Raw genomic sequence first — 62,524 nt, forward strand, 5'->3', positions numbered from 1 at the left:
TAACGAGATATTATGCCAATAAAAGTCCTAAGGATACGGACCAAGCCTTGGAACCGAAGACTGAAGCTGGGCCAGCGTTTTCGGTACGGCACATATGCGTCTATTAGCGCAGTGCACCTCATGCACGAGTCCGGATCAGGCGATTCACACTTATGGAAAATAAACACATCGTGCTGACAATGACGGTGGAACTGCGAGACTTCGGTCCGATGAATAAGACTGATGCATTTCCGTGAGATGCTGCCATCTTGTGCGGACAGGCTGTAGTAGCACCCTCTTAAAGTAGTACACCTCTTGTATATTTCCGATTGGCGAGACCTAAAAACCACTCTGATAGGCAAAGACACACCCCGCCGAGATAACATCCCGACACGAACCCTGAGGAACGAAGCCAAGCCCCGGGAACCGAGGACCGAAGCAAAGGCAACGGTTTAGGTACGGTACATATACGTTTAGTCGTGCGGGGCACCTGAAACAAGAGCCCTTATAACGCGATTCACACTAAGTAGAAATGAACACATTGTGCCGACATTGTCGGTTGAGCTGGAATACTTTGATTCAAGGAATAAGACTCATGCACTGTCGTGGGATGTCACCATCATGTGCGGACAGACTGTAGTAGCACCTTCTTAAAGAAGTGCGCCTCTTGCATAATTCCAGTTGGCGAGACCTAGAAACCGCTTTGTCATCCAAAGACACGCCGTACCGAAATAATGTGTCAACAGCAATTCTAAGGGAACGGACCAAGCCCCGGAAACCGAAGACCGAAGCGAGGCCAACGTTTTCGGTACGGTACGTATATATTTATAAGCGCAGCGTACCTTGTACACGAGAGTACTTCCTCGGTAGAAAATGTTATTGGATGCCGCAGCCGTTTTCAGGCCTCGACAGCTGGAATAATGCAAGAGGTACACAACTTTAAGAGGCTGTTTCTACGGCCAGTCCGCGCAACGTGATGGTGATATCTCACGGCAATGCATGGGTGTTGTTCATTGAACCGAAGTGTTGTAACTCAACCGACATTGTCCGCACGACGGCTGGCTGGCTGGCTGGTGGCTGTTGGCATATTATCTCGGCAGAGTACGCCTTTGGATGTCAGGGCGGTTTCTAGGTCTCGCCAATTGGAATTATACAAGAGGTGTACTACTTGAAGAGGGTGCTACTGCAGTCCGTCCGCCAATGATGGCAACATCTGACGGCAATGCATGAATCTTATTCATCGGACCGAAGTCTCGCATATCCACCGACATCGTCAGCAAGATGTGTTTGGTCCTAATAAGTGTGAATCGCATGATCCGGACTCGTGTGTAAGGTGTTCTACGCTAATAGACGTATATGTACCGTACCGAAAACGCTGGCCTTGCTTCAGTCTTCGTTTCCCGGGGCTTGAGCCGTTTCCTTAGGGTGGCTGTTGACATAATATCTCGGCAGAGTATGCCTCTTGATGTCAGAGCGATTTCAAGCCCTGCTCGTTGGAATTGTGCAGGAGGTGCACTACTTTAAGAGGGTGCTACGACAGTCCCTCTGCACGACATGATTGCAGCATTTCACGGCAATGCATGAGTCTTATTCATCGGACCGAAATCTTGCAGTTCCATCGACATTGTCAGCACGACGTGTTCAGTTCTAAGGGTGTGAATCGCATTATCCGGACTCGTGTGTGAGGTGCGCTACGCTAACAGACGTATATGTACCGTACCGAAAACGCTGGCCTTGCTTCAGTCTGTCGTTCCGAGGCTTGATCCTGTTTCCTTAGGGTGGCTGTTGGCATATTATCTCGGCAGAGTATGTCCTCTGGATGTCAGAGCGATTTCAAGCCTTGCTCGTTGGAATTGTACAAGAGGTGCACTACTTTAAGAGGGTACTACGCAGTCCCTCTTGCACGACATGATGGCAGCATGTCACGGCACCGGAGTAGTCATATTAATTGAACCCAAGTGTTGTAGTTTAAGCGACAATGTCGTCACGATGTGTTTGGTCCTAATAGTGTGAATCACATTATCCGGACTCGTGTATGAGATGCACTGCGCTAATAGACGTCAATGTACCGTACCGAAAACGTTGGCTTGGCTTCGGTGTTTGGTTCCCGTGGCTTGGTCCGTTTTTTAAGACTGCTGGAAATGCTTCAGTTCCGCCGACATTGTTGAGTTTTTCTCTGTGCTGTCTGTTTGGAAATATCAATTCGAGACACGAATGTGAAGAACTGGGATACTTTTCTTGACTGCTCGGATGTACGTGATTTGGTGCTTATGTTGCCCTTTTAGTACATGCTATAAATCGTCGGCTGCGTGTTAAAAATCATATGACCTGTTTGTGGCCGAAATTATTATATTATCAGATGGTTATTTCTTGAAGATGATAGGCAATCATGCGAGCATTTTGAGTAGCAGTGGTTGATACGACGTAGTGAATAATGTGAATTGCCTTCTCATTATTTTTGGTGCTAAAGATGTCGTTTGGATTGGATTTCAAAGTTGGGCAATCCTGCTAACGCGAGCTGGTTGAGCCCGTGCCGCACTGCGCGTAAAACGCTCGCGGTGGAGATTTTTCTTCTTCTAAAAAAGGTGAAGTACTTGAAGAATACTGATTTAAAATGTTTTCCTTTGTGTGTTACCAATTTTGTCTGATGTCAGCAACCAAACACAAATGAACTGAATAAAAATGCAACTTGAAACCAGCCAAAAAATGAGCTTTATCATGTTTTTATTATAAGTGCTGCTGCCAACAGGTAGGTGAGTTGAGATGATGTTCAACATATGGGCTACTCTAAGTTAGGTTAAGGTGGTTAAGTACACGGCAAGTGACAATAGGACTTGTGCAGGAATCAGTAACTCACAACTGCTGCTGTGGTACCAACAGGTTAGACTGGATAAGGTGAAGTAAGGCCTCTTTAGATTAAGCACAGTTAGGCTACTTTCATGGAAATAAGCATTTGTATTTTGTAAGAAACAGTGACAGTTTGTTTATTTTCCCTGACCCCATCTTAACAGAAGCCAGAGGTATGTGTATTGTATGTGGCTTGGTGATGGGCTGATGTGTAGGAGTCAAAGGTTTGTTTTTTGTTTGAATGCTTTATGCTTGTTGAATTTTCTCTTGTTATTTTGTTGTTGGATTCCTTTGCCTTGTATTGTGTTAAAAATGCTGTGGAAGGGAAGTGCAAGGTGCAGCATCAAATTATTGGTGTTACTGAATTTTTTATGCTCATTACACTGTCATGAAGTTGCTATGCTTTATTGTATTATGTTTCACTTTAATGTCGTAAGATGTTCAAAAACAAAACAGTTTTGTCAGGTTTATGACATTATGCCCATGCCAAATTGAAATAGATGTCTTTGTTCGCTGAAGCGTCAGTCACTAGCTCATAAGTTCCACCTTTTGTAACTTGAATTTTTCCCTCCCGGGCCGTCTTTTTGGGATAGAATTTTTCACTCCCACCCTGGCTCAAAAGCGATTCTAGGTCACTGCGTTTGTTTCATTGTTTGAGTCAACTTTTGGTGACTCATTTTAGCAGATCACATCCCTGAGGACAAACGTGGGGAATGAAAGCTGAAATGTAGCAGCCTGCGGGGCTCAGATGTACTCACGATATGCCTGCGAGACATATTTCTTTTCTTCAAAAACACGCCATATTTATAGTATTCCGCAGCCCAATGTGTCCCTTGACTGTCGACACTTCGTCCCATAGTTTAGCCAAGCTGTCAGCACAACATAAAAAAGACGACGACCATAGAACTCTGACCTCATCCCCAATGAGCAGGCTAAAGTGACGCTGACGTAGCTGCCTTTCAGCGGCGAAGCTTCATAAGTATAAACGCTTCCATTGTTACTGAATCAGGCGCTCGGGAAAACCAGGCATTGTTTGGGAATAATCAGGCGGTTGGGAAAACCAAACAAAACCAAACATTTTGACGTTGTTTGGCAATGGGTGGATGAGTTTGGGGAAGATGGCCGAGTAAAGCTTGCGTTCACATTGCATGTCAATCTAACATACATGGCTCGTTACACGCGTAACGTAGCCACGCACAGGCGTAGCGTGTTCACAAATTTAAAGTTATGTACGTCATCCTTCGAATTTGTAAACGACGAACTCTTAGTGATTACATCGGATGGCATATACAAATACATTTTGCGGAGTGTGCAGTCGATTCTAGCGCAATCAGATAGCAAACGAAATTATGCAAACAAGTCAGACATGAACCCATCTGTGGTCATTGTCGCTTAGACCCTTATTACGCTATCTTTAGTCTGTGAAGCTGTCTTTTAGACAGCTAATAGTGCAACGGGTAGATCCAGGATGCTCTAGAGTGATAGGCTGTTCCAGAAACAAAAACTACTGATATTTTCCTTTCTATTTGAATGGTCGGTATATTGTAGGGTCTCTAAGGGATCTGAATGTATTGCAGCAACGTTATAACCATGTAAACCACTTTAACAACGCATGTCTGAAATACACACGCCATCCAAAAACATCCGCAGTACAACAAGAATGATATATGCCACAGAAGACGACTGCGCCAGATAATCCGACACGTCTGACCTGGGCCTGCCGCACAGGGCCGCCATGTAAAACACCCCGTTCCGATGAGTGGCGTGAGCGGCGCAGCGCCTGGTCAGATCGGCGCCCAGTTAAGGTCAGAGCTGTCACGCCGCCGCTGCGGCCTTGAGACCCGGGGTGCTCGCAGGGCCCTCAGGCGGACCGGGTGGCGCAGTAGAGGTGCGCGGCGCGGCGTGATGACCGTCACGATGGTTCTTGCCGCGGGCTGGCTTGTGGTGGCCGCGGTGACGGCCCCGACCGCCAGCCAAGGTAAGGGTTCCAGCGAGGCTGGTGGGCCAGACACTGCGAGTGTGGGCGGCTTTAGCCGGACCTCGTGTGCCGGAGTCGTGGCGTAGTTTGCTAGTGTAATTAGCGCATGTGGTCTCCAGTTATGCCTGCCTCCCCCGCCCTGACACCCCGCTTATGGACGCTTCAGTTCTGTACGTGACGGCTGACCCGTGGTAAAAACGAGCGTTGGTGTCTTATTTAAACAGGCATTTTACCTCAGCCCATTAGGAAATGCAAAAGGAACGCGGTCGAGATAACTGAGTTTTATTATCGATGCAATATTGCCCGGTTTTCCAGCTGCCCGCCACGCCTGTCCGGTGAACCAGCGTTCCAGCGGCTGCGGCATACAGCAGGTGCTGTGCCAGTGGTCCGCCGACTGCCCGGCGCCGATGGCCTGCTGCAACTTCGGCTGCAGCGTCCGCTGCTCGCTGGGCTGCGCCGGCGGCTGCCCGGAAGGCCACGAGTGTCACTTGACTGAGGGCGTGGGCTCCTGCCGCCCCCGCCCGGTCAACTGCTACCAGACCGGCTGCGAGGCCCAGCACAGCTGCCAGACGGGACCCAAAGGGCCCGTCTGCCGCCACGTCTCCCTCCCCAGCTGCGCGAACACGCGGTGCCCGCGGCTGCAGATCTGCCGCCTGGTGGCCGTGTCCGGAAGCTGTGATGGCAAGTCGTCGCCGTGCGTACCGAAGCTGAAACCGCTTTGCTTCCACCCGCCGCAGTAGATCAGCAGGATTTCTTTACGGGTGAAGTACCCGTACACTTCATTGCGCAGTAGCACATCGTTCCTCAAAGCTGTGCGATGCCATCGTGCTGGTGTAATGAGGAAATATAACTTATCGCGTACGTCGTCACACTATCCCGAAGCCGGACATGTGGCCAGTCAGCGCAAATGTTGACCGCAAGGATAACAGACATCTGCTGCAATTCGTATGAGTGGAGGTGTAGAAAACCCCAAACCGTCTTGGAAGTTTGTATGACAAGACTGCAACAAGCTCTAGATATTCTTCTCATTGCTTACAACTCACATCCTTTGCAATGTCTTAACAGCATATAACATGCAAGAAATTGCAAGATCGTGGAAGAAGGTCAATATGTTTTCATTCGATCAGGTTCAGTCCGTTTTCGATACACTAAACAATCATTATCATAGAACAGACGCAAATGATCATTCACGGCACGTCAGGTTACGAATCATTTTAGTAGAAATAGTTTTTTAGTGGAATATTGCAGGCATCATTCTTTAGACTAAATGGCTGTTACATCTCGAGATTGGTGATGATTTTCCCGTGATCTCTGTTTTCCACACTGATATGCATATAGGTTGACTGTTGATGGTCGCCACCAAGAGGTGTCGCCACTTACGCGGCGGAGTGCATGATTACAACCGGGGTCGGATACTCAGCTCGGATTTGTGGGTTGTTCGGGAGTCTGGAATACAGAGCCGCACGCGGCTGGTGCGCCGAGCGAATTGTTTCATTGATCATCCACGGATAGATCAGCCCCCATACCTTTAAGCCCCTCCAATGTCTTACTTAACCCACTGCCCCAAATACATCTGAGCGAAAAAGGAAACACTGGGCCAATGAAATGCAGCTGGTGTCTGAACTGACGGTACAGGAGGTTCTAACACACCACCATCTATATCATGATCTTCATATCTCATCATTACCACTGTCACAGCGGCTTCAAAAGTGAAGCCATTCCCCAGCATGAAAAGAATTTTGGACCGGCCAGGTATTTTTGAAGTTAATTTCGACATCAGGGACGGATATCAAAGCAGCCGAAATTGAGAGAAAATCAGGATTTGAGGGTAGGTCAGGTTAACTTTGTTGGCTCAGCCCCCAAAACTCATTCTAGAAAGTTATACCACTGCATGTGTCCTTGATCCGCAGCAGCATGTGAAACATATTAAGAAATGAATTTGCGTACCCGCAAGTTTAGAAGCAAGAGAACCGGTGACCGCGGCTGCAGTGTCCATGAAACCGAGCGGCGTTAGAAGACCAACACGGGCGACGGGCGACTGGCGCACGAGAACGACCGCTGTGAAACAATCCCTCCGAAAGTCTTTTAAAATGAATTCGTACCGTTCGGAAATTACATAGGGGTGTAAATGTTGCATTTAGAATGCTGAGGATGTCTTCTGAATAGGAAAAAAGCGCCAGCATTAAGAAAAGAGTGATTTTATGTTTGCTTGTCTATTTCTTCCACCGAATTCCGTCACCAATTCGCAGCGCCGTGAATGCCAATCTGTCTCTATTATAAAGAGTTAAATTGCACAAAAGAAAAATGCCTCCGCATTACCTGCTAATCGCTCGAATTGACATCTTAAAGTGTTTCAAAAGTACTTCTTTCAGAAACGTCGCCATTTTCGTCCGCTCTCCAGCACCGCCTCATACTGACAGGGGGCAGAACCATAGCGGCGTACGGAGACTGCAACGCCGGCCGTCGGGGTTTTTGTTTCAAGGCCCGAGAGCTCGCGTGGTCAAAGCCATGTTATGGAATTCTCCTACTTCTCGGTTTTGAGCAAAGGCTGAAGATTCCAAGACGAGCATGGTCACTGAGGAGCTAGCTCAACCAGCGACACTTTTACACTCCACATGCGCCGCGAGTGGCTTGGACATTATGTTCGTTTCACATGCCATTCATTCGAACTGAAGCAGATTATAGCTGTTTTTCCTTCAGTACAGCTTAGAACAGTGTCTCCCTGAACTACAGCTGCCTGGCAATGCGTGTTTGGTGAGGTGAGCCGGAAAGGCATTATCGAGAGGATGGCACGTCCCTAAGCGCTTTGACGAAAGGTTGAGAACCATTTTCTGAAATGACGCGCGGAGGCGTGCTTATGTTTTTGTTTTCTTTTAAGTGAAATGTACATTGTTTACCAATGAATTTTTGGGAATGTCGGAAAGCTTCACGTACACAGAATGCAATGCCGGATATAGATATTGTGGACAATATTCCCGTGAATACACTTTCAAGCCAAAAAATTACAGACGCTGAGAACTGTAAATTGTACGTAAATTTTACTCCACAGTTCACAAGAGGGACATAACTGCACCCATTCAGCTCAACAAAACAAGTGCGTTTATACGAAACTGATGCAAACTGCCAGGGTTCAATATGTAATTGCTGTAGCTACGCACGTGAGGTTTAACAAGATTTGGTAGGTGTAGTTTGCTATATATATATATATATATATATATATATATATATATATATATATGTGTGTGTGTGTGTGTGTGTGCGTGTATAGATATATTCTGAATTCATGGCCAGAAATCAAGAACATGCATTGACTACGCTCGACACATTTTTCGTACTCGTCCTCTTATGACGACTTCTAAGACTCCGCCCCCCCCCCCCCCCCCCAATCATGTTGCATAATTGACACCCGTGTTGAGCCTTGCTGTGGTTTGGCTGAGCTGTGGTGGTGCTCAGTTTTGCCCATCACAGTCGGATCATGGTCTAAGTACATCCGACTTCTTGGGCAAGTTCAAACTGTCCATGCGTTGCCCAAGCTCATCCACATGAAGCCCAAGCAGATTTCTGGCTATGAGTCTGTCATGCCAGGCACATAGATTGCGCACATGTGACGTACTGGGCACCTAACTTGGTCATCCGTGTGCCCGGTGTCTGCACAGTTTTCCTTAACAAAACGTTTCTTTCTGACCCAAGACAACCAGCAGACGTCAATCAGGACACTAACGGACGCCAAGGAAAACGAAAATGTCATCTTTAGTCTGGAGCTCCCCCCATTTTGAAGATCGGCCACCAAACCTGGCCCGTTTTTGCCGTTTGATGCAAGATCAGTGGCAGCGGCTCCCTGGAATCACCGTAACATACGACCGCTTGGGAAATTGGCACGAGAAGTGAACGTCACAAATACAATTATGCCTGCTTTGTTTGGATTCTATTCCGTTCTCTGTTCAGCATCCGGATTCCCTTCGTCGATTGCTGTGGGTAGATCACCTAAAACTTCTGAAGCAGCACTCGGTTCGCTTAAATGTCACTGCCTAGGTGCGTGCGACAATCAACAGAACGCTCCCCACGCCTGTGCCGTGTATAATCAGTCAAAGGCATAAGCAGCGCATTCCGGCACGGAATCAATGGAAAGACACCCATCAGTGGCAGATACGGACGTGCCGCCACACGAGATCGTATCCTAGTAATACGCAGCATACACAACCAATATCACGAGCGGGTTTTCCTATATCCCACCAAACCAATCGCTACGAAACCCCTGTTGACCCGTCAAACGCTATTCACAACACCGGTCGGGCCGCCCCTGGGCACATATCCGTGCGTACATCCGTAAGCAGCGGAGCGCTCGGAACGGCGTAAAGCTCAGATACTGGCGCGTGACATCAGCGTGACGGCGCGGGCCGCAGTCATCCCGCCTGGCACGGAGGCGGGGCGAGGTCAGTGCAACACACCGGCTGGGGCCGCGCCGCGCTCGCCCTGGTCCATCCAGTGGCCAGCACACAGTCCCAAGCCCGCGGCGGCCGGAGGTACCAGCGTTTGCCAGGCGCCGCCAGTCACCAGAGAGCCAACACTGAGCAACAAGTCGCCTCGTCCATATAAATACGATACGCGTTCCCATTCTCCTCCACTACAGACGTGCAAGCAAGTACGTACTACAACGCAAGGCTCCCCTTGCCTGTGCACTGCGTGAATTAATGCGAAAAGCTCAAACTGCTCGAAAGACGTTCACGAAACACATGAACTTTTCCGCATCCACAACTGGCAACATAATTTATGGGGATGTCAGCTTGCAAACCGGTCGTACAATCAGACCGCGTGTAGGCGAAACTGGCCGCTATATATATATATATATATATATATATATATATATATATATAATATATATATATATATATATCTCGACATCTGACACCTGCACACCGCAGACCACGCACGCCGTTTGCGACAGCACTACAGCCCCTCTCACAGAGCCGCCGGCAGCCTGGGCCCCGCTCGACACGGCGACTAACGTGGCCGACTTCACACGAGACATGACGCAGCTGACACCGGCCGGGCTCGCAACAGCTTTGCCGGACCGCATGCGTGCGCTGCACCCATCCGCGGCGCGGTCTTTCCGGGACAGGCGTGTCGAGCGAATGTTCGTGGCCAGACGTCTCCCGGTGCTGCCGCTCGCCAGCGGGCCCCGAGCACGTCAGACTCGGTGCGTGACGGGCGAGCGCCGGGCTCGGCCGCGATGTATGATACTCGGCACGTGACAGGCGAGCGCCGGGCTCGGCCGCGCTGTATGGTACTCGGCACGTGACAGGTGAGCGCCGGGCTCGGCCGCGCTGTATGGTACTCGGCACGTGACAGGTGAGCGCCGGGCTCGGCCGCGCTGTATGGTACTCGGCACGTGACAGGCGAGCGCCGGGCTCGGCCGCGATGTATGGTCCTCCGCGCGTGACAGGCGAGCGCCGGGCTCGGCCGCGATGTATGGTCCACCGCGCGTGACAGGCGAGCGCCGGGCTCGGCCGCGATGTATGGTACTCGGCACGTGACAGGCGAGCGCCGGGCTCGGCCGCGATGTATGGTACTCGGCACGTGACAGGCGAGCGCCGGGCTCGGCCGCGATGTATGGTACTCGGCACGTGACGGGCGAGCGCCGGGCTCGGCCGCGATGTATGGTACTCGGCACGTGACAGGCGAGCGCCGGGCTCGGCCGCGCTGTATGGTACTCGGTGCGTGACGGGCGAGCGCCGGGCTCGGCCGCGATGTATGGTCCTCCGCGCGTGACAGGCGAGCGCCGGGCTCGGCCGCGCTGTATGGTACTCGGCACGTGGCAGGTGAGCGCCGGGCTCGGCCGCGCTGTATGGTGGTGACGGTGGTGTGCTTCTCGGATGTCGGAGTACTGGCTAGCTCTGCACCGGCGAAATACTCCGCCAAGTTTGCGAACATGGGGACGAGGGCCCTGTTTCAACAAGCACCTCTAAGCTCGGATGCGGTGTCAACACTTCCTGTAGTGAGCGTTTATGTAATTATGTGAAGGAGGTGCTTCAAAAAGTCAGAAATTATATCAAACTGTCGCTCGTATTACACGTTAGGCCATTCGTGTCCAGGACATGCAATTTTCGTTGTCTTTCCATCAAAGTGTTTTTGCCAGAACCGTGTTGCTAGTTGTTATTAAGAATCCTGACTTAACCCTATGAATACCTGCGCGCGTGACAATATCAATGATGAAAAACATAGCGTATCGTACATGATTGTCCCTTATGAAAACGACGAAAAGCGTGCCACTAGGTGAACTCTGAGCTTTTGTGCCTGACCTGAAATGCCGCACGCAAGCATAACTGGAGCATTTCTTTTGAAGGCGTCTTGGCGCTGCGCTGGAATGCTAAGGCCATCAATCCAGCCATTCGCTTCTACGGCCAGTGCCAGTGGGAGGGTTGGCAGTGGTCGTGTGCTTTAATATTGAGACCCAGACGCGTGACCCGTTCCAGATAACGACACCCAGAGTGCATGTCTTCGTCGCTCCAAAGAGCGGTGCCCAAAGCGTGTCTGGATTGCTCTTGAGAGCATACCCAGCGCGCGTGTCTTGATCAGCCCCACGAGCACGGCGGCAGGTTCCACCAGTCCGTCGGAGAGCGGCCCAGTAGAGCCCGCTAGCTGTCGCCGTCCTACGGACAGTGTCAACACCCGGCGCCAGAGGGGCCGCCGCATCACAGCAGCTGATGCAGACACGGGTCGTGGTAGGAGCGCCGCACCAGCTCCACCAGCGCCGGCCGGCACGAGCCGAACGTGGAGGCCGGACTGAGCACGTCGGCCACGGCCTCCTCCAGCGTCTGCAGCAGGGGCGCGTAGTCGCGGCGCGAGCGCAGGGCCGTCAGCCGCTCGAACGCCTGGTACGCCTCGGGCAGCAGGCCGTGCGGCAGGCCCCTGGCGAAGCGGCGCCCACGGTCAGCCGCGCCGCGCTCCTCAGCCACCGGCGCCACGCGTGATCTCACACACACGTGGTAAGCCCCGTCACGTGATCACGCGTCCGCACCGTGGTCACCCCGATCAGCCGCCAAGGTCAGGCACACGTGGTCAATCACAGACACCACATCGGCGACAAGGCGAGCCATGTCACATTGTCGGGTACCACACCAGTTAAAATTATGGTCAGTCATCACAGTCGGGTTCGCAGTCATCGCCGCCACAGAGCGCTATGGTCAGTCACAGCGGGACCCCCGGCAGCCACCGGGAAGCCCACCACACAAACGTCACGGGACCTGAGTCAATAACCACACCGTCGCAACCACCCAGCGAGCACTTCCCGGCGCTGAAGATACTAACTATAGGTTGGCGATAGATGGACACCGTGTACCATTTAGCATATTCACTGGATCTACTGTCGTTGGAGAGTCGCTCGGTACCGGCCAGCGAGGGACAGAGCGGGGTCACGTACCACTTGGTGTCGCAGCTGGCGGCGCTGTCGCTGGGGAGTCGCTCAGTACCGGCCAGGGAGGGACAGGGCGGGGTCACGTACCACTTGGTGTCGCTGCTGGCGGCGCTGTCGCTGGAGAGTCGCTCGGTCGGCTCCTCCGGGACCGGCTCCAGCCGGAGGGAGCCGTCCGCCCACAGCTGAGACAGCAGCGTGGCCGCCATCACCCGGCACAGCAGCCGGAACCTGACGGCAGGGCACGGCGTCAGCTCAGCGGCGGGTGACGTGAGAGGTGAGGCCGCAGCTAGCACAGCAGGGGGCCCAGAGCCGGGGAGGTGTGGCACGTAACAGCAGCTGGCCCACACAGACAGGGGCTGTGGGCGCTGACACAGCAGCCAGCTAACAAGACAGGGGCTGCGGGCGCTGACACAGCAGCTGGCCCACACAGACCAGGACTGTGGGCGCTGACACAGCAGCCAGCTCACAGACAGGGGCTGTGGGCGCTGACACAGCAGCCAGCTCACATAGACAGGGGCTGTGGGCGCTGACACAGCAGCTGGCTCACACAGACAGGGGCTGTGGGCGCTGACACAGCAGCCAGCTCACACAGACAGGGGCTGTGGGCGCTGACACAGCAGCCGGCTCACACAGATAGGGGCTGTAGGCGCTGACACAGCAGCCAGCTCACACAGACAGGGGCTGTAGGCGCTGACACAGCAGCCAGCTCACATAGACAGGGGCTGTGGGCGCTGACACAGCAGCCGGCTCACACAGACAGGGGCTGTGGGCGCTGACACAGCAGCCAGCTCACATAGACAGGGGCCGTTGGGGCTGACACAGCAGCAGGGGTCTGACAACAAGGCAGATCAGCAGACTCAGAGACAGCGGATATGAGCGACAGTCGCGCAGCTGGACGCCGGCGCCACCCCGCTGCACCCAGCTGGCCAGCTGCTTATTGTTGCTTTAAGGACGCGTCGACTACACCGGTCATTCTGCGTCGGGCGCACAACGCGACACACAAACCAGCTGGTCCCATCTCAGAGCGTCTGTCTGCCTGTCGGCTAAGCGTCGGCATACGCAGACGCATATACATATGCATAGACATAAACACAGGCATAGGCATAAGCATATGTACGCACACACACAGATAATGACCGCGTCTGTCTTGTTTTCCCTTACATAATCGCTTTACCACTTAATTACAAGCCACCCATTTCCCTGTTAATCCTACGCAAATCAATAAAAGAACCGTCACAAAGGCACACAAGCACACCAAACCCCACATTCCAGGTGCCCGGCCCGGCGGCCGGCCTGTGGCGCACGCACTGCGTCGAGAACGGCGAGCGTCGGCCGAGTCCGATGGCGCCGAGCATGCCGCTCCCGTCGCGGTCCTCGCCCCAGGTGAGCAGGGCGGCGGCCAGGGCGCGCGCGTGGCGGCACACGTCCTGGGTGAAGCCGGCGGCCGCCAACCGCTCCAGCAGCAGCAGCGCCTGGTGCAGCAGCAGGCACAGCTTGGGCTCGGCCGAGTCGCTGCCGGGGCAGACGAGGTCAGGAGGAGGCCGGCGGTCGGCGCGGAGCGGTGACGCGCGGGCGACCGGTGCGAGCTGGAGAGCAGGGCGGCCGCGCACGGCTCACCGAGCCCGCTCACCGCACACGACGGCCGCAAGCCAGGTCATGTCACGCAGAAACTCAGCCAGCCAAGGCGTGACCTGAGCGAGACTCCATCATGCCGCGACGATTGGTCACGGCGGTGCGTGCGATGGTGCGGTCACAGCAGCATCCTGCCCGTCCCTCATCAGGGAGGGAGGGGACGAGAACCGTCCTAACCTCAGCATCGACAGCTCAGTCAGACAGCGGACGCAGGAGAGAGGCAAGGGAGGGGAGGCAGTTCTCACCTCAGCACCATCAGCTCAGTCAGCCAGCGGACGCAGGAGGGAGGGAGGAGACGGGAGACGGTTCTCACCTCAGCACCATCAGCTCAGTCAGCCAGTGGACGCAGGAGAGAGGGTAAGGGAGGGGAGGCGGTTCTCACCTCAGCACCGTCACCTCAGTCAGCCAGCGGACGCAGGAGGGAGGGAGGAGACGGGAGACGGTTCTCACCTCAGCACCATCAGCTCAGTCAGCCAGTGGACGCAAGAGAGAGGCAAGGGAGGGGAGACGGTTCTCACCTCAGCACCATCATCTCAGTCAGACAATGAACGCAGGAGAGAGGCAAGGGAGGGGAGACGGTTCTCACCTCAGCATCGTCAGCTCAGTCAGCCAGCGGACGCAGGAGAGAGGCAAGGGAGGGGAGACGGTTCTCACCTCAGCACCGTCACCTCAGTCAGCCAGCGGACGCAGGAGGGAGGGAGGGGCGGGAGACGGTTCTCACCTCAGCATCGTCACCTCAGTCAGCCAGCGGACGCAGGAGAGAGGGAGGGGCGGGAGACGGTTCTCACCTCAGCACCGTCATCTCAGTCAGACAGTGAACGCAGGAGAGAGGCAAGGGAGGGGAGACGGTTCTCACCTCAGCACCATCAGCTCAGTCAGCCAGCGGACGCAGGAGGGAGGGGGGGGGGGCGGGAGACGGTTCTCACCTCAGCATCGTCACCTCAGTCAGCCAGCGGACGCAGGAGGGAGGGAGGGGCGGGAGACGGTTCTCACCTCAGCACCGTCACCTCAGACAGTGAACGCAGGAGAGAGGCAAGGGAGGGGAGACGGTTCTCACCTCAGCACCGTCACCTCAGTCAGCCAGCGGACGCAGGAGGGAGGGAGGGGCGGGAGACGGTTCTCACCTCAGCACCGTCATCTCAGTCAGACAGTGAACGCAGGAGAGAGGCAAGGGAGGGGAGACGGTTCTCACCTCAGCACCGTCACCTCAGTCAGCCAGCGGACGCAGGAGGGAGGGAGGGGCGGGAGACGGTTCTCACCTCAGCACCGTCATCTCAGTCAGACAGTGAACGCAGGAGAGAGGCAAGGGAGGGGAGACGGTTCTCACCTCAGCATCGTCAGCTCAGTCAGCCAGTGGACGCAGGAGAGAGGCAAGGGAGGGGAGATGGTTCTCACCTCAGCATCGTCAGCTCAGTCAGCCAGTGGACGCAGGAGAGAGGCAAGGGAGGGGAGACGGTTCTCACCTCAGCATCGTCAGCTCAGTCAGCCAGTGGACGCAGGAGAGAGGCAAGGGAGGGGAGACGGTTCTCACCTCAGCATCGTCAGCTCAGTCAGACAGTGAACGCAGGAGAGAGGCAAGGGAGGGGAGACGGTTCTCACCTCAGCATCGTCAGCTCAGTCAGACAGTGAACGCAGGAGAGAGGCAAGGGAGGGAGACGGTTCTCACCTCAGCATCGTCAGCTCAGTCAGACAGTGAACGCAGGAGAGAGGCAAGGGAGGGGAGACGGTTCTCACCTCAGCATCGTCAGCTCAGTCAGACAGTGAACGCAGGAGAGAGCAAGGGGGGGAGACGGTTCTCACCTCAGCATCGTCAGCTCAGTCAGACAGTGAACGCAGGAGAGAGGCAAGGGAGGGGAGACGGTTCTCACCTCACATCGTCGTCAGCTCAGTCAGACAGTGAACGCAGGAGAGAGGCAAGGGAGGGGAGACGGTTCTCACCTCAGCATCGTCAGCTCAGTCAGACAGTGAACGCAGGAGAGAGGCAAGGGAGGGGAGACGGTTCTCACCTCATCGTCAGCTCAGTCAGACAGTGAACGCAGGAGAGAGGCAAGGGAGGGGAGACGGTTCTCACCTCAGCATCGTTAGCTCAGTCAGACAGTGAACGCAGGAGAGAGGCAAGGGAGGGGAGACGGTTCTCACCTCAGCATCGTCAGCTCAGTCAGACAGTGAACGCAGGAGAGAGGCAAGGGAGGGGAGACGGTTCTCACCTCAGCATCGTCAGCTCAGTCAGACAGTGAACGCAGGAGAGAGGCAAGGGAGGGGAGACGGTTCTCACCTCAGCACCGTCACCTCAGTCAGACAGTGAACGCAGGAGAGAGGCAAGGGAGGGGAGACGGTTCTCACCTCAGCATCGTCAGCTCAGTCAGCCAGTGGACGCAGGAGGCGGCCAGCTGGCGGGGCTCAGCCTCGGCCTGCAGCCGCTGCAGCAGGTAGAGGTGCAGCACCAGCAGGTTGCCGGCCGCCTGGCTGGCCGTCAGCAGGCGCTCCACGGACGCAGCCGGGAACTCGGCCAGCTGAGCCAGGTCCAGCCAGTGCGCGCTCGACTCTGGCCACACACGCACGGGCACGTTATCCTTCCGCCTCCACCCCTGAGGTACGCGGAGGCGGGCTAACAGCGGCGAGACGTCCGCATGCTTTGTGTACGACAGTCTACAACACTGCCGCTTGGTTCGAAAGATCGTAGTTTTCAGTTCACTTGGTAGCGTCGACAGCAGGCGTGACGACGGTGTCTCCACACCAGTCCGAGCGCAAATCACGCCAGGAAACGTCCCACGCCGAAGCGGACAAGTCGTCACAAGCTTCTGCAGTCGAGGAGAGCAAGTTCGGTGAGCTGACCTTTGGCTAAGATGGTAGACATTAGGGCCTCCCAGAAGTTGGAGAGGTGCTGCATGTCATAGATGGTGGTGCCGGACGTCCTCAGCATGGGGCAGAGCAGGACAGAGGAACTCTCCTCCGCCACCTCAGCAACAGAAGCACAGAACAATATTCACACAGGCTGCGTGCGAACCAAACTAGGGTCGGTGGAAGATACCCGGGAGGGTAAAGCACGCCGCATTCGCACTGGACACCAATCAATACCGCCAACATGTTGCGCGTTGGCCCAGGCCGCACGTTAGCCTGAAGCCAAAGGAGAGCACTGCACTTCCGTTCAGTTATGGGCCATACACTCGGTGAAGGCAAGTATTCTGTCAACTCTGTTGAAATGAATCGAATGAACATTGGCATGTAAAACCAGCGACTAACTGCATGCCTTGCGTTCCATGTGATTCGCCCAAAAGGAGAACACATAGCCGCGAAGCGTCTTGAGTTGGACGCACACTTCCGCGCGATAGCCCTCGAGAGCAGTGACAAGGTCTCAGCGCGGGCCCACCACGGAGGCCCACCACGGAGGCACCGCGCAGCGCGCCATGTCGGCGGCCGGCCGACTCACCCATTTGGTGAGGCGACTGGCGCACAGGTTCTGCAGCGGCGCCGGGGACCGGGCGCTGGCGCACTGCAGCAGCTCGCGCGTCAGCAGGGTGGCCTCCCGGAACCCCTCGTCCGGCGACACTGCAGCGCCGGCACACGCCGGTGAGGCGGCACACGGGCGCGTCACGGCCGGACGCCACCGACATCGCGGGGCACTCTCAGCCATGCAGTGTTCGGTTCGATTCACTGCCTTTCAAGCCGACCACAACACTGCAGCGCATGCCTTTTGATTCTTCGAAGGTTCCCAATCGGAAAAGATCGGAGCTTCCGATCTTTGGGATTTAACGCCTGATGCAAACCCGTTCATCGATACATTACGAAGCCTATCCATTAGACAATTCTGCACCTGCAGTGCAATGAGGGCGAGGTTCACTTAATATCCAGTCACACCGACAGTGACTCACTCTTGGCCACGATCAGCTCCGTCTCCTGCAGCAGGCGGAGCAGTGTGCGGGTGAAGCCGTGCGGCTGCGCTGTCACCAGGCTCTTGTGAGTGGCGGCGGCGTTGACCAGCAGCCGCACCACGCCCGACACGTAGGCGGTGCGCTTCTGACTCGCCTCCGGATGCAGCCGCGCCGCCGTCGACACGTGGCCGGCCGCCACCTGCAGGAACCTGTCGGCACACGGTCCTCGCCAGTCAGCGGCGAAGCGGGGTGGCTCGAGCGGCGCCAGGTCAGCGGTGTAGCCGGGACCACGCCAGATGCTGGGGCTCGTTGTCAGCCGGGACAACGCCAGATGCTGGGGCCCGTTGTCAGCCGGGACAACGCCAGATGCTGGGGCTCGTTGTCAGCCGGGACAATACCAGACGCTGGGGCTCGTTGTCAGGCGGGACAACGCCAGACGCTGGGGCTCGTTGTCAGGCGGGACAACGCCAGATTCTGGGGCTCGTTGTCAGGCGGGACAGTGCCAGACGCTGGGGCTCGTTGTCAGCCGGGACAACGCCAGATGCTGGGGCTCGTCGTCGGCCGGGGTAACGCCAGATGGTGGGGCTCTTTGTCAGGCGGGACGACGCCAGACACTGAGGCCCATTGTCAGCCGGGACAATGCCAGACGCTGGGGCCTGTTGTCAGCCGGGCCAACGCCAGATGCTGAGGCTCGTTGTCAGGTGGGACAACGCCAGACGCTGGGGCCCGTTGTCAGCCGGGACAACGCTAGATGCCGAGGCTCGTTGTCAGGCGGGACAATGCCAGACGCTGGGGCTTGTGATCAGCCGGGACAACGCCAGATGCTGGGGCTCGCTGTCAGCCGGGGCAACGCCAGACGCTGGGGCCCGATGTCAGCCGGGATAACGCCAGACGCTGGGGCTCGTTGTCCGCGCAACTTAAGGAATATACCAATGCATACAAGACAGGTGTGAGCCGGAGGACCCACGCATCAGAGATCGTGAGATATGTGCACCCCGAAAACCAGCATTCGCGATTGTCGGCACGCACGCCAGGCGCGTACAGTGCGGAGTTTGTCATGCACGCGTGCTGGGATGTGCGCCACACTAGTGACAAACGTCGACGCTTGACGTTGCTCACTTGACAGCAGTGGCGTCGTCAGAGATCTCAGGCTGAGGGGCAAACAAGTAGGCCAATGCGCGTACCAAACAAATTTTCGCGTATTTCGGAAAGGTCCAGATTTAGGGGGTTTCGTCTTGAGGTGAGATGGGCGGGAGGGGGGGGGGGCTATCTCTGCATCTCCCGTACCAACGCCTATGCTCGGCGGCATCGCTGTCACTACTCTTCATCGTTATCACCGCACACCTCTTCGGTACAACACGCACGCACGCACCGTTTCTTGGCCACGTGACCTATAGTGGGAATCGTTTCGCAATGCCTCGTCGGCCATGAAGTATCGCGAAAAGCTGGTAAAACTTGCCGAAGCGTATTTAATCTCCTTTATTGTAAATCATCCCTAAATAATTTTAAATCTGTCACTTAGCGCTGCATCTCAAACGTATGGTGAACGTAAACAAGGCCCAAACATGCACAACTGACTGCATATTTCTTCGTTTTTAACGCCATTTTATTCCATACACACCAACCGCCGTTACGTATCATTCACGCACATGTCCTAGTATTGGTGCCTTGGTACAATGGCGCAGTGCGCCAGAGACCCTTCCAAACACATTAGCGATGGAGACTGGGCCGTGCTTTTGCACTTATTGTGGTTGGAAACTCATTTTAAATGTCAGCTTTCTCGCCACGGTGTGGAAACTAGTACTTTCGACAACTTTTCCACAGCTCATCCCATTACATTGCAAACTTTCGTGATCCTGGATCCCGGCCCCAGCGTGGATAGCCTTAATATAATGCCGTATTTGGCCCAGTTTCAAGTACGATAGGCCCACCACCGGCCGGTGTGCTGCGAAGAAAATGACATCAACACGACCCTTGTGTAAACAACCATTGAAAAGCTCACATTCCTGCCAGGACGCTTGCCCACTACCCACTACAACCTTGCCACTGTGACGTAGTCAGCAGCCAGTGCTAAGCACAGCCAGGCCACGTGCTGGCTGTCAGCCGTTGCCTCGGGACCGTGCACACCGCACGGCCCACGTCCACGGCTCCCGCGCTCCATATCGCTCTCTATGACCGGTCACGCCGACCGCCCCCCCCCCCCTTCACAGCGCCGCCCCCCCCCCCCCCCCCACACAACAGGCCACACGACCTCCCACCGCGCGTACGCGCGGCGGGTTCGCCCCGCTATGGGGCGACCGTCACCGGGTCTGACGGCGGAGCCGGGGCCTCAGCGGCCGGCGCCGGCGGCGCGCCCAAAACACCGCGTCAAGGCCGCCGCGCCGCGCGCCGGCGTCAGACGGAGCCGCGCCACGGCACGGGATGGAGAGGACCGCGGCGGCGGCGGCGCTGCTGGCGCTGGCGGCGGCGGCCGCGGCGCGTCAGGCGCCGGTCCTCCAGGTCCGACTCAGCCACGTCACGCACGACCGGGCCGAGGTGCAGATCGTGAAGCGCAACTCCACGGCCGATCAGGTGAGCGCGCCGGTCACGTGCGGGTCACGTGAGGCACGGGGAACCGCGCACGGGCGGGCTGGCTTGACGGCGCGCGCAGAAGCAGCGCCTGTTAGGTCGGTTTTTCTCCTGGGGGAACGGAATGCTGACCAAACAACTTGCTGAGTCTGCAACTGCTGAGTTACCCAACGAGAGGGACGGGATGGCCGCCGCTGACCGGCCCCGGACAGCGTAGCTGGTGCTTGCTCTCCAGCTGCCAATGCTCGCAGCCCAGGTATTTCCCAGTGTCCGTACTCAATGTCAGTGGCTTACAACTCAAACATGCTGCTCAAGGCATGCAAACGCTATGCCAAGAGAATGCTATGCATACCCTTACGACATTAAAAGCCCATCGGGCCATACACTTTCCGCTGATAAAATTTTCAGTCCAAAAACGGCAAAATTGTTCCCCCCCGACCGCCTCACATGACGCCAGTGTGTCCTACCAGTATGTTACTGCGGCATGGCAGGCGTCAGGCAATTTGGAATAAAGCGTCATTGCGTTCATGCTGAGATGCGAAAGGGGGCAAGAAACAAGTACGGCCATCTGTGTTTGTAAGCAGCCCGAACCATATCTGCTCGACGCCACATTAGCTTCTGAGAAGTATGCTTCTATGAACACCGTGCTACTTCCGCCATGCATTGCAACTAACGCGTGAATGTACGCAAAGGTGGACAGAAATAGTGCAAACTAAATTGTCTTCAGCTGTTTATGCATACTTCCACATGCGTGCTTACACGCATGCGTACACAATTCTACTGTACTGAATACCTGGCTCACTATAACCTTCAGAAGTTAAATGTTATCACCCCCCCCCCCCTTACTGCCAATGCACGCTGAAGGTTCCCCAGGATTTGTTTACGTCTACCGTTTCGCGTTTAAGCCGCAGTGACGTCATCACGGGGGACGTCGTTCCGTGGTATCCTCTGCCCCCTTCCCTCACCGACGGCGTCCGTCACGTAGAACTGAGTCAGGTCCGGAGCACCGCAGCGGACCCGCTCGAGCCGAATCAGCTCGGAGCGGGCGCGATCCTCCTTAGTCAACTCCATGATTGTGCGATAGTCTGGGAAGACCGACTGCGCGCAACTGCATTTGAGGCAAACCTAGACCGCTCCTCCTGATGTATTCCGTCGCGCGTCGGCGCAGCGTTCAATGTTGATGTCGCCATCACGTGCTCTGGCTGGGGCCACCTTCACCCCGCAGCGTCGTAACACCGCCGTGCTTGCGTCATCAGGTGGTGGTGACACTCTCCAGGTTGGACAACCACACCGACTTCCAGCAGCTGAAGACGCAGCTGGACCCGGGCGTCCAGAACGAGCTGAAGAGGCTCACATTCGGACCCCTATCCCGAGGAGCCAAGTACAGGTATTCACACAGCAGCCGCCTTATGAATGAGCAGTGCAGACAAGTTATGACGCACCACGCCCAATCTGGGTACACAGTTTCAGGGTTCCTAGGCGTGTACTCGGATACGCTAACGTCAAATCCCGCTGGGTGCAATCTCCACGACGTCGCACGTGTCGCTGATCGGTGTCATTTTTCACCATGCGTAGAGTCTGGAGATCGAGTGATAACGCGCCTAATAATGGAAAAATACGAGAAAACCTGTAGTCTCATCGCACGGGTAGTATGATAAGTGTCAGCTGGAGCTACGCACGGTGATAAAGCATGACTTGCCTCACGAACCAGACTGTGTCACGCTGCTGTCCGCGCCTTCGCAAACAGTGTTGGAGGCCGCGTGGCGCGTGACGGGAGTAACGCACCCACTGAAGAGCAGCAGTTTAGCTGCGTAACCCACACAATGACTGGCACGTCCACGTAGCTGTCGCGGTAGGCCGGGCTTCAGCACGCAGGGGCGCGTCGAAAACGAGATCTCTGCGGCGGTCTCATGCAGAGACGCGTCAGGCAGCTGGCCGGAAGTTCCAGGTTCCACACGCTGACTCATCCGGCGGTCATGTCACGCACCGCCAGGGTCGAGGCCGGTTCTCCATATCGCAAATACGTAGACTGCTCTCGTTGCCGAAATGTTTTTCTCTTCGACGCCTGCTTTGAGTGCAGATGCCACCATTCTCAAATCAAATGTAAACGACCGCCGCGATCTCAGCTGCTGGTTTCATGTTTGAAGGAGGTCGGACCCTGAAGGGCATCGACCATGATCCTGAATCCAAAGTGAGCTGTGCTGGATTGAAGCACCGCACGCGGCATGTCTTTCAGGATATGCAGCAGCGCTCGAAATAACGGGACGATCGTGGGAGGCAGCAAGTGCTTCCCCATCCGAACCTTTGAGGACCGGTTCCTCATAACAGGTCAGTCGCCTCAGCACAGGCCTTTCAGGCCAGGCCGCTCACAAGTGCCTCCTAGTTTAGTCACCGACCCACAGCGGGACCGTTTTCTTCCGCGCCACTTGTACTTCGCGTTTAACAATTCATATTCGATATCATTGACTTGCATTTTATCGCTATATATATATATATATATATATATATATATATATATGTATATATATGTTCTTTAATTTATAATGTTCTCTCTCTGCAGTCATTTATCAATATCGTTGTGTTACGTCTGGAGCATCTTACGAGGGTTCAACCTTTCGTAGCTTGCACTGCAGAGCACGGCAACACGTACGAAGTATACGAAGTACATAAATGATAGCGTCTGCTGTCCTTGCCATGAAATTTTTACTACTTTATGTATATATATATATATATATATATATATATATATATATATATCATTAACTAACACATAAACACCATATTTTTAGTCCCCCACAACCATCGTCTGCAGATGGTGCCCAGCCACGCTTCCAAAGGCGTTCTGCACCCCATCAGCCGTAAAGGCGTAGAAGGCGTTGACACGTTCCCCACCCGGGTGTGTTTGACCCGTCGGCATCACGCCTCGCCGCCTGTGGCGAGCGTCCGTGACGGGCAGCGTCTGCCGGACGACAGGTGTGATCACCGGCGCCGTCACGGCCGGCGTCGTAGTGCTGCTCGCCGGCGCGCTGTACGCCCTGTACCGGGCCGTCTACGGCAGGAGGACGTCCAAGACGATGGTCGTCAACGACACGGGGAAGCGGTACGTCTTCGGAGGTCGGCGTGCGTGCCGGTTTCTTCGCGTACTTGTCCCCGAGAAGTGTGAAACAAGCTGGATGGGGAGTGTCCATGCCGTTCTCTGAAGGTGTCCAACGACCGGATGAAAGTACTCTGAGGGCGTGCTTAAACCGACCATCGTCTACCGCCCGTAGCTGTTAACGAACGGCAGGCGGCTCACCGATAGATTAGTTACGAAGCAAACACGTTGGAGCTCCGGCATCGTCTCCCAATTCGCCTCGTTTGTTGTTGTTTTTTGCCAGGTTTCGCTCTTAAACCCCGAAAATGTGTTTTTTGGTGTTTTGTTTTGGCTTTACCATGGTCCCTTTGGGAGATGAGCACAACACATGCGTTTGACGAAACGTGGCAGTGTTTTCGGCCAGACCGCCAAGGCGAGCTCTACCGAGTACAGGTGTAAAAGTAGCAATATTCCGTTTGTCTGCTGCTGCTAGGGTTGACAAAATACGCTTTAAGATCACCGTGCTCGCCGCACTCTACCAAAACAGGATGGACAACATTTTTGGCGGGTCTAATTCCTTCAAAAATACGCTCATCTTGGTAATTACATCTGCACGTAACCTCCCCCCCCCCCCCATACACAAAGATTACCTACCCGCCAAAGAAAACGCATTAAAGACGATTCTTCCGCACCACCAACACTGCTTTTTCAGGGCAAACGGTGTGGACAACCCGGCGGCCACGCTCCCGTGACGGCACGACGCTCGCCAGCGAACGCAGCCGCCGCCGCCGCCGCGCCCGCCGGCCGGACGACGCGGGGCCGCCGGCCGGACGACGCGGGGCCGCTTTGGCCGGACGTGGCCGGTGGCGGCAGGGGGCCAGGCCGGGGTTTCCGTGCGCCCGACGCCGCCCGCGCGGGGCGGGCCGTGGCCGTGGCTTCAGTGTGTGACCAGCGCTCCGGGCCGCCATGCACGTCCACCAGCAGGGGAGGGGGGGGGGGGGGAGCTGGCGACGCAAAGCGTGTGCGTCGCGCTAATGCCATGCTAATTATACAGACCGGGGCCTTTCGATTTCTAGTACCTTTTCACTGCGTATGTTGAACCTGCTATGACGCTTCGTAAGTTAGAGCCCGTTTTTCAGGTAATGATGATATTTTTCTATGTACATTTTTCCAACTGTCAACAAGCCCAGGGATACGCTCCATTGAGCTTATGTGAATTGGTTACAACTGGCGACTTTTGCTTCAAGGCCTCCGTGCTCAAACACAGCTAACGGTGCTTGGGGCTTGTCCCGCTGATATAAATAAGCGGTTTATCTGGAGCGCCAAGCCAGCGCGCCCGTACAAACAACCGTTTACAATAAAGACCGTAAGCCTTTGGACGAACATATAAGACCACCCCGGAGCAAATCGCCGTGCCAGACAGCCCAGTGCGGCGACCGAGTCCGGCCGAACTCGGGTTCCGAATCCGAATCCGTTACCGGGCGATTCCTCGAACCCCGAGGAATCGCCTGAGCCAATCGCCTGGGAAAACCGCAGACCGAGAGACGGGTGAAGACTACGCTATAGTCGCTTGGCACACAGCCGGCATGGCTCTGACACGGCCCACGCCCCTGAGCCAAACCCAAAACGGAGACTCCGACAGCGCTCGATGACTGGTTTCTTTTAGGACTTTGTAAATGCTATCACTGGGCTCGCTACCGCGGAACCGATTCTGCATCTCGCGTTATTCACCCGCCAAACAACGTTATTTTATCCACGTTTGTTATCTTAAATGCACGGATCATAGGAAATTATTCATCACTATGTAAAATGGGCATTATCTGTGATCTGGCAACAGTTCGTGTGGTTACTTACATAGGACAGATGTTGCGAAGACACTAGATTACTTCATCAGTAAAACACGTTGTGTGTTCTGCTGTTCACGGTCGCAGAAGAAAACGCGTCAGAACCTCACAGACGCGCCAACACTACCCTTCGCCAGCGGACTGCACCAGGTCGCCGGCTGCGGGCACTCACCCGATCAGGGCCACGTCCACCGGCTCCCGCGCCTCCGTCTCCAGCACGGAGACGGGGTCGCAGGACATGATGTACCAGCTGAGCACGCGCTGGTAGGTGGCTGCGTCCAGCAGGTGCCAGCCGAATGCCTCGGCCCGGCTCAGCAGCAGGAACAGCGCGCCCGACTGCAGGGCGGAGGTCAGGGCGGGTCAGGGGCGTCAGAGAGCGAGCACGGGGTCAGGGGTCAGCTACGTCAGGGACTGGGCACGAAATCAGGGGTCAGCTGCGTCAGGGACTGGTCACGGGGTCAGGGTTCAGCGGCATCAGGGAGCGGATATGGGGTCCGGGATTAGGCACGGGGTCATGGGTCAGCTGCGTTGGGGAGCGGATACGGGGTGAGGGGCCAGCAGCGTCAGAGAGCGGACACGGGGGCAGGAATTGGGCACAGCGTCAGGGCTTGGGGCACGGGGCCAGGAGTGAGCGGCGTCAGGGAGTAGACACGAGATCAGGGGCCAGGGGCTTCAGGGACTGAACACAGGTTCAGGGACTGGGCACAAGTTCGGGGATCAGCGGCGTTAGGGACCGGGCACGAGTTCGGGGACTGGGCACGGGGTCAGGGACTGGACGCAGGATCAGAAATCTGTGGCGTCAGGGACTGGGCACGGGGTCAGGGTTCAGCCGCGTAAGGGACGTGTCAGAGACCGGGCACGGGGTCAGGGGTCAGCCGCGTCATAGGGCGGAAACGGGGTCAGGGGTCGGCGGCGTCAGAGAGCGGGCGCGGGGCTATCACACGACAGATACGACCGCAGCACTGCCACTGGCTATTGGACTCGAGCACGTGCCTTGCTTCGCCGAATCACAAACAGAAAAAACGTAATAACATAAAAGCAAAGACGCGCATTTCGTGCAATTCCGTTATTTCACACGACGTGAGCAGGTCAGACTGGCTCATGCGTCAGCAGTAAGACGCACGGTATCTTACACAAACCCCTTGATCGGCAACAACGGAGTCTTCACCACCGGCTGACATGCAGGCCAACACATTGTGTTGATGTGTTGGCCTGCAACAACAAATGACACAACACGTAACAACACCACAACACACCGGCGCGGCCTGAACCGCGCCAGTCGCGAGGGAGCAGCACACGGCGCCAATCCTCCGGCCGGCCGCTGGCACCCGTCCGGCTGCCGCGCCTCACCTGGCGTATCTTCGGTTCGAAGGCCACCTTGACGAGGATGGCGAACAAGCAGAGGTGGAGCCGCACGCTGGCCGTGGGGCTCTCGCGCTCGTACACCTCGACCACCTCCCGCCAGGGGAGCTGCACCACCACCTGGCGTCAGAGAGGACAGACGCTGCTCACACGGACCGAGCGCCGCCGCCGCCGTCTCACACACGTCAGTGACGCCGCGGGCAGGCGGGCGGCCCAGGCGCTCGGCGCTCACTTTTCGGCTCAACGCCACACGCTGATGACATGACCAACGGTGCCTGTTTGGTGAAACCTCTGACCAATTAGCAATATGCTTAAACCAAAGGTGGAACGCATACGCTTTTCACGTCTTGGTGGGCTCATATCGCGTTACGTGGTTTTGGCGAATGGCCATTGTCAAAATGAGTACCCATACGGTTTTGATCACCGTTTAGAAACGTCAGAAACCATGTGAACTAACCGGAAAATTGAACAAGGACCCACAAAACCTTCTCGCCTTCCTTTCTCACAGCATGACATCTGCCATTACCTCAACACAAATTCTTATCTCAGCGCTTCCTCGCATGGCTGTAAACAGGATGTGGGGACTGGCGCCACTCGTCACGCGACCACCCCATGCTCCACCGACCGGAATGCTGCCGCGGCGCGCGGCGCCTACCTGGGCGGCGAACGAGTGCGCCTCGGGCAGGTACACGTCCAGCAGCTGCACCATGCGCTCGACGTCGTGCAGCTGGGGCGACAGTCGGTCCCAGGGCAAGGTCAGCAGCTCGGCCTGCACCAGCGCGCGCACGTGCTCCGGCACCGAGGGCAGCGCGTACACGGTGCAGTAGTGCTCCCAGAGGTGCGACAGCGCCGGCCGCGCCGCTGGCGGCGGGGGCGGGGGTCAGCTGGCGTCTGACGCCGACGACCGCCTGCTCACGGACAGCTGAGGACTGAGGGGGGGGGGGAGGTGGCGTCTCGCGCCAGCGGGAGGTCGCGGGCACACACCGGCCAACATCGCCATAAAACAGCCCGCTCAAGGGAGAACTGGCGGCTGAGTGACGTCACGAAGTACACGCCACCAAGCAAGAACCAAGTGCAAACAAGCACCAAGTACAAGCAAGAACACGCCACCAAAGTACACCAGCGCGAGTCAGTCCAGCGCAGCAAACCTGCGGCCACCATGGGCGGCGGCGGCGGAGGCTCACCGGGCAGCGTGTTGTTGAGCATCATGACGCAGTGCAGAAACATGGTGAGCATCATGTGCGCGTGCGGCCCGTCACCGGGCACCCAGGCGGGCAGGTGCTGCTTGTCGGCGGTCAGCTGCTGCATCCAGGCGGCGCACCGCTGCCAGACTTGTCGGTCCGACAGCGAGAGCGGCGACAGCCACGGCGCGAATGTGTCGCGCAGCATCAGCCACAGCTCGGCCAGCACTGCCCAGAGGAGGCACGACACGTTAGGCGAGGCACGTCCGGTACAGCTGAAGGGGAGGGCGACCGCCTCAGTGGACACCGCGGGGAGCGTCCGCCACCACTGTAGAGGGAGAGCAGGCTACTCCGAGAAAACGCCAGGAACACCAGCCAACCACACATACAGAGAGCTGCTGCCTCAGGAGATCATGCGGCATCAACGCCGTGGCCACCACTAGCCACAGGCTCGGGACTCGCGCTGGCCGCCTCACGCCGGTCGGGCTGCGGCCGTTCGGGACTCACGCCGGTCGGAGAGCGAGCCGCGGTCGTTCGGGACTCACGCCGGTCGGAGAGCGAGCCACGGCCGTTCGGGACTTACGCCGGTCGGAGAGCGAGCCGCGGTCGTTCGGGACTCACGCCGGTCGGAGAGCGAGCCGCGGTCGCTCGAGACTCACGCCGGTTGGAGAGCGAGCCGCGGTCGCTCGGGACTCACGCCGGTCGGAGAGCGAGCCGCGGTCGCTCGAGACTCACGCCGGTTGGAGAGCGAGCCGCGGTCGCTCGGGACTCACGCCGGTCGGAGAGTGAGCCGCGGTCGTTCGGGACTCACGCCGGTCGGAGAGCGAGCCGCGGTCGCTCGGGACTCACGCCGGTCGGAGAGCGAGCCGCGGTCGCTCGGGACTCACGCCGGTCGGAGAGCGAGACGCGGCCGTTCGGGACTCACGCCGGTCGGAGAGCGAGACGCGGCCGTTCGGGACTCACGCCGGTCGGAGAGCGAGACGCGGCCGTTCGGGACTCACGCCGATCGGAGAGCGAGACGCGGCCGTTCGGGACTCACGCCGGTCGGAAACCGGGCTGCGGTCGTTCGGGACTCACGCCGGTCGGAGAGCGAGCCGCGGTCGTTCTGGATGGCGCCGATGACAGCCCTGCTGGCGACCAAGGCCAGCAGCACGGACAGTGGCGCCGTGTAGAGCTTGTAGCGCGGGTAGAGGCCGTACAGGCCGCCCTCCAGGCGCTCCTGCAAGAACCGCGACGCCAGCAGCTTGCACGTGTGGAGAGCCTGCCGACAGAGCATCATGACGCGATGCAGTAAGAATGCCGGAGAGAGGCCAGCCGGCTGCCCGGAGCAGCGTGGGTTAAGTAGGCAACAGAGGGACACCATGTCACGGCCTTCGTGCGGCACTAACATTAACAGTCACTGTCATTCAATGGGTCTGCCATGTTGATTATGCTTGGTGGGGACGTGAGTTAAGTAGGCAACAGAGGGACACCATGTCACGGCCTTCGTGCGCCACTAACATTAACAGTCACTGTCATTCAATGGGCCTGCCATGTTGATTATGCTTGGTGGGGACGTGACAATGCAGAATCAACACGCTATTCTACGGTTTTGCTAATCTCGCCCTACTGAACAGCCCGTCCGGGGTGCCAGGTTAACAGAGTTTTCCTTATTCTGCTAATCCCACCCTCCTGAACGGCCCGTCCGGAGGTGCCAGCTTAGCAGAGTTTTCACCCGTCTTACCAGATTCTCCCTCCTAGGCGGCCCATCCTAGGGTGCCAGGTTAGCCGAATTTTCCTCGCTCGGCTAATCTCGCCCTCATGGGGGTGGGGGGGGGGGGGGGGCGGGCACCCGGGAGTCCCAGCTTTATCCGAGTGTTCCTCAGGTCCATGGGAGTAGCAGACAGTGCAGCGCTCCGCACCAGGGACTCACCTCCGTCGACTGGAGCGGGCCGGGCCGGCCGGCCACCGCCGCCACCGCCAGCCGGCGCTGCTCGTCGTCCATCTGGGCCGTAAACTCGGCCGCGTCCGCCGCCAGCACGTTGACGAAGTCGTACCAGCACATGACGCTGAGCCTGTTGTCGCGGCTGGCGTCCAGCAGGCGCTGCAGCACCTCGCCGTAGTGCTCGGGGAACTGGTGCCGGTGCAGCTGCGTCAGGTGGCGCCGGTACAGCGCGTGCAGCGGCGCCCACTCGGGCCGCTCCGGGTGCGGCCCGAAGGCGCTCAGCGCGCCCACCAGTACGCTGAGCAGCGCCGAGCGCTGCGCCAGCGACGGCCGCTGCCGCTCCAGCCACGTCTCCAGGTCAAACTGGCGGCGGAGGGCTGCTGTCAGGGACGATGAGGCGGGGCAGGGCGGGAGCGGGGGCGATCGGCGACGCGGGATGGCAACGCCTGGGACGGCAGGCGGTGTTTGAGGAGGCGAGCGGTCAGCTGGCGTTTGACGCCGGTGACTAGGTGAAGGCGGACAGGCGAGGACTGAGAGGGGGGGGGGGGGGGGGGGGGGGGGGGGGGGGGGGGTTGGTGGGGGGGGTGGTTTTGTTGGTGGTGGGGGGTTGTTTTTTTTTTTTTGTGTTTTTGATTTCTCCTCCGTCAGCGGGAGATCGGACACGCGCCCGGTGACATTGGCATACGAGGCGGGAGATGGAGAAGAGCCATGATTCTCTGGCGAGGTAATGGACATGCGGACCCAGTGAAAAACGAACAGCTTTGCACCTTTGCTCACCTTTGTTTTGCAGATCTAACACGAATACCAGGGTACAGAACCCCAAACCCGAAGAATAAAGCACTGCAGACCAGTGCAAGTAAAGCATCGCACTCAAAGAGTCAAACACCAGTGAACGTGCGCAAACTGACCCCACCTGCCAGCGCCTCTTGACCCCAAACCGCAGGCATCTGGCGTCGCCGTCCGCACGGCCGCCAGTGACGCCCCACACCCACCTTTTCGAGCAGCGGGAGCACGATCTCGCTCTTGTCACGCGACACGCAGCTAAGCGTCTCGTAAAGCCGGACGAAGGTGTCGGCGTCGGCGGCGGCCGGCGTCAGGTGCGGCGACAGCTGGTCCAGCAGCGCGCCCTGACGCAGGATCGCCTCCAACAGCGGGCCACACTCGGCCGCGTGCTGCTGCACGAACGTCTGCCGCACGGGGGGGGGGGGGAGAACAGTCAGCCGGCGGAGCCGTGGGGCCGTCTGGCGACGCGTGTGACTGCCGCCACTAACGCTCTGGAGGAAGTCAGGACCGTCAAAGGTTTCCTGCACCTTTCCATTCAGCATTGTCCTACTCCTGAGGTTTCTGTAATGAACGGCGCTTGTGTCATGACTCTTACAAGCTTCCCTACAGCTGGAGCATCGGCCTTCAGACCCTTGCTTCTAAGCAGATGGTCTGCCAGGTAGAAAACCAAAAGCCATCTTCAGTAGGCGCGGCCTAGATCGTGCAGGACGGGACGGGACGGGACGGGACGGGGACGGGGACGGGGACGGGGACGGGGACGGGGACAGGTCCGGGACCGGACGGGGGACAGGCCCGGGACGGGACAGCACGGACCCGGGACAAGGCAGATAGGGCCTCTCACCTGCCCCAGCACGTCGAGACAGGCCGAGAGCAGCCGACTGACGGCCGGGCACTGGCGGGTCTCCTCCGTGGTGTTGGAGACGATGTGGTGGAAGAGGCGGGCGCCGATCCGCTGCAGCAGCGGCGGGTACAGACCGTCCTGCCGGTACCGCCTCACCAGCGCCCTGGCAGCACAGCCGCCGCAACGTCACCAACATCCCACCACGGAACGAACACGTATGCGAAGACGGAACGGTCGCTCACGGACATAGACGCACAAGGAATGAAGCAGCCGACGATAAAACACAAAACATACAAAACCGGTCAGGAGCCCACAACGGTTTTGCCACAAGCGAGGAGAATGTCAGGGCAATGCATTCGTTGGCGGCCGCCTGATCCGACCCTCCGTGCCATTCAGAGCACCGGCACACCGCGCACCCCCGGCTCCCAGGCCTGTTGCGTATGGGCCATCGCCGCGCCGTCGCCGCGCCGACGCCAACCCCGCCCCGTCCGTCACAGCGACCACTGCCGTGACGCGCGCCGGCAGCCCGCCGCGTGACCGCGCCGGCCGAGCGTACTGTATGTATGCCTCCAGCCGGACGGCGGCGACGCCGAGCAGCAGCGGCGGGTCGGCCAGCGCCGCCCGCTCCAGCCGCGCCGCCAGCTGCCGGTTGTCGTCGATGCGGTGGTACACGCCGCCGTCCAGGCGGGCCGTCTCGCACTGCGGCGCCGCGCGAGCCGGGTCAGCGTGAGAGTTCTGGCGTGGCGGGACAGCGCACGGACGCGCGACACGCGAGAGGGGAAACACGGGCCCGACGCAGGCACCCGGCGTGGTTGCGTCCGCGCACTGTCCGTTAATGGGGGGGGGGGGGGGGGGGGGGCACAGATAACGGCTCAGAAGTGGTGACCACCATCTGATCTGCATCACCCTCGATGCTGGCAGCCGTAGCCCGTGTTTCTGGTGCCGGGAAAATGGTACGTGGAGGCGAGTGATGCGTGATGCGGGACGGGCATTCTATTAAACGCGTACTGTTGCGAAGGGCCGTATTCGCAGCAAAGTGACCATCCATGGCGGCGGACATGTCAAAGGTTTCGAGTCTCACGTAAAGGTTGGTTCTGTAGCATATCTCTCTTCACGCCACTTGGTCTAATATTGCGACATTCTTAAAATTGAAGTCGACCACACCGCGACCCAGTGCGACAAACGCTCTCGTCCCAACGCCGGGACATAATACCACACTTCCGTCCACCGCCGCCCACGACACAACGCGGCGAGAACGCTATCGTGTTCGCTTCACCATCGCTTCCCCTCAACAACACACCACGAGGCCGCGGGCCGGCGGTCCCGGCGCGTTGCGGTCCACCGCGCCAGGACCGCCGCGCCGGGAGGGCGTCAGTGGCGCCGTCACCTGGAGCAGCACCGTGGCCGGGCCGGAGCAGCGGTGGCCGGCCGGCTCGCAGCTGATCCGCTGCACCACCTGCGTCAGCTCGTTGGTGTACAGCTCCGGCAGCAGCTCCAGGTACTGGCAGTCCAGCGCAGAGTGCTCGGCGGTGACGCCCACGAACCACCTGCCGCGCACGGCACCGCGGTCAGCCACGGCCAACCAGATGCCGCACGCAATGTCCTGACGCACTATCCCAATCAGTAGCGTGATGGAAAAATCTCAACCAGGGCCAAGTGTGCCAGAAAATTGCAATACAGTTGTTGAAACGCACTAACGAGCGAGAGTCCCACCCCGACGAACCAACTGCGAGCCATCCGAGCAGAGCCGGGGCCGTTACCGGGCGTGCCGCGTCAGCTCGTCGAGGGCGGGCTGCAGACCAGCCAGCGCAGCCTCCGGGGCGCTGAACAGGCTGGCCGCCAGGCCGGGCACCGTCGGCAGGAACGGCTCCGGCTCCGGCGGCGGCGCGCGCGCGTCGTACGAGTGCAGCCTGCAACATGGGCCGAACGCGGATGCAGAGAGACACGCCACCGACCAGGGGCAGCTCTTCACATCGGTCACGGCGCAGCGGACACCCTGCTGCGCGCGCAGCACGCACGGCCAGCTCGGCCGGAGACCGCCGGGCGGACACAGCCGCCACCGGCGGCGACAGCGGCACAGCCGACCGCGCGACGGCGGGAGACCACGCGGTAAGTGAGAAGTCGGCGCTGAAGCTCATGTGTCGGATGATACCGAGCATTGGACGGCCGCGGTGGCATCACTCATTAACGGACCTCGTTCCTTGCCTCGACCTAGACCTCGTCTCGACCTCGACCTAGCTGACTGTCCGATAGCAGCATCTGCCGCGTGATGATCTTATCGCCGAAGGAACCTTAACGCAGTGGGTATGCAGCCGTACGCTCAAAGCTTGATCCTGATGGCCGTAGTGTCCCGCCTGGTGACCTGTCAGTAAGCGGCGTCCATCATCTGGCGTCACCGCGGGCCGCTGGGCGCCGTTAGCACACACTTGCGCTGCGCTGCGCAACGGACCAACCTGCGCTGGCCCGGTTGGTCCGTCGCTGCCCGCCCGCGGCGACGCCCACCACCTGGCGACCCTGTTGTCCGGCGCGTCCGCGTCCCGCCGTCACGCGCGCTCACCGCTTGACGATGCGGTTGGCCGGCGTGTCTTCGCTACGGACCGGCGTGCTGGCGGCCGAGCCGCGGCCGTGCCGGTGGTTGTGGTGGCTGGCCGCCCGCTGCTGCAGGGTCACCTCGCTCTGCCGAGCCACCGCTCGGTAGTTGATGAACTCCTCCCACACGTCGCCGTCCTGGACACACGCAGCCCGATGCGCACGGATGAGTCACCAGTCCCGTACGCACGCGGCGCAGCAGCTCGAGCAGGATTGGCCTTTTGATTTTGCTGCATTTTGAGAAGGTGCAAAAAAAACAGCATTTTATACTTCATTAAGCTTAAGAAATACACAAAAACTTGTAACGAGCATCACACAAAAAACGGAGTCAAATAAAGCTCGCAAGCAACGACAGCGTAATCCCGAGGCAGAGGCCCGCTGTCCTCCGTCTCCTCGACTACTGCCGGCATACCGGCACCTGCTGCAGCAGGTCCAGCAGCTTGGTCGGGTTGTAGACGGCCGGCAGGTCGGCCAGGTTCAGGTCCGGCCGGTGCAGGCGCGGCTCCTCCAGCCACAGCGCGAACGTGCCGAACATCCTGCAGCGGAGCGGGCGTCAGCGTGACGGCGACGCGGTGACGGCGTGACGCGGCGACACGTGAATAAGGCAGAGGGGGACGTCCGGTGGCGGAGTTCGCCTGAATAACACAGGTATTGTCCCAGCAGCCGCCTGAGCCGACATTCCTGAGCGCCGCCACAAACAGGCAAGCTTGCGCTCGTGATGAGTGAAGTCGATGCTCCGCACGGGGTTCTGCGCACACAGCGGTTGACTGTCAACCGCACAGTCCTCCCACACTCGTGGCAATAAGCGTCGCAGCGTTTGGCCAACAGGGGCATCGTTTCTGAATTGAAACTTCTGGAACGTGATGGCGCGTACGCCGATAAAAAGGCAGACAAGACTACCGGTGACGTCGGCACAGAGCCTGACCTCGCTGAGCGACGCGTCCCAACCAGGCCGGCTCCGGTGCCGTGGGCGCGTACACGGCCCCAGGGCCGGCCAGCGCCGCCGCCGCTAGCACTCACTGGGCGATGTGCCGGCGCTGGGCCACCTCTCCATCGATCACCTCGCCGCCGCGGGTCTCGGCCTCCTCGGCGCACCGCCGGTGGTGCTCGGCCGACTCCTGCAGCCGCCGCTTCAGCCGCTTCTGGTACTGCACGTTCACCATGCCCTCCAGAAAGCGGTCGCCCACGCTGCCCTGGTCGCGGCTGCGGCCGCAGGGGGGCGGTCAGCCGAGCCCCGAGGGCGCTCGAGAAACGCGGGGTGCCGGGGTGACGGCCCCGCCGTGTGGCCACATGCGGACGGGAGGTCAACGTCTGTGCATAACGCGCCGGGAGGCCAGGCTGTCGCGGTAAGTACCGGTTCAGGCCGACACAGCGGAATGGCAATGACAACGTACTGCACGCGCCGCACCGCGTAACGCCTCGCTTAACAACGTCAGAATTAGATAAGACAAACGTTTGCACGCTTGCGTCGCTGCACTAATGAAAAACGCAAAAATTTTAATCGTGCATCTTGTGCAGTTTAAATCACGGTTCCAGGGCCGCAATCGAGATGCAAAAAAGGACCGACCCGGGGCCGTCTGTGCTCCAGGGGGCGCCAGATATTTCTTTACTAGCTTTCCATGCATTGCACGCACCCGAGCACCACACGCTGACGCCGGCAAAACCCCACCGTTTCGAGCCCAGAGCATGTTCTGATACAACCGACAGCGTAATACCCAGCCCCTGCTAACCAATCTAACCATGCTAGGTGAGTTGTCGCTTGAATTGTTCCAAACCATCACAATTCTCAAAATGCTTCCGACGCGCCGTCTTGTTTTCTCTCCGCGCCACTCCCGAACCCTGAGTTCACACGGCCCCCCAGCCTGTGGGCGCCGCCCGCCGTCTGAGCAGACGTCCGTCCTTACCCGCCGATGTCGTATACGCGCGCCAGGTAGAGCGCGAAAAAGTGCTGCCAGAAAGCCGGCAGCAGCGGACAGTCCAGGTCCGTGTCGAGCGCCTGCTGCGCCCAGCGGTATAGCGCCAGACTCTGGGCCGGCGTCTGGGGCAGCCGCTGCTGGCTGCACACGCGCTGGGGAGCCGGATCGGGGAGGAGAGTTACCAGTGAGAGCACACCAGCAGCCAGAGGTACGGCGGCCAGGAGAGGAAAGCCGACCGGTCGACACAGAGAGAAGAAATGACAACACCGCGCGGTAGCGATTCGGCTGCAGGAACTGCCGCGACCTGGCCAAACGGGTGCCGCATGTGAGCTGGCACAGCACGCTATGCGGATAACGCAGGGCTCTGTAGCTTTCGATGCTACCACCTGTCATAGCCTTAGCTCCAATGCACACATAGTCCCTGCTTAAAAGACACGCTGTCTGCAACAATTTTGCAATCAGAGCAGCGCATGTGACAAAGTTGCAGCAGCTGGTAAGGTGAGATATCAAGCTTGCCGGTGTCCACAGAACAAGAAGCTCAAAATATTCAGGAGTAGGGTAACATTGGTTTGCCTGTGCGCCGGGCACAGCGAGCAGTGGCAACCGCAGTGCGTCCGCCACCAACGAGGCAAACGGCCGATCGCAGTGCCCCGAGTAGCGCGCGTGACTGGAGCGTAACTGGACCCAGTACCGGCCCTGTCACCCTCCCCTCCCGATGTCCTGCAGGAGCTGTGAGCGGAGAGGACGGCTCTGGACCCCACCTCGAGGTCTCGCTCTAACGACAGCTGACGGTCCCGTGAGAGGGGGGGGGCGGCTCTGGACCCCACCTCCAGCGCCTGCTCTAACGACAGCTGACGGTCCCGTAAGGGGGGGGGGACGGCTCTGGACCCCACCTCGAGCCCTCGCTCTAACGACAGCTGATGGTCCTGTGAGGGGTGGGGGGGGGGGGGGGGGGGGCGGGACAGCTCTGGATTCACCTCGAGTGCCCGCTCCAATCACATCTGACGACGGCTCTGGACCCCACCTCGAGGGCCCGCTCCAGTGCCAGCTGGCAGTCCTGCGGGGAGGATGCTGTAAGCGGGGAGGACGGCTCTGGGCCCCATCTTGAGGGCCCGCTCCAGTGCCAGCTGGCAGTCCTGCGGGGAGGATGCTGTAAGCGGGGAGGACGGCTCTGGGCCCCACCTTGAGGGCCCACTCCAGAGGCAGCTGGTGGTCCTGCGGGGGAGGATGCTGTAAGCGGGGAGGACGGTTCTGGCCCCCACCTTGAGGGCCCGCTCCAGTGCCAGCTGGCGGTCCTGTGGGGGATGCTGTAAGCGGGGAGGACGGCTCTGGGCCCCACCTTGAGGGCCTGCTCCAGCGGCAGCTGGCGGTCTTCGCAGAGCGTGGCGATCAGGTCGTGCCAGAGTCCGGACTCGGCCTCGAGCCGCGTCTCGGCACGCAAGCAGAACCAGGCGAGCCAGGGCGCCTGCGGCAGCGAGCTGGCCGGCAGCAGCGGCTGCAGTGTGCCGCCCGACACCCAGGCCAGCAGCGAGGAGAGGCCGGCCGACTGACGCACCTCGCCGCCCTCCTGCGGCGGCGAGGTGCGGGTCAACGTCCGGCGCACGGCCGCGGCGGTTCACGTGCAACGGGCGGTCACGGGCGTCGTCCGCGCACGGACCGCCGGCGGTTCACGTGCGACGGGCGGTCACGGGCGTCGTCCGCGCGCGGACCGCCGGCGGTCCGCCATGCCGTCACACGGGCGATGGTCAGCGGCACACGCCGTCACACGGGCGATGGTCAGCGGCACACGCCGTCACACGGGCGATGGTCAGCGGCACACACCGTCACACGGGCGGTGGTCAGCGGCACACACCGTCACACGGGCGGTGGTCAGCGGCACACACCGTCACACAGGCGATGATCAGCAGCACACACCGTCACACGGGCGATGATCAGCAGCACACACCGTCACACGCACAACTACCGATTGGTAGTGGCATCAGACACAAGGTGGCAGTGAATCAAACAGGGCAAGTTTTCAGCACGGGCTGCATGTTTACACATCGACTTCACCAGATTGCTTGCACCACTCTGAGCGGGCTGCATCGGCTCCGCTCCGAGCGAGGCCGCGATGTGACGCCACAGCCCGTCCCTCCCTGACAGCAGGTCTGGCCGCCGTGCCGAAATCCCTCCCCATCATACCCCACCCCCATCCGCCCGGACCGGCGGCGGCGTACACTGATCAGCTGGCGGATGATGAGCTCGGCCTGGTCGCGCGCCGGCCGGCATGAGAACGAGGCGCGCAGCAGCTGGTTGATCAAGTACAGGATGCCAGTGTGGCGGCTCCAGGCCGGCACCGAGGTCAGACTGCGCAGCCACAGCGTCACCAGCGGCACCGGCCACTGCAGGCCGTAACTGGGGAGACACAGACAGAGGTCAGGTCACGGGTCACCAGCGGTACAGGTCACTGCAGGCCGTAACTGGGGAGACACAGACAGAGGTCAGGTCACGGGTCACCAGCAGCACCGGCCACCGCCGGCTGTAACTGGGAGACACAGACAGAGGTCAGTTCACGGGGTCACCAGCAGTACAGGTCATTGCTGGCCGTAACTGGGGAGACACAGACAGAGGTCAGTTCGCGGGGTCACCAGCGGCACCGGCCACTGCGGGCCGTAACTGGGCAGACACAGACAGAGGTCAGGTCACGGATCACCAGCGGTACATGTCACTGCTGGCCGTAACTGGGGGGACACAGACAGAGGTCAGGTCACGGGGTCACCAGCAGTACAGGTCATTGCTGGCCGTAACTGGGGAGACACAGACGGAGGTCAGGTCACGGGGTCACCAGCGGTACAGGTCACTGCTGGCCGTAACTGGGGGACACAGACAGAGGTCAGGTCACGGGTCACCAGCGGTACAGGTCACTGCTGGCCGTAACTGGGGAGACACGGACAGAGGTCAGGTCACGGGGTCACCAGCGGTACAGGTCACTGCTGGCCGTAACTGGGTGACACAGACAGGGGTCAGGTCACGGCAGACGGCAGACGGCGGACGGACGGACGGACGGATGACCGTTCAGTCACTGGCCAGCTGATAGACCGCAGAAAAATGCACTGGCAAATGATTGCTAACTGTGTACCTTTCAAACTATGCCAGACCGATGTACGATTGGCACCTACGCCAATTACTAACTTAAAGCTGGCTTAGGGCAGAACTGACCTTGGAGTGAGATATCTTGCTCCAACAGACCGAATTATGTAACTTGATCAGTTCACGCGATAGCTCCACTTGCTTATTAGGTATGATATTGTATTGCACAGTTCAAGATAATTGTAATGACGTGCAAATTACGTCTTGAAAAAATACGGCCAGTTGCTTCTGCTTTGTACCATGTCACAAGGTGATGGGTTTAATATTGGCTAACATTTATCAGCGACTATCAGGTATAAGCATTGGTTTCCCGCTCCACTTTCTTGTAAGCGACACAACATCCGTGCGACATCCCGCAATCATCCGGTTGCTCGAAACGCCAAAGAATTCCGTTTCCCCCGCACGAAGACAGCTGGGAGCGTCAGGCGCCCTCCTTGGTCGGGGCGGCGCACGGCGCGCCAGGCCACGCCCACCCCCGCCGGGTGTCCGGCTGGGCCCGGGAGCGGTCCGCGTGGGACCCACCATCTGTGTCCAGTGACGTGTCGCTCGATAACGCCGGCCACCTGCAGCAGTAGCGGCCCCGGCTGGCCGGCCACCACGAGCGTCTTCATCATCTTCAGGTAGCTCTGGTCGGCCGTCACGATCGTCTGCAGCAGCAGCGGCAGCCTGCGCGGGGGGAGGGGGAGGCACGCCGTCAGGGCCAGAGGCGGCGGCGGCGCCACGACCGCCCGACACCGGACCGACAATGGCGCCGCCGGACCTTGAGCAAGACCAAGCCCTGCGCAGCGAGCTCCTGGCGTACGTGGAATACCTACCCGAAATGGAGCGACCGCGGTCTCCGCCACTGGTCCTAAACACGGGGGAGAAAACGCCGTCGCACCCGAACGTCAGCGCACGCTTGCACGCACGTCAAGTGAAGGCGTGGGCGACGACGTGCTGCGGCAGCCAGCCACATCCCACCTCACCGAAACAGAGAAGGCCCGTGTGGGCCCGTCCCGCGCCCCTGTCGCAACCGAACTCGCGAGACGCGCGCCCCCTCGGCACCGCGCCCAGCACTCACGCGTCGGCGTGTGCAAGCGCGTCCGCGTTGTCCACGAACAGCGGCACGACCAGCTCGAGCAGGTGCGCGACGGCGGCTGGCCGGCCGCTGGCGACCAGGCCGGTCAGCCGGCTCAGGCCGCGCTCCAGCAGCAGCGGCACGCTGTGGCCATCGGCCGTCATCAGCAGGGTGGCGTACGAGGCGAGCGGCTGGTCCTGGCGGCACGCCTCCTCCAGCGCCGCCACCTGGCGGCGGAGAGCCGGCCGGGTCAGGCCCCACAGCCGGCGACGTCACGCCGCAGGGGCTGGCGCACGCAGCCGGCGGTACGCAGCGGCCAGGGCCAGTCCGCGTGGCGGACGGCACACGCTGAGCTCAGCAAGGCGCCGGTCAGCTGCTGTTGTCAGCGCACACAAACTGCGCAACACGCTGAGAGCAGAACACCGGACGACAATGAACCATGGCGCCAGGGCTCCCGTACCTGCTCCCCGCCGGTCGGGCGGTGCCGGGACCGGCCCCCCACCGGCGCCGCTGCTCATGTCGCCCGCGCTCACCTCTGGCTGCTCGGGCGTCGGCACGCCGGCCAGCACGGCGGCCGGCTCGGCCAGCAGCTGGTCAGCCGCGCCGTCCGGCTGGTCCAGCACGTGCAGCCGCAGCAGCTCCACCTGTGTCCAGGCCCAGTCCTGGAAGCGTCGCTCGGCGCTGTCGGCCACGAGCGCCGCCAGCGCGCCCACCTGTGACGCGTGGAAGTCGGAGTCAGAAAGGCGGCGGTGCGGTGAGGCGCGCGCGTGTGAAAAACACGCGGCACAGAGCGAGCGGTTCGCACCATAAACATCGTGATGACAATATTACCGATGTCGTGTAACGCGCTCCGAGGTTCCCCAAAACATGTTGAGTTCCAGCACAAACACATCCAGACATATTTTAGGTCAATTACTGAAATACCATCGCACACAGTTACACAACGATTAGCGAAAAGCAGGTACACGTTTCGTTGCCGACCATGGGTTCAAGCCTTTCCAGTGTGTGACTGACCGCCCCGCCCGCCCTCCACTGACCTGGCGGCGTCCCTCGCCGAGCAGACCGGCAGCGCGGCCGGGCTCGGGCGCCCGCGCCGCCTGCGCCGCCACGGCGGCGAGCGCGGCGCGCCGGTGGAACTCGGCTGGCAGTGCCAGCTGCGGGCTGTAGGGCCGCACGCCCCAGTCGAGCCGCGCCAGCACCAGCTGCGCTAGCCGACTCTCGACCGAGTCCAGCGCGTGCTCGGCCAGCCAGGAGCACACTTGCGCCATGTCGCTGCCCGACGGCCGCCACAGCCGCAGCGGCAGGCCGGAGAACAGGTACAGCGCGATCTGCCACCCCGCCACCCGCCCCCGGTCACTCATCACGCGCCAACACGCTCAGCAGACGCTTTGGTGACGAAAGTGGCAGTGGGGTCGCGCGCGCGCGCGCGTGTGCGTATGCGTGTGCGTGTGCGTGTGCCACTCAGAGTTGAACCATGAGTTCACAGAGTAACTATGAGTTCCGGCGCGCGTCTCATCAACACAAACCTGAACGACCGCCGCCCCTAACGCTGGCGGATAAGGCAAGACATATCGCGTCGCGGCAGCTCCAGAGGGCAGCTGCAGCACACCGGGGCATCACATGCCATAGAACGGCACGAGCGGTGCTCGCGAACCCAAAAGGACCGTCTCAGTCCCAGCCGCGACCGCTGGCGGAAGGCGGCAAGCAATTTGTGGGACCGAGCGGCGCGATTACTATTGGAATACAGATCACATCCTTTACCTAACCGGAGCTGGATTAACCGGATTGGCACCACATCATCCCATCACGTCGCATATCAGCAAAATGGCATGGTCAGACGGCGCTCATCAATGCCTGCAATTTGCCAAACTAAGGAATCGCGTCACTGTAGAGTCCCGGGTATGTATTTACTTAAGGCGGGAGTGCGAGATCGTCCATACTGGAAACGGAGCGCTGTCCGAGCGCTGACGTGCTCACCTTGCCCATGGTCTGCATGTGCTCCTGCGTCAGCGACAGTGTGTAGGAGATGACGAAGGGGTGTCGGTTGCAGACGGCTGCCAGCAGATCTCGCCCCGAGCGGGAGCACAGCTCGCGGGTGGTCAGCGTCACGAACGACACCTGTGTCAGGGGGACACACCTGACGCCGGGCCGACACGTCCGACGCCAGGGCTGACGTGGGGAGCGACGCAACTGAAACCCGGCTGAAAACCAAGACCCCGACAATGGCTCCACGCATGATACTTGTCCCGGATATGACAAGCTTATACAACATCTAAAACGCGTCTTGATTTCAACAGACATGAAACAATCACATGCGTGGGTCTTACCACAAGCTAATCTAGATGGCACGTGTCTCCAGTTAGTGTGGGTTATCGGACACGTTTACAAGTGTCGCTACATAACGCTGGGCCGAGCTCTCAGCTTCCCAGTGGCATAGCAGCTGACATATGCTAGCATCCAAGGAGTTACCACATACCCAAAACATACTGTACATTCATTCTAGCTTCATTCCAGCGCAAAACAACATACATTCGCCATTTGCATCAGGCCCGACAAGTACAATTCGTTAGTACCAGCGAAACGAGCGGTCTACATCGCTGGCGAGCGGCAACCGGGATGGGAGGGGACGGGAAGGGGGGGGGGGCACTCACCTGCACCAGGTCGCGGGTGACAGCCTTGATGAAGGTGCGCTCGCGGTGCCCGCGCGCCATGGCCATGTTGGCCAGCGCCGTCAGCCGGAAGTAAACCTCCGACTGGCTCATGTGCACCAGCTGGTGCTCGAACATCGAGTGGAACGTCGGCGAGAACACCTCGGCCGCCCAGGCTGGTGATGGCGGGTTACGCTCAGTCCAGGGTTCACGGAAGGTCAGCCATGGGTCAAGCGTGGGGTCATGGGTAGGACAGGGGCAGCAGCGAGTCGGATACGAAGAGTCACGGGTCGGACACGGACAGTCATGGTTTGGACACGAACAGTCACGGGCTGGACATGGACAGTCATGGCTCGAACACGCACAGTCACGACACGGATACGGACAGTCATGGCTCGAACACGCACAGCCACGACCCGGACACGGGACAGTCATGGCCCGAACACGCTTAGTTACGACTAGGACACGGACGGTCATGGCTCGGACGGTCAATCGGAACCACACTGCGGTCGGCTAAGTAAAATACCGCGGTGTAAACGAACAGCTACGGTACGCCACCCGACTCCAAACCCCCCAGCGACACCCACGGTAACGCCAGAAGAAATGTACCACAGCCTCACAGAGCTCCACCAATGGGAGTTCTGACGAGATGAACCCTTTTCAATGAAATCGGCGGGCACACACAGCAGCCTGGCATCTCCGTGCATCTGCTGCACAGCATCGCCGATCCGGCACAGCGCGCGAACACCGAGTGGCCAGTTGATGGCGACAGGGGGAGGGAGGAGAGACGCCACTGACCGTCGTCCTGATCCTGGGGCACGGCTGGCAGCGAGTCCGTCTCCTGCGCTCGGCCGGACGTGTGGAACAGCCAGAGCAGCTTCCAGGCGGTGCGCGGTGTCAGCCGGCCGAACGGGAAGCTGGCCAGGAAGTGCCACACGGCCAGGCGGGGCGACGCGAGCAGACGCACCGCCGACCGGCACACGAAACTGTCGTACTCCACCTGTCGGCAAACCAAACTGTCGTACTGCACCTGTCGGTACACGAAACTATCGTGCTGCACCTGCCGGCACACGAAACTGTCATACTCCATTTGCCGGCAAACCAAGCTGTCGTACTGCACCTGTTGGCACACGAAACCGTCGTGGTGCACCTGTCGGCAAACCAAACTGTCGTACTGCACCTGTCGGCACACGAAACCGTCGTGCTGCACCTGTCGGCAAACTAAACTGTCGTACTGCACCTGTCGGCACACGAAACTTTCGTGCTGCACCTGTCGGCAAACCAAACTGTCGTGCTGCACCTGTCGGCGCAGAAACTGTCGCACCCCACAGATCGGCACACGAAGCTGTCGTACTGTACCTGTCGGTACACAAAACTGTCGTATTAGACCTGTCGGCAAATCAAACTGTCGTAATGCACCTGTCGGCACACGAAACTGTCGTATTCCAGCTGTCGACGGCACTGGTGCACTCCTCAAAGCGCGTCAAACATCGACTTGCTAACCAGGAAGTCATTCCAAATTTTTGTCTTCACGTGGTCAGGGGCAATGTAAACAATCAAACGTCATTACAGTATTCGATCATGCTGTTTGTTCAACCGCAGACGGCATGTCTCTCACCAGCAGGCGGCCCTTGGTGGCCATGTCGTCTGATGACGTCACGCTGTAGCTCTCCCAGTGATCGGTGACGTAATGCACCAGGTGCAGCACCTGATGGCACAGCCTGGACCGGCCCAGGAGCGGGGCGTCAGTCCAGGCCGCCAGAGAGGGTGTTTGGTGGGTATACAGCTACACTTAAGCCAAAGCCCGCCGCGAAGAGCAGCGCCGATCGAGACATCGATCTCGCCCGGGCCACATATTGTTTGCAAGCAATCTACCGGCCGTTTTCCCACGCAGCGGACAAATACATAAAGCTCTCTTGCACTGGACTACACAATACTTCAGGCGTAACATCGCGCTTCAAGCAATAAACATGGCGTCATGAAACAATGAAGGAAGCGTCGCCGACAGGACCGAGCCTGACCACGTCCTAGTTTGTTGTCATCCCTCCGCTGCAGTACTGTACCGCTTGTTGAGCTGCCGGTGTGTGGTGCCGCAATACTCGGCCAGCCCCGCGGCCAGGATGGCGATGATCTGCGACGCGCAGGCGAACAGGTGCAGCAGGTCGCGGCTGGTGGAGAAGGCCGGGTCGTACACGTCGGCACCGTCCGGGCCTCGGCCCATCCGCAGCATGTGGCGCATCAGATCCGCCCACGGCAGCTGCCGGCACAGGTCAGCACGGGTCAGCACGGCACGGGTCAAATGGGTCAGCATGGCAAATGTCACATGGATCGGCACAGCACAGGTCACATGGGTCAGCACGACACAGGTCACATGGGTCAGCACACCACGGGTTACATGGATCAGCACAGCATATGTCACAAAGGTCAGCATGGCACAGGCCACACAGATCGGCACAGCACATGTCATATGGGTCAGCACAGTCCACGTTACATGGGTCACCACAGAACAGGTCACACTGCTCACCACAGCACATGTCCTATGGGTCAGCACAGAGCAGGTCACACAGGTCAGCACAGCATAGGTCACATGGGTCAGCATGGCACAGGTCACACAGGTCTGCATGACACAGGTCACATGGGTCAGCAGGGCACAGGTCACATGGGTCAGCACGGACCAAGTCACATGGGTTGGCACGACACAGGTCACACGGGTAAGCTTCGCACAGGTCACACAGGTCTGCGCAGCACAGTTCACATGAGGCAGCACAGTACAGGTGACTGGTGATATGCTAGCACGGCCGAAATGACAAGCAGATCGCCAGCAAACATGATATGGTTGACATGGTAATGTTCCACGGCTGGTGGCAAACGTATGGTCAAATGAAGACACAGGACGAGCTTCACAAGGCGGTACGGCGACTGTCAATGCATCACAAGCAGTGCGTCCTCCATCCGCACCTACCTGGTTGAACAGGGCGACGAGGTCGGCCTCCTGCAGCTTGAGGTAGCCGGCCGTCTTCTCGGCCTCGTCCTCCTCGTCCTCCAGCATCACCCACTCGTCCTCCCCGCGCTCCAGCCGGCCGCTCAGCGCCAGGAACTGCGCTCGCTCCCTGCGCCAACGCCGGCACGGTCACGCGGCGGATCGACCGGCCGGCCTCTCATCGAGGACGCCAGCAGCGGTCAGACCGCCGGCTGACCAGGCGGCTCCCGTCGGAGTGGCTGCACAACGGACAGAGACAGCCTCGCCGGCACCTGCGGTGCCGAGAGACAACAGACGGGCCAGGTCCCCGCGGAACGCCCGTCCTGTGCACGCCAATCGAGGCATTCACTGGCGAGGCTAGGCTTACCTGACGGGTGACAGCATGACAGCCAGCGCCGTGATGGCGTGGTCGAGCCCGGCGGGCACGTCGGGCCGCGGCGGCTGCAGCAGCGGCGCCGCCCACTGCGCCCAGCCGCTCGGGCAGCGCAGCACCTGGTGCAGCACGAACAGGTGGTCGTTGACGGTGCCGAGGCGCAGCAGCAGCGCAGCCAGCCGCAGAAGCCAGCTGCGCGTCGTGCGCAGGAAGCCGGCCTCGGCGCCACCGCGCCGCTGGTGCGCGAACAGCACCGCGCAGCAGCCGCGCAGCGCGCCGGCGCAGCGCTCCAGCCGCGGCGAGTCGTACTGCAGGCGCGCAGCGGCCGGCGGCGGCGGCGCCACCTCCGGGAACTCGGCCGTCAGCCGATGCAGGTGCGTCTCCACCTGCAGGCGCGCCTGCAGCAGGCTAAACGCGTGCAGCGCGTGTGCGTCGTGCAGCAGGCAGCGCAGCGCTGCCAGCGCACGCCGCAGGTCCTCCAGCGCTGCCTTGTCCAGCACGGCGCGCCGGAACTCGTGCGAGGCGCTCAGACTGCGTCCGTCGTCACACTCGGCCTCACCGCGCACGCTGCTGCGCGCCAGGTCCCAGCAGCGCGAGCGGCCACCCTCGTACTGCTCGTGCAGCTGTTCGTGTTCGCGCGCGCTGGCACGCAGCGCGGCGCCGGCGCGCCGGTAGCCCTCCACCAGCGCGTCGAACTCGTCGGCGCGGTCGGGCCCGTACTCGCGGACGAACAGCTCGGCATACTGCTCACGGCTGGCCAGCTCCTCGTTGCGGTAGAACTCGGCGAGCTCCGCGTCCGTCAGCGGCGTCACCTCCTGGCCCAGGCACAGCATGGACGCCTTCTTCTCCGTCTCGAAGAAGAAGGGACCCTCCGAGATCGACACCTGGCTGGAGCTGAGCGAGAGCGGCGTGGCCGGCGACTCGGCCACCGGCGCCGACGGCTCGGCGCCGTCCGCCGCTAGCTCGGCGTCGAACTCGCAGGCTGCCAGGTCCGGGTACAGCACGTGGTGAGCGGTCATCTCCGGCATCGCCAGCGCCGTGAACGGCGAGCCTGCCACGCTCGCGTCGGTCGAGGCTTCGGAAGTGCGGTCGGCGGACACGGCGGCGTCCGCCGAACACTCAGACCGGTCGGCGCGCGCGGTGGGAACCGTCCAGTGGTCGGCAGCTTGTGCGGCAGCACCTGTGCCATGCTCTGCAGCACGGTCGGCACTCTCGGCAGCGTCCGTGGCACGCTCCGGTAAGTGGGTCCGCGCGGGCTGGCCGCCATGAGCGGCGGCGTCGGTCGTCGTCGTTGGCGGCGGCGGCGGCGGCGGCGGGCTCGTGGGCCGGTCGATGCGCGGACGCCGAGCTCGGTGCCGGGCAGGACTCCATCGCGACCTGCGCGGCGTCCAAGGCCACCTCCGGGGCGGCATGGCTGTGGGCCGGCGGGAGGCGCACAGCCGCCAGCGACGCCGTCACATCCGCCGCTGCCTCCAGGGACTCCGGCGGATGCCGAGCGCGAGGCTTCGCCTGCGGCATGTGCATGGATGTCAGTCATGTGTTATTCTATAGATGTCTAGGTGGGAGATTACTTGCAAAAAGGCCAGCAAATAAATGGCAGACATGCCATATGTTACAGCATGCAACCATGCAATGTGGTTAGAAACCCACATTACCATTCACAATCATTACACAAAGTTTTGAAGCTTCACTCCCCAAGCTTGCAGTTCAGAGTGAATGAACTTTTAAACCAACATCTTTTGATAATTACTTGAGATGACTCATAAGCAATTGACAACATACAATGGATGCTTACCTTGGACTTTCCTTTAGGCTTCTTGACAGCTTCCATCTGAAACCTTTTTAGATGCCCTTCTTGTCATGTACCAAAAGGTCTGAAATGTAGGGACAATGTATAAACCACAAATGTTGAGATCAGTCAAAAAGTTTGAATATCATGTTTTGTTAAGTTAGATGGCATTGGCCTGCATGAGTACACCTATCATGAAAGACTGATACCTGTCCTACCTGGCTTGCTGATATAGGTCAGTGCATTGATAAAGAATAAGCATGGCTATATAACATGAGAGGCAGAGGGCAAACTCCAATCCCAAATAGAATAATTTAAGCCCCTTATAACTGTGGGCATTGAAGTGATGTGAGACCTTACAAACATAGGAATTCATTCTCCCTATGAATGTTGGCCAGTAAGCTTAAGGTCACATACTTAACAAATATCTTGAGTTTTGAAGGTCAAACAGTCTTCATGAAGGTAAAGTTAAATAAAATTTCCTTTTCCACTACCTGGATCTAAATCACCAGCATACTTATCAGAGAAGGTGAAACCATTTTTGGGGTGGGTCCTCCCTTAGGACAGGCAACTCATCACTGGCATATATATGTTATGTCTTATATATCATCCAACTCAGTTTAAAACCATTCATAACCATATCAGAGCACTGGCTGGTCATAAAAGAATGACACAAGTAGTGAAACAAAACAAGATGAGAGGTCCAGTGAACACATCATTAACCAAATTTCTCCCATTTCAATTCATCAGCATGCAAAAGTTAACCTCCAATCATTATTTTGGTACAAATTCATCACAATCCACCATCAACCAACAATAACTTGATAGCTAGTATCATGGCAAAATCAATGGCGCACATCACTATTGACCTAACTGACCTTTCCCCAGCTTGCTGCTAAGGTCCAAGAAATGGGAGACTCTTAATGACAGTTTGGATTTTGGCAGAGCAGCCATTTGTTTGTTGCTCAGGGCAAATATCAATAGTACTTCACAACTCCCATCTATCTACCTGATACACTCCTCTTCTGCCTTAATGTTGTGCTGGCTTCACCCAGTCACACACATAAGGCCTTGCCTGCCACTCACTTGGCTTTACTTTTAGTTACCTCAGTAGGCACAACCCTTAATGACCTGCCACCTTTCCTCTCGAAAGAACTGCACACACACCTTTACACATATATATGTACACCTTCTTGTACTTTTTCCACTTGTCAATCAAGCCCCAAGCTTCTCTAACGTAAGGCTGCACCGATTGCACCCCAGGTCGAAGACATATCGTGTTAATGGCCCCAATTTCTCCAGTGATCTTTCGATAACGTGAAACTGGGACAGGGTATACTGAAACTGGCATGACTCAAAACTGCATTATGCAATATGCATTGCTGCGTACCTCGTTTCAATCCTGGCAATTCAACTTCAATGAAAAGGCTTTGACACATCACCCCCAGAGATGCGCACCTGGCAGCGAAACCACATAGCATACCTAGCATGCCTTCACTTGTTTACACGATGGAACAAAGATGCTACAGCAGATCACCAAGGACGTCAAAGTCGTACGTAGTCAGAACGCACGCCGTAGGACGAATACAAGGTGGGTACGCATCATCAGGGCAGGTATATACTCCTACGGGCTAAAACATTATTGTATGTTACGCTAAGAAATAAAGTCAAAGTGCAGTAGCATCTATCTGATGCTAAGGAAGCTAAGTCAACTTTTTCAGCACAGCTGTCTGCCAGCGGCAGTATATTAGTAGCTTCTTTCTTTAGGGAACCTGCTGCTCAACGTGCCGCGGAATGTCTCGTTGCTGTAAACAATTCGCTGGCCTCTTCTGCAATAATCGGTGTTTGTTCAGCCAAAGGCTCGGCCTTTTTATTGTTGGGAGGAGTAGCGGAAAAATAATAGTGAACTGGGTAAGCTCATATCATTTGAACCCCACGCTGCCATTGATTATTTATTTTATAGATACATTTGTGCCCGTGGCGATGATGGCAATTGGGACACAAATCCTCGTTCCTTTTATAAATGAATGTATAGGATATCAAGCCTGGGCACGGTCTTGAAATTTTTGGCTATCAATTTTTCTTCCACTCCATGCATTCTGAATGAATAGTTATGCAGAGGTTTGTCTTTAAACCATAGTGGAAGAGCTGGTAAGGTGGTACAGGAGGTCTCAGTGTGTGAGACCCAGTCTGAAAAGTGAATGTTTATGTACATTGGTAGTCAGACTGGTCATAGTTTGGTGTATGGTCAGCACCAATTTTAGCAATTAGAGCCAGCAGAATATACTCTTGGGAGCCTCAGTATGTGACACCCAGACTGAAAAATACATGCTGCACTGAACATGTCACATGCAGCAGCTGCAACATCATTACAAAAATTTCAGTGTATGCTTAGTGTAAACTGGAACAGTCACAATCACATGATCACTCACAGCTGGACCACAAATCACATGCTATGTGAAACATGTGAGGTGCAGTAGTAAAATTATGAAACAGTGCCACAAATTCAAGTGTAAGTGTGCCATGAATGTTGAGTGCTCTATGTTTGATGGCTAGCCACCACTAAATTCAATGGCTCAAGGGCCAGTGTATAGAATATGTAGAAGAGTGGTGTAATGGGAATTCTGGTAAAAATGACCCAGTGTGTCCTAAAAGATCATGTTCAAGCAAAAACCAGACTTCAGTACAAGGGCCCATGACCTGCTTTCAGCCACTACACACACCAGTTTCAGTGCACTGATCTCACTTGCAGCACTCTAGTGCTGCATGTAAGTTTCTGTGGAGAGATGCTTCAACAAAACCCCATCAAGACCTGTTGTGTTTTTGCTGACTGGTACCAATGTCACTATGATGACTTTCCTGCTATCATGTATTACATGCGGGACTTATTATGTGAAGGGTGCTCTGGGCATTCTGTTGTGGAGGGATGGACTACCATTATCTTTACCTTTCAGGTGATGCTGTTCAAACACCATATTGTTGTGTGACTGTACTTCAGGGAAGGGCCACATGTGATCTGTGTTGACTGATATATAAAATGATGCTTATTGAAACAGAACATCAATATTAGTTATTTCACATTGTTACAGGCAGTCTTAACACTATCACAAAAAATACAGGTACCTATATGCAAGCAGGGAATTCTTGCCTATTGCATAACATGCTCAACTTTGTGGCATATTAAAACTATCCAAGATTAGCCCATAGTTTCATCACTGGGGTACAAATACCCTCCCTGTCAGAAAAAAACAGCCCAAAGCCAAGATATAATGGCAGAGTTCCCTTGTTAGGGTAAGGCGTAAGGTCTTCCACTACATCACATTCCACTGGTTTAGTCTGCCAGTTAGGCTAGTTTTCTCAATTTTTTTTCACAATGAGTCATTTTTTAGGGAACAGTATTGTTTCCTCCTGTTTTTGAACACCTTCTGTGCCCATTTGGACAAGCTGACAACTAATCTCAAGAGTTTGATATGAGAAAGAATGGCCTTCAGCTCCCAGGGTGTCGGCTCTTCCGTGGCAGCGGCGCTGCGTGCGGCCCTGGCAGCCGTGCCGTCCCCGCCTCAGCCGGCGGCTGTCCGGTGCCAGTCGAGCCAGTGCGCCAGCGCGCCCGTTCGGCCGTGGTGTGGCGCGGCCCCGGCCTCTCTGGAACGGTCCGCACGTAAGCCCGTGGCCGGCTCAGGCGGCCGTTCGTGCGTCCCGGCCGGCGCGGCCTCCGCTCGGGACCCGCGGCCAGCCATATCGGGGGGACAGGCGTCGTGTGGTGACCCGTCCCACCTGAGGCTCACTAGCCACTCCCTCGCCGTCTCGTCTGAGGCTCATCAGCCCCTTCCCCCTCCCTCGCCGTCTCGTCTGAGGCCGATCAGCCCCTCCCCCTCCCTCACCGTCTCCCCTGAAGCTCGTCAGTCCCCTCCCTCGCCGTCTCGTCTGGGGTTCACCAGTCTCCTCCCTCGCCTCCTCGTGAGAGGCTCACCAGCCCCCTCCCTTGCCGCCTCCCCTGAGGCTCGCGAGCCCCTCCCTCTCCGTCTCGCCCGAGGCTCACCAGCCCCCTCCCTCGACGTCTCGTCTGAGGCTCGCGAGCCCCTCCCTCTCCGTCTCGCCCGAGGCTCACCGGCCCCCTCCCTCTCTGTCTCGCCCGAGGCTCACCAGCCCCCTCCCCTCTCATGTCTCACCCGAGGCTCACAATCCCCCCCCTCCATCTCCGTCTCGTCCTGAGGCTCTTCAGTTCCATCCCTCTCTGTCTCACCCAGGCCCTCACCAGCCCCCCTCTCCTCGAAGTCCTCGTCTGAGGCTCGTCAGTCCCCTCCCTCTCTATCTCGCACCAGAGGCTCACCGGCACCAGCACCCCTCCTCGACGTCTCGTCTGAGGCTCGTCAGTCCCCTCCCTCTCTATCTCGCCCGAGGCTCACCGGCCCCCTCCCTCTCTGTCTCACCCGAGGCTCACCAGCCCCCTCCCTCTCTATCTCGCCCGAGGCTCACCAGCCCCCTCCCTCTCCGTCTCGTCTGAGGCTCGTCAGTCCCCTCCCTCTCTATCTCGCCCGAGGCTCACCGGCCCCCCCTCCCTCTCCGTCTCGTCTGAGGCTCGTCAGTCCCCTCCCTCTCTATCTCGCCCGAGGCTCACCGGCCCCCTCCCTCGACGTCTCGTCTGAGGCTCGTCAGTCCCCTCCCTCTCTATCTCGCCCGAGGCTCACCGGCCCCCTCCCTCGACGTCTCGTCTGAGGCTCGTCAGTCCCCTCCCTCTCTATCTCGCCCGAGGCTCACCGGCCTCCTCCCTCGACGTCTCGTCTGAAGCTCGTCAGCCCCCTCCCTCGCCGTCTCACGGTTTGCGGTGCTAATCCACTGCGCCGTTCACCGCCGTTTTGTTTCCAGTGGACCGTGTGACCCGCTGCGTTCAGTTCCCGGCGACCTCTGACGAGACCCGTGCTGCGGGCGGCGACTGAGCGCTGTGTGTGGCCCTCAGGCGGGCGCTGTTGGGCAGCGGCGCGGCGCGGAGTCCCCGGGGCGCGGGCGCGGTCTGGCCACCATGAGCGGCGTCGCCACGTTCGAGGGACAGCCAGACCGCTACCGGGGCGTCGTCGTGGACGTCCTCAAGGAGACGGTGCTCCAGACCACGCACGACTTCGAGGAGCTGCTCAGAGGTGCGCGGTGGCTGTCCGGGTGGTGCCGTTCCCGGTCCGCGGTCTGTGGTCTGGCTCGCTCGGTCCCTGGCCTGCGGCCATGGTCAGTCAGTCCTTAAGCCGGTCCCTGATCACGCTGTGTGTGTTTCAGCCCCTGATTATCTTGCCGCTGGCCGGTGATTCGGTTTACTTGTCTGGGTTTCGGTGCTGGGCACGTATGGTCTGGGCGCGTGCCTCGCAGTGTGCACCCGAAATGGCCGCCTAATTTGATACTGTAGACGGATGAAGCGTGACAAAAGACGTCCCGCGTGTTTGAAAAGATTGTTTTGTCACAGTTAGTCTATCCAGTTGCGGTCCCACCCAGCAGTTAAAGCAACCCGGGTGGCGTGGATGCTGATTGACGCCGATAACATTTCTTTTTCCATATGAGTTGGGATTGCGTCAAGCGGAGTTGGCTCGTATGAAGCTGGAGTATTGTTTGTAATGAAATGCTAAGTTGTTTTTTTCCGAGAGGTACAGTTCCAAGTTGTGAGTCCGTTTGGCTCAAGAAAATGCATTGCGCAATGCCTGAATTAAGGAGTTATTTGCATTGTTTTTCGTTGCATGGCCGTGAAGCATGTAGCTCAACTCGTTCTCATTCGGGGCAAGTCGTTGAACGGTTGCTGTATCTGTTTTTCGTTGTTCTCTGACTGCTTTTGAGCGCGTTTTTCTCTGTGTGAGTTGATGTCACGTTCAATCGTGTTTTTTTTTTTATTTGCAGCTTCCTTGGACAAATGGAGCGCCGATGGTGTTCGTGGTGTATGGTTTCGTGTCGACATCGGACATTCGGAGTTCGTGCCGATCCTAGTAAAGGTACGCTTTGTCCATGACGCCCCAGGCGTACTCAGTGGTGAACACTTCCCTTTGTTTTGTTTTTGTGTTGCATCTAAGACTAGAGACTTTATAGAGACTAAGACTTTTGCATCTAAGTGTTTTGAAGAAGAAATGAGTGTGCTCCGTCATTGTTTTCAGCCATTGCAATAAGGTGTAAATTTGTTACTAGTTCAATTTGCTCCTTGTTGGCATATTATATATATATATATATATATATATATATATATTGGAATATTTTGGCAGAATTCTTTCTTTGATACATATTTGATTAAAAATAACTGCTGACTCAGCATTGACGAGCTTTCTCATGCATCGTTCTAGTTTCCGGGCCTTTGACTTTGCGTCATCGCTTAGATTAAAGATGGTTCGCACAATATTACTCATATATTCATCACTCCCTCCATTCTAACGTTTCGAGGTCTTATCTCACCTTCGGAGAAGACTAAATTGCACAAGAAATAAGTTTTGAGTTTTAAAGGATTAAAAATTGTGCACTACTGTTGTAAAACATCTTTTGGTACGGAGAACATACATGAAGCATAACTTATTGAAGTAAGATGGATTGCTATTTTCATTTTCATACATGTAAGAAACACTCATAATGGGAACATCACAAATACGCAATGGGAACATTATTGTAAGAATCACATCAGAAGTGCTCGCCGCCCACCACGTAGTAGTTCAAGGGTTCTGCAAGAATTTGTCTGTCTGTTTAAGGCCCGAGAGAGTTCGTTAATGAATATGCTTTCCCAAATTTGAAGGCGTCTTCTGTCGCTGCACGTCCGTAAAATGTCAGTACTGTCTGTCAGTTGTTGTATCAATGTCATGCCGTGTTCCTGTCGCATGTGTTCCAGAGGTGCTCCGTCACGTAAGTGCATTGTCAGGCGTCGTGAGAGTGTTGTTGTGGTTACACCAATGTAGTGTATGGGACGAAGTGTGCAGCCTTCGATGTTGCATTGGAATTGATACACTACATTGGTGCATTTTGGTTTGTCGGGTTTGTCTGGGCTGTTTCTCATGAGAAAGTTCGATGTTTTCTTATTACAATAGTAAATGACAATGTCTATTTTGTGGTCGTTTTAACATGTTAAAGGCAAAAACGACCACAAAATAGACATTGTCATTTACTATTGTGATAAGAAAATATCGAACTTTCTTATGAGAGACAGCCCAGACAAACCCGACAAACTAAAATGCACCAATGTAGTGCATCAATTCCAATGCAACATCGAAGGCTGCAAACTTCGTCCCATACACTACCTTGGTGTAACCACAACGACACTCTCACGACGCCTGACAATGCACTTACGTGACGGGGCACCCCTGGACCACATGCGACAGGAACACGACGTGACATTGACACAACAACAACTGACAGACAGCACTGACATTTTACGGACGTGCAGTGACAGGAGACGCCTTCAAATTTGCGGAAGCATATTCATTAACGAACTCTCTCCGGCCTTAAACAGACAGACAAATTCTTGCAGAACTCTTGAACTACTAGGTGGTGGGCGGCGAGCACTTATGATGTGATTCTTACAATAATGTTCCCATTGCGTATTTGTGATGTTCCCATTATGAGTGTTTCTTACATGTATGAAAATTGTCTATAATAGCAATCCGTGTTACTTCAATTAGTTACGCTTCATTTATGTTCTCCGTACCAAAAGATGTTTTACAACAGTAGTGCACAATTTTTAATCCTTTAAAACTCAAAACTTATTTTTTTGTGCAATTTAGTCTTCTCCGAAGATGAGATAAGATCTCGAAACGTTAGAATGGAAGGAGTGATGAATATATGAGTAATTTTGTGCGAACCATCTTTAATCTAAGCGATGACGCAAAGTCAAAGGCCCGGAAACTAGAACGATGCATCAAAAAGCTCGTCAATGCTGAGTCAGCAGTTATTTTTAATCAAACATATATATATATATATACAAAAGCATGTCTGAAGATAAGGTAATAACCGCGTATTGACCACTCAGTATGCATATGCTCCTTACGCAGCATATGCGTCATGAGCGGTTAAAGGTATGCCTAGACACAAGCCATGACATCCAGGCCCGACAGCTTGTCCTCCATTCTGATCATAAACGTGTATGCCACTATGTTTGCCATTGCGGTCACCCAGACAGCACAAGTTTCTTTACCGAAACATCAGGTCGACCTCCCTGCGTTCCTAGCCGTCACGGGTGTGCGTGCCACCGCGCCTACCTCCCTGTGTGCGCCGCCAGCACCAGTCTGTGTACCACTGCGCTAACCTCCCTGTGTACCCCAGCACCAGTCTGTGTACCACTGCACGGACCTCCCTGTGTACCCCAGCACCAGTAAGTGCACCACTGCACTAACCTCCTAGTGTACCCCCAGCACCAGTCTGCGTACCACTGCACTGGCCTCCCTGTGTACCCCCAGCACCAGTCTGTGTACCACTGCGCCGACCTCCCTGTGTACCCCAGCACCAGTCTGTGTACCATGACTGTGCTGACCTCCTGGTGTACCCCCAGCACCAGTCTGTGCACCACTGCACTAACCTCCCAGTGTACCCCCAGCACCAGTCTGTGTACCACTGCGCTGACCTCCCTGTGTACCCCAGCACCAGTCTGTGTACCACTGCCCTGACCTCCCTGTATGGCCGGCAGCATCAGTTTGTGTACCACCACGCGAGGCGCGAGTTCGTGATGCTGGTGCGGTGGCTGCCGCGCGAGGAGTCGGACCAGATCCCGCCGTACGCGCACACGATGATCGGCGTCGGCGGCATGGTCATCTCGGAGGCCGACGACCAGGTGCTGGTCGTGCGTGAGAAGTACTACACACAGCCGCACTGGAAGCTGCCCGGCGGCTTCGTCGAGCCGGGTGAGTCCAGGCCAGGCGGCTGACCGGCTGGGCGTTTGTGCGCCGGTGTGATTTGTTGCTTGTGACTTGTTTGTCCTCGTGACGTGCTGTGGCCATTCTCGGGTGTGTTCGTTGTGGATCACGCGATCACCTGGATGGCGTGCGCGACGTTCGTTAGGAATAGTTGGTGCTGCGAGCGGCAACTGACGATTGTTGGGCTACAGTCGGGTTTCAAAGTCCCGTTGAGCCCGAGACATCTTGGTGTGGTGGTGGCATTGGCGGGGTATCCTGAACTCCTTCTAATAGAGCCTCCTTCTAATAGACCCCGAAGGTGGAACTTCAGACCGTGCGATGCTGGTGTGCTGGTACATGCGTGCTGTAATGTAGCAGTAGTGACCAGTTAGTAAGAATGTTTGACTGGACTGCTAGGTCTGGCTTTCGTTCCACCCGCATGTAAGCTCCACCGACCCACGTCGCCGCTGACTGCCTGGCGCCGGCCGCAGGGGAGGATCTGGCGGCGGCGGCGGTGCGCGAGGTGCTGGAGGAGACGGGCGTTCGCGCCGAGTTTGACTCGCTGCTGGCGTTCCGGCACGTGCACGGCGCCGCGCACGGCTGCTCCGACCTCTACTTCATCTGCCTGATGCGGCCCGTCTCGCGCGACATCAGCATGTGCACTCGGGAGCTGGCCGCCTGCCGCTGGATGCCGGTACTGGGAGGGACGGGGGAGGGGGGGGGGGGGGGGGGCCATCTCCTCTCGGACGTGACCGGTCGGGACGGAAGGGTCAGCCCCGGGACGGAGGTTGTGGCGTTCGCCAGATCCGGTCAGGCGGGTCAGGCTGGGGCAAAGCCATCGTGGACAGCGAGTGATCCTACTCTCCTTGCCTTAGTGCAGATACGCGTCGAGGAAGGAACACGTGTGATACGCATATACCCAGCTGCCTTCTAAACGGGCCAAGCGGGAGTAAGTCGGTGGCGTAACGCGTTTAGCTAGTTATTGTCTGTATGTCGCCTTTTTGTCAGCTATTCGCACGATTTCGTCAGTGCACAGTTCCTCAGGTATGCTGTTTATCGTTCGCAAGTGCACAACAACAGACGTCCTGCGCAGTCAGTTAATGGCGTTACAGAGATCCAGTGACAACGACAGGCCATAAGTCAAGCTTTCTGTTAGTCGCCCCTGAGCGATATCAAAGTTTAAAGAGGCATCACGCCACTTGATATCTGAGCATCGCAGGGCGAACAACGAAGATGAAACGGCTGCGTAGAAGCCAGTTATCGTGCGGAGGGCTGAGATTGGATAACAGCATGTTTATGGGCTCGACCATGGTTAAAATCTGCCATCTCACTGTTTGTATATCGCGACGACTGGTGGGGCAACGCTGTGATATCCCGTCAGTGATCCTGCGATTTTGCCTGACGCATTTGTCGCGCGCCTCAGAGCGTGGGCCTTCTCAGCTCGGCCGCAGCGGCGGCGCCTACGGGGCGCCCGCTCGTGCCGTGTGCCGCCGTGTAACGGGCGCCGCCGCTCCGTGCCGCCAGATCGCCGAGTACGCCAGCCACGCGGACGTGCACGCGCTCAACAAGCACTTCATCACCAAGTACCTCGAGTTCCGCGAACACCGGGCCGCCATGCGGCTGGAGCCAATGCACATCCCTGGCTTCGGGCGCGTGCAGAACGTGTTCTCGCTGACGGTGGGCGGCGGCGGCACGTGACCAACGCGCCGCGTTAGCCGGCGGGCCGGGGCCCGGGGCGGGGTCGCGCCTTCTCAGGTAGCCTGTGCGCCCGCCCCGCCGCGGGCGGCGGGGCGGCGGCAGCCGCAGGGCGCCGCGCGGTAGCTAGCAACTCAGGTGTAATCGCGGCCTTTTCCGCGCTGTCAAGTCCGGGTGCCTTCCTTCCAGCGAGTGCGCTCCGGCGATTCGCGTGCAGTGCTTATGGTCCGTGCTAGTTTGACGCAGCACATCGACTTTTGGTAGTGAGGGTGTTTGCATGCGTGCTAGTGTTCTGTTTGCGGTAACACAGGTCGATATCATGTGGGAGATTTATGTATTGTTTACACCGTTATTCATGCCTTATTGTGAGGCTGATTATGTGTGCCCACCACGATTGGTGCATAGCTCATCATATTTTACCGATAGTACACTACTCACGAGCAAGATCCAAATGTATTGCATTACAAACTGCCTTGTATACCGGCAACAAAGTTTTATTTGAACTGAACTGTGTTTGGCTGCTGGAGTCTCTGCTCCGGGACTTCGTGAATGGCTCGGCGTCATGTATGACAGATGGTGTTCTGGCATACAGCTGGTTGGGTCTGCCGGGTTGGGGGAGCTCTATCATCCGCTTGCTTCGGGCCAGTTATCTTCAACGCTTTGAAGCCTTTGCCACGGAGGCACATCGTCCGGTTCTTCCGAATGACATGCACTATCAGCAAGAGACAGCCCCGTCGCTCCGTCGGTGACTGGAGAGGCGTACGATAAAATGAGTGATTATCTTCCCGAACACCGCTAAGCATGCATTGCATCATTCAAGTCGGGCCGGGGGCGACAATCTGCCAGCACTCGTGAAGAAATCGAACGGAACCGCATTGACTAGACACACACCAAACTAGGGCCGCGTACTTGTCCGCATTACGAAATGGACGCCATAGCTGGCAGCCTCTTACAAACAAGTGATTAAGTCAAATGTGTCCCAGCTTTGGGAAACGAACTGCACCACCCCAAGACAAATTGGTCTTTGCGTGGCAATGAGTGACGAATTTCTTGACGCTTTTGCCCATTTCCAAACTTGAGTCCTCTGAGTCTATGCTTGGCCACACGACAAGAACCCGATCTGGTACTTAATGGCCGCAACCATTGAGGCTATTTCCAGCACATGTCGCGCGCGTCGAACACGATCTAACTATTCCCCCCATCGCCGAATGGTGCGTCTATCGACGCTGCGCCTTCAGTCACGTGATGCCGCCCGCTACCGATTTGAGAACCACGCAGGCTAAACACGCGTCCGTCAGCCCGCGCGACCGCGCCGGCCCCTCTCGTGCCGCTGACATCTGCCTCGCGCCAGCTGCCGTGACCCGGCCGTGCCGCCCAGGGCCGGGTCATGCCACACGGTCGGCCGCTGCCGCCACCCCTCCCCGCCGTCAAACACGGCTATCGTCACGGAACGAACGGACGACCGATTAGATAGCGCCTGGCGGCGGGCGGCGGGCGCTCCCCGGCCTGCCTCGCCGTCCGTCCGGCGCCGCCGTAAGCCCGCGCGCGACGCCGACGCCGCCGGTGACCTCACCCCTCCTCGAGTCGGCGGGCTGAGGGCGGCGGGAAAAATACTGTACATCTAGGGGCTTCGGGGTGGCTCAGTGCTGTTGGTTGTTTGGATAACGGCCCTTCCGACCAGAACTGATCATTTCAGGGATGAGGGAAAGTGGGTAACGGTGGAACACGCGTACATGCACTTGGAGGGCCAACCACCGGGATTTACCCCGCGCATGTGCACTGAAGACCCGGCCGGGTTCCCATTCCCACCGGCTGACACATGCCACTCGTGGCTGACACATGCAGCCTGCCCCGGACAAGCGGGGTGTCGCGAGGATGCAGAATGAAGCAAGATAGGGGATAAGAGTGACGGGACACTTATGCGGATGCACACCAGACCTAATGGCCCGGCCCTAAAGGGCTAACCGCAATATTCACTCGTAAGACCACTCAGAGTGTCCGTGATCTCCTGCCCGCTATCAAAGGCAGGCGACCCGAGCGATCAAGACCGCTGTTTTGTTTGTCAGCTCAGCAGGTGTCCGGGAGACCTTCGGTTGGCATGGCGACGGGTCGTGTGACGCCCGGTGGCCGTGGGTACCTACCTGGAGACAGATACACTGGGAGTACTGAGGCAGACGGCGCTGCACATTGACGCCGGATATTTTGAAGGTGCCTAGGTACATAAATAATATTAGATGATAATAGTGCTATAATGCTAGATAATACGGCATAGATAATACTAGTCGTGACGCTGCAGTTTTTAGGCATCGACAGAGAGAACGCTCTGGGTCTCTGAACATGTCTGCTGAACGAACGGGTATTATTGCAACACAGAGATAACTTCTGGTGTAAACATGCGGCATGTATCAGTAGATCTTCGCGGTGCCGCAAGTTTTCACATGCTTATCCCGCGACTGCCAGGGGTCAGGGTTAAAAGAATCCCCTCCGCGTTTCAGACATTAATTCAAAACCGCACCAGGTAAGTCCGCCAAGCTTTCCGCACCAGACGGATGGTGATTATGGCACACCCCGGGGGAACACAGACTTTACACTACATCAGGTTACTGGGCTGTGACGACATTATCTAAGGCTTACCCAGCAGTGTTTGCCCCCACCAGAGAACCTATTTAACGGCTCACTTTGTTGGCCACAGTGGCATTTATCCACTGGTTTGGCTGTCTGCCACTGAAGGTCAGTCAGACCGTCGGAGGTCATATCATGTCACCATCGTGGATCATGTGAAGTCATTTAAGGACCGTTCAATAACACAGTTTCTTTCAGCCATTTGTGAGGGGCGACTCGATGCAACTCACACACTTGTAGCCTAGTAACTTATGTACGGGATCTGAGTAGGAAAAAATCGCAGAAAATCGCGCTACCTGAGTTAACTCGCATCTGACCTTAGCATTTCACCTTTGTTATGAGAGAGAGAGAGAGAGGAGAGAGGAGAGAGGAGAGAGAGAGAGAGAGAGAGAGGAGAGAGAGAGAGAGAGAGAGAGAGAGAGAGAGAGAGAGAGGAGAAGAGAGAGAGAGAGAGTTTGGAGCTCACTTTCAGAGCGAGAGAGAAAAGAGTGAGACATTAGCAGCAGATAGGCCCGCCTAAGTGCATTTCCTCGTAATCAGAATCTCCGGCCCGCGAGAGAGACGAGAGGGCAGCCGAGAAATCGACTGATCTGACGAGTATAATATATAACTATTTATATACATATATAATTATAATAAACACACACGACCATATATTATATATCTATATATATATATATATAATATTATATATATATGTCGATGTACGGATCTAGTATCGCATCGCGTACTATTACTCGCACAGATATCACAGAGAGAGGAGAGAGGAGAAGGAGAGAGGAGATAAGAGATAGAGAGAGAGATAGAGAGGAGATGATAGAAGAAATATTATAACATACACACACTATATATATATATATATATAATTATTATTATTAATTAATATAAACGATATATATATATATATATATCTTCTATTTTAATTATATCCTGTATAGTATATATATATATATATATATATATATATATATATATATATGTGTATCGATGTACGTGTTTACGTGTCGGGAGGACCGTTTTTACCCCGTTGGCCTTTCATTGGTGGCTCAAAAATGTAACTGACGACAAAGCTGAAGAGCAGCCGTTCGGAACTGTGGCCACGTCCCGGTAACCGGGGGTGGGAGTGACAAGAAATTGACACGCTTCGGTAGAAAATTAAACAGAAAATCGCTGTGGGCCAGATGTGCAATTTCACGAGCCACGTGCTGCGTAGTACAGAAACGGCCAAGATGAATTTGCCCGCTTTTGACGGTTTTTCGCGTTTTGCACTGTATCTCAGCCATCAGCGCGCGTGGGGCGCAAATACAGGTTCAGCAGCGTCAACCAACGTACCGTCGTCAATGCATGCGGACAACATGAGTTTGTGCGATGCACGGTTGCGCCAGTAATTGTTGGGCAAGCCGGGAATGTCACCATTCGAAAATAGGGATGGAATACAACACACTGTCGTCGAAACTGCAGCCAGGGTCGTAGCAAAATTAACATTGGTGCATGCATCGATGCATTGCGTTTATTTGACGCCAATTTATTCGCCATTATGTGCATGGTTTCGTCCATACACCAGCTTTACCTAACCGGTTATAATTTTACATTT

General features: G+C 57.4%; 4 protein-coding genes across 4 annotated transcripts; 3 read left to right on the forward strand and 1 right to left on the reverse strand.

Moving 5' to 3' along the window:
• Window positions 1-4,662: 4,662 nt before the first annotated feature.
• On the forward strand, window positions 4,663-6,248 carry LOC119110254 (keratin-associated protein 5-4). Its single transcript, XM_037234015.1, has 2 exons — window positions 4,663-4,804; window positions 5,120-6,248. Exons 1-2 carry the CDS (start codon window positions 4,732-4,734, stop codon window positions 5,542-5,544), a joined length of 498 nt encoding a protein of 165 aa, XP_037089910.1. The 5' UTR covers window positions 4,663-4,731; the 3' UTR covers window positions 5,545-6,248.
• A 5,216-nt stretch (window positions 6,249-11,464) lies between these two features.
• On the reverse strand, window positions 11,465-49,277 carry Epg5 (ectopic P-granules autophagy protein 5). The gene is made up of 39 exons (XM_037233821.1): window positions 49,170-49,277; window positions 47,786-47,864; window positions 46,350-47,499; window positions 45,985-46,208; window positions 45,600-45,747; window positions 44,701-44,894; window positions 44,256-44,358; window positions 43,436-43,637; window positions 42,641-42,813; window positions 41,967-42,107; window positions 41,118-41,317; window positions 40,613-40,670; window positions 39,993-40,216; window positions 39,455-39,598; window positions 38,020-38,197; window positions 37,143-37,349; window positions 35,792-35,955; window positions 34,908-35,090; window positions 34,300-34,423; window positions 33,856-34,025; window positions 33,059-33,208; window positions 32,686-32,845; window positions 31,923-31,997; window positions 31,855-31,874; window positions 31,299-31,461; window positions 30,667-30,861; window positions 29,663-30,037; window positions 28,828-29,011; window positions 27,754-27,978; window positions 27,225-27,430; window positions 26,558-26,689; window positions 25,380-25,543; window positions 17,723-17,931; window positions 17,281-17,399; window positions 16,686-16,809; window positions 16,194-16,395; window positions 13,527-13,730; window positions 12,306-12,446; window positions 11,465-11,713 (listed from the first exon to the last, which is right to left on the reverse strand). The coding sequence occupies exons 3-39, from the start codon at window positions 47,400-47,402 to the stop codon at window positions 11,497-11,499; spliced, it is 7,155 nt and encodes a 2,384-aa protein (XP_037089716.1). The 5' UTR covers window positions 47,403-47,499; window positions 47,786-47,864; window positions 49,170-49,277; the 3' UTR covers window positions 11,465-11,496.
• Window positions 20,121-24,223, forward strand: LOC119109526 (uncharacterized). Its single transcript, XM_037233172.1, has 5 exons — window positions 20,121-20,293; window positions 21,547-21,677; window positions 22,527-22,618; window positions 23,264-23,390; window positions 24,076-24,223. The coding sequence occupies exons 1-5, from the start codon at window positions 20,144-20,146 to the stop codon at window positions 24,113-24,115; spliced, it is 540 nt and encodes a 179-aa protein (XP_037089067.1). The 5' UTR covers window positions 20,121-20,143; the 3' UTR covers window positions 24,116-24,223.
• A 298-nt stretch (window positions 49,278-49,575) lies between the features above and the next one.
• LOC119109737 (nudix hydrolase 8) lies at window positions 49,576-58,351 on the forward strand. Its single transcript, XM_037233486.1, has 6 exons — window positions 49,576-49,690; window positions 52,737-52,914; window positions 53,654-53,745; window positions 56,409-56,622; window positions 57,105-57,307; window positions 58,138-58,351. The coding sequence occupies exons 2-6, from the start codon at window positions 52,800-52,802 to the stop codon at window positions 58,309-58,311; spliced, it is 798 nt and encodes a 265-aa protein (XP_037089381.1). The 5' UTR covers window positions 49,576-49,690; window positions 52,737-52,799; the 3' UTR covers window positions 58,312-58,351.
• The last annotated feature ends 4,173 nt before the right edge of the window (window positions 58,352-62,524 follow it).

This window comes from Pollicipes pollicipes, unplaced genomic scaffold, assembly GCF_011947565.3.
Source record: "Pollicipes pollicipes isolate AB1234 unplaced genomic scaffold, Ppol_2.1 Scaffold_7231;HRSCAF=8579_pilon_pilon_pilon, whole genome shotgun sequence".
NCBI classification, from domain to species: Eukaryota; Metazoa; Arthropoda; class Thecostraca; order Pollicipedomorpha; family Pollicipedidae; genus Pollicipes; species Pollicipes pollicipes.

Coding starts and splice junctions, on each gene's coding strand:
- LOC119110254 (XM_037234015.1), top strand. CDS start 4,732: ATGACCGTCACGATGGTTCTTGCCGCGGGCTGGCTTGTGGTGGCCGCG. Junction 4,805..5,119: donor GGCCCCGACCGCCAGCCAAG/GTAAGGGTTCCA, acceptor CCGGTTTTCCAG/CTGCCCGCCACGCCTGTCCG.
- LOC119109526 (XM_037233172.1), top strand. CDS start 20,144: ATGGAGAGGACCGCGGCGGCGGCGGCGCTGCTGGCGCTGGCGGCGGCG. Junction 21,678..22,526: donor TCCCGAGGAGCCAAGTACAG/GTATTCACACAG, acceptor CATGTCTTTCAG/GATATGCAGCAGCGCTCGAA. Junction 23,391..24,075: donor GTCAACGACACGGGGAAGCG/GTACGTCTTCGG, acceptor CTGCTTTTTCAG/GGCAAACGGTGTGGACAACC.
- Epg5 (XM_037233821.1), bottom strand. CDS start 47,402: ATGCCGCCCCGGAGGTGGCCTTGGACGCCGCGCAGGTCGCGATGGAGT. Junction 42,814..43,435: donor GCCCCAGGATCAGGACGACG/GTCAGTGGCGTC, acceptor CGCCATCACCAG/CCTGGGCGGCCGAGGTGTTC. Junction 11,714..12,305: donor GCCAGCAGCGACACCAAGTG/GTACGTGACCCC, acceptor CCGCTTCGCCAG/GGGCCTGCCGCACGGCCTGC.
- LOC119109737 (XM_037233486.1), top strand. CDS start 52,800: ATGAGCGGCGTCGCCACGTTCGAGGGACAGCCAGACCGCTACCGGGGC. Junction 52,915..53,653: donor CTTCGAGGAGCTGCTCAGAG/GTGCGCGGTGGC, acceptor TTTTATTTGCAG/CTTCCTTGGACAAATGGAGC. Junction 53,746..56,408: donor TCGTGCCGATCCTAGTAAAG/GTACGCTTTGTC, acceptor TATGGCCGGCAG/CATCAGTTTGTGTACCACCA.